Genomic DNA, 72,089 nt, shown 5'->3' with positions numbered 1-72,089 from the left:
TTTAGCACCTTAAATATTTTTTTAGATACATCTAGCACTCAAAAATATTTTTTGGTGTATCTAACATCAAGACAAAAAAAATTTCAGGATACTAGATGCATTTAAAAAATACTTCAGGATACTATACAAATCTAAAAAAGACTTCAGGATGTTGATTGCTGAATACACCACATACTATTTTGGGGTGTTGGATGCCCTAAAAAAATACTTCGAGCTAAAAATCACCTTAACCCTTGTCAAATTTGCGAGTAATCCGTTCAGAAATCATGAAAATCGGGAGGGAAACCAAAAAAAAAAAAAAAAAACAAAAAACAAAAAGAAAAAGACACGGCGCATTTTAGTCTGTTGATCGGTTGAACTATAGAGATTTTCCCAACTTCATCAAACTTCATGCATTTCCAAAGCAGGCGATTGGCTTCTCGATAGCAACAGTGAGGCATCCCTTTTTTTCATTTAAGGTTTTTTGCACAAGTTAAAAAAAAAAAGAACAAATAGGGTATCAGAATTCTATTTGAATTTCCTGATATAAGTTTAATTTGCTTTATTTATTTCGCTCCATAGTTTTTTCTCTGACTCCATAATAAAATTTAGTGAAGATATCTTTAGGAATAATTGAAAAAAAATGGTAATAAATATTTTCATTTTCTGAAGATAAAAGTTTTCAAAAACATCTGTTTTCCTTTTTCAATACGATTATCTAAGGTGTCAATTTTGATTAGGACTCAGTTAAGATAGTTTTTCCAGTATGATTTTTTTTTGCCAGCATGATTTTTTTTATTTAAACTTTTGAACTCTAAACATTACTTAAAGTGAAATGACCGTGAGATATTTTATTATTATTAAAACTATTTAGATATTTAATTGGAAAATTAATAAAAAGTCCTGAGTGTGGCCTGTGGTCAAATAAGGCCAAAGCCCAGTAGAGTTATTAATTTCAATCAATATTGTGTTTGCTCTGATGACGAGAATTACAATCAACTGTTCTAACGGCTGAAAATATTAAGCGATACATTCAAAGAGAGAAAAATCTTATATGCTCTTTTAAGATTCCCTGAATGGTGATGGCTGATTTTAGTTGTCATCACTGTGCCTTTTTGCTAGTTAGAAGAGACCTGTAAAATTGTTTTCTTCTGACTCTAATATTGTTTTACATTTTTTTATCTCCTATCTCAGATCCTAAGATCAATTAAGCAAAAGTTATGGCAAGAGGTAACTCTAAAGTCTTCCACTGTATTCTTATAAGATGATTCACATTTTATATACATATATATATATATATATGTGTATGTGTTTGAATCTGTCTTACGATGACAGCTAAAAAGTCTCTGAGAACATTAATTACAATCAAGGACAAAATTTTTTGAAATTTAGAGATTAAGAAAAAAGTCTCTAACACATTAAATTTAATTTTTACAATAACCGTAATTATTACAAAATAATCATCATCTGAACTAATGGTTTTAGGATTATAAGAACAAAAAAGATACTTCTTAAAATTCATTAACTAAATTGAAACTTGAATAAAGTTGGAAAACTAAAAGTACACTTTTGCCTAGGAATGTTTGAATTGCTAATTAATGACGATTGATGAGGAGGAATGCCAAAGTCCTCTGGAATTTTCTTCTTCTTCTTCTGTTTCGTGCTTCAAAGGGAATAAAAGAAAAGCAAAAGCCAGCTGTGATTACACAGAGACATTACATAAGAACTTATTAATAACATCTAGAGAAAATATCATCTTATTTGAAGAAAAGTACACCATTCGATGTCAAAAATACATATCATTAGAACAAAAATAGCCATAACTGTGCGGTAAAAGATGTTGATATGTTTTTTATGACACATGCACTCATTATATTTTTCAAAGACTTTAAATCACAATCTCATATTTTTTTAAAAAAAATTAGAAGAGAAACTTGATAGGCTTTGAGGCCGTAAAAGATGATATGACCCTGATGCAAGGGAAGAATAATATTGCGTGTTGCGTAATTTCTCACGTAGAGGATCACATCTTTATCATCACACTGCATTATTTCATTTGTGGCCAATATTATTAGTCGGGAGTCTTTTGGACTATGTTGGCAAAAAAAAAAAGTCTTTTAATTTGGAGAAAAGAACTAATGATCCGATCATGAACAAAACAGCAATCACTACAAAAAAAAAAAGATTAGCGACAGAATTTAGTGACAGAATTTTTATTTAGCGACGGAACTAACTGGATTAGTGATAGAATTTCAATTCCATCGCCAGCTACCAACAAAAATTTTCTGTCGGTAATTAGCGACGGAAAATTTTCTTCACATATTAGCTACAGAAAAATTTCGTCACAAATTTGTCACTAATCTAATTTAAAAAAAATTTAAGATGCCACATGGTGCCTCTACCAACTGCCACCTCATCGTCTCCCACATGTCGCTATCACCTCACCTCTACCTGCCATGTGTCACCGTCTCACATGTCACCTTGCATTGCCACATGTCATCACTACATTATTCCTCCTCAAAGTGACTTCTCGATGACTCAAACCAAGGACCTTGTTTGTGCGCGCATTCAGCTTCACCAGTTGAGTTACAATGAACTTGCTGACTTATTATATAAAATTAAATATATATAATATTTTGTTACACAAATAATTATATATACATATATATTATTAGAAACTAAAAATAAAATATATGATAATTTAAATCATAACTATTTTTGTGACAAAATAATTTTTAAATATTTGTTTTACTATTTATTTTATAATTTTTAAAATTTTTTTAATATAATATAAATTTCCAAGGACTCTAATTTTGAATTTTAAATCGTGAATAATTTTTTCATAAATATATTTTTAAAATTTAATTTTTTATTTAACATTGATAAGATATATAATATAATTATACATATATACTATATTATATTATATTATATTATATTATATGTGTTTTATATATATGATGAGAACCATTTATAATTAATAAAACAATCTTTTTATTCAAAAAATAGCCACCATAATAAAATCTAATAGATTATTCTACATAAAAAAAATTAAATGATTTGAATGGATTATGATAAACAATATTCTCTTATTTATATATGCATTCTATATAATTTATTTTCTTAAATTTTTTTTATATACCATTTGTTTTTACGTTAAAGACCAAAATCAATTTATATTATGAGTATTAATTATATCATGATCAAATATTATTGTTTAATGATTGAAATTCAAAGGCCACTTCAACATTAGTTTGATTTATAATCATAAATTAAGGTGTTCATATAATTCATTTTTTGGTTTTGAATTTTTACCATATATTACATCTTTCAATATATTGTACATATAATAGAATTATTTCTTTCTTTCTATTTTTTTTTAATACTAAAAGGAAACCTCATCATGACGTTACATGATCGCTTCTAGTGGATCCACGATCAGCATCCAGAATAGAGGCCAGGTCTGCTGGTATTACAGAAACATACTGAAAACCCCTCATAGCTTTAAGCCCTTTCTTTGCTAGAAAATCAGCTGCCTTGTTGCATTCTCGACTAACATGATTTATTTGGACGGTCCAATCTCACAAAGTAAGATTCTTTATTTCTCTTAACACCTCGTAGTCGGCATGTCCCTCCTCTGGTTCCAGGTTTAGTAACTCAATTACAGTCGCTACATCCAATTCAAGCGGAACCCTCCGGTGACCATGGTCCCAGGCAGTCTTGAGTCCATGAAGACACGCCTAGAATTTTGCCGTTAGAGCCTCCCCAACGTCGAGCCTATGAATGAAGCCTCTAAGAAATTCTCCAGCCTCATTTCTGATAACTCCGCCGCAGGAACTTGCAGACGTAATGGGGGAGAAGGCTCCGTCAACATTCAGTTTAACCCAACCCTGATCTGGTGGCTCCCACCTGTCAGCGCTACTGCATCGGCGGACCCCTTGCAGGTTAACACCACTAAGACGCCTCTGCATCTCATTGATACTTGAGACTGTTGCATGCGCATTAACTAACACAGCTTCATTTGTCACATGTTTCCCTTCAAAGATGGCCAGATTCCTCCTTTTCCATATCCACCAACATATCACAGCGAAAAGAGCTTTCCATTCAACATCATTAAACAGATATTCCACCATATCCACTCATCGAAACTTAGAGAGCAGAAATGTCGCCAAGCACTGAGTGGGACCAGTTTTTACCATTGTCATTTTGTTTCATAGCAGTCACGGAACACATGTGATGAATCTTCCACTGCTCTTTGACAGATATAAGAATTATTTCTTTCTTGTATCAATTTGCATAAGAAATTTATTAATATTCTTATCATATTTTTTTAATTATTATTAATAATAAAGGGGAATTGATTTTAATGAAATATAAACAAGTTTTCTAGAAAATTGTCCTCCAATTTTCAGTATGTGTCTAATGAAAAGATAAATGATAATGATATCTTCATTAACACTGTATCAATTTATTTTATAATTGAAAATATATTTAAATTATTTTATTCTTGATTGTATTATTATATAAATTGTTGTAAGATTATAATGTAAAATAATAAAATTTAAAATTAGTGACGGATTAGAGACGGAATTAGCAATGAAATTTTTGTTGACAAACAATTTAACAACCGAATTAGTGACGGAAGTTTCTGACCAAAAAAATTTCGTTACTAATTCCGTGGCTAAATATTTATTGACGGATTTTTCAATAGATTAGCGATGGAATTTTATTAACCTGTGATTAATTTTAGCAACGGAAAAATTCCATCACTAAATTTAGCCACGGAATTTCTGTCTGTAATTCATTAGAAATTAGCAATGGAATAATTTTCTGTCACCAATTCCATCAATAATGAGCTGTTTTTTTGAAGTGAGTTATAAGAATGAGATGCCCAAAGATATGGATAAAATATTACCCCTCCTGTCTTTTTTTTTTTTTTAAATAAGAGATGATTTTTTGAAAGCTCATAATAAATACTTTAGAGATGTCTAAATATTTAATGCAATTTCTTTTTCATATTTACTTACTCTTAATTAATTAAATGGCTTTTTCATCTTTTTTCTTATTCCCTCTCCCTCCCATTTTTTATAAGGGTATTTTTGAAAAAAAATACTTTTTTGGGGGCATATTTATGGCATCTAACTAATTTTAGCCAACTCTTTTATTAATGTGATTCAGTTAATCATTTCTTATAAAAAGAAATGAGTACTCTACAAAATTACTGTCATTAGACACCATACAAGTGTATAAATCATGTGTTTATTTTGATGTTACGTGTCTGTGAAATATATGACCTTCATCAATCTTAAATATAAGTCATAGTTACCTATGATTCACAATATAAATCGTTTCTTGAAGAATGATTTGATTCAAAATAAAACTCACTTAAAGAGTAGTTAATGTTTATTTATCAATTTTGTCTCTACAATTAATATTTAAATGTAACTCATTTTATGTTTCTCTTTGATTCACTACCTCATTTAATATGAGTAAAGTTGAAAAAGATTAAGATTCTCAATTTAAAACACATTTAATGAATTAACTTACAATTTTTTGATATTGATTAGTTAGTTAAAATGACTTACAATTTTTTTTCCAAATTAAAATGTTTTATAAACTTATCCAATTCTAATATATAAGCAATTAATCAAGAACATTAGTAGAAAATAAGTATTTTTATTGTTAAGGATCGATGTGACTTATATGTGTGCATATTTTGAAATTTAAATCCTTTTTTTTTTAAAAAAACAAAAGATAACTTGATAGCATGATTTGTACTACTTTGGAAAAATCAACTCATGGTGTGAACAATCTGATCCATATGAAAGGCACATTTGGAAAGAACAAGTATAAACATTGAACGTTGCACCCTTAAAAAAGTCAAAATTGCGTAGTCTTTGCTCTCTCCCGCGACCGCTTTAAAGGCCACACGTTCCTTGCCATTATTTCTTGTAGCCCGAAAAGAACGTGAGTGTGAGAAAGGAAGCTTGTATCGATATTTTGTTCTTCATTAATATTATTTTCGATACTTAATATAAGAATCAGTTGATTAATTTAAGTAAATAAAAAAATTATTTAGGTTAAGTATCAGAAATAAATAGGTATTGTCTTTCCTAAAATATTCTTGCTAATCAAATATATTGGTTAGAATTATAATTATTACAAGAACTATCTTAAAAAAATAAACATAAAAGACAAAAAATAAATTGATTAAAATAAAAATTAAATGAGTTATTATATTAGGTAACGGAGGTAGTACATCAAAAGCTTTTAAAGTGGATAAGACCTAAAGTCAACAAGTTGCCTTGGTCAACAACAAAAAAAGTCAACAAGTTGCCTCTACTTTCTCTGCTTCGTTGAGTCATATCAATATCGTTCAAGAGCAATTTCCTCAATGCTTTCTCGCTCCTAGTTCACTCAAATTTTAGTGGAACGTTGCAAAATGATGTTCACTCTCGCTGCTCAAATCCTTCACCAATCATTCCTTGCACAAAACTGATATTTTATTGCCTTCCCCCTCCCCGGATTACAAGTCATGGCGGCATTACGTGTATAATATTTTCATTTTTATATATTTGATTTTTTTATTAAAAAAATAGAGAGAGAGAGAGAGAGAGGTTTGATATTAATTGGGAGAATGACATTGAAATCACAGGAAAGGGAGAATGACATTACTAATAATAACATAAGAGTCCTTCTACAAAAAATTCTTAGTCTTTTTTATAAGATCTTTTGATAATTTCTATGAGTATTAAATATTTTTTTTCATATATGTCTATATTTAATGTGAGTAGTGAGAAAATAAAAATTAATATGATGTTAGAATTTAGTGTAATTAATAAGGGTAATTTTAGAAATCATTTAAATTTTATGACAGCTTTAAAGATTTTAACTAGTTTTATTAGTGCGTGTAAATTAATTAGTGTATTTTTGTAATAATAAGGACTAGAAAGAGTATCAAAGAATTTTACGATTAGATCAAGTAAGTTAGGTCCATTATGTCCAGACGTCCAATGAGCTTTTGCCAAATGTATTAGCTTTTATTTAACCTCAAACCCACTGTTAAAACGCCGTTAATTCCTTTCTTCTTCTATTCCATTTTTCTTCAGTGATCCAATCTCAACTTCTTCATATTCAATCTTCATCATCTTCACTATTCCTCAATGTATCAGCAACCAACAATGATCTTCCCTAATTCAATTCACTCCTACTTGTCTCCTCCAAATTCCCCAAAGAATCGACCTGAATTTCCAATCTTCTTGTGCCGGTATTCCAATGCAGGCACATTCATGCTGTGTCCATGAAACTTTCTGGAACTAAGAATTCTCTTTTTGGTTAAGTAAATTACTAGACAAAGAAGACAATCGAAGATGTGTCGGTATGACGGTATTGTATCTGCATAGAGAAGCCGGAGTGGAAGAATCATCATCATTGCTGGTGGCGGAAAGTCAGCCACTTTAATGGCGATAAGGGAAGGTGGAGGAAGAGGATAGATGACGGAGCACAATTGAGGGCAGCAAAAGGCTATAGATTTGTTGAGAACAATATTGAAGAATAACATCTACAGGTGTCTATGAATTATATGGGATCCTGGGAGCATAAGAACACAATCTAAAAACAATCATCAGCTTTTAGAAAAAATTCTCCCAAAACTAATGGTGGACTGAAAGTCAATTAGGGGTTAAATGAAAATTAATACACGTGGTAGAAGCTTATTAGATACTAGACGTAATGGACCTAATTAACTTGATCTAAATTTTATCAAATTAAAAAAAAAAAGACATTAAATGTTTAGATAAAAATGAATGTTATTTTATTAAAAAAAATCAAATCCCTCCAATAAATTTTAATTGATATTTTAAACCAGAGGGAGTATAAGACATTAGTCAAACTTTCTCACAAATCAAGAAATGTTATTTAAGTTATTAAATATATTTTAAATTAATAAAAGTAACCTTAGTAAAAAATATGATTCGAGACTTCTTACGTTATGAACCTTATCAACTGGAGGGAGAGTAATAGTTAGTATCACTACAAAAAAAAAAAAAATTGATTAGTAACAGAATTTGTGACGGAAACAAATTCCGTCACTAATTTTTTCGACAAATTAGTGATAGATTAGCAACAGAATTTTGGTCATCGCTAACATATTAGCAACGAATTAGCAATCGTTAAATTCCGTCACTAATCTGTCAGGAAATCTGTTAATAAATATTTAGCAACGGAATTAGTGACGGAATTTTTTTTGTCAGAAATTTCTGTCGCTAAATTGTTTGTCATAGAAGTTTGTGTTACTAATTCCATCACTAATTCTATTCTATTGCAATTCTGTCACTAATCTGTTACTAATTTTAAATTTTATTATTTTAAATTATAATCTTACAAAAATTTATATAATAAAAATTAAGAATATAATGATTTAAAAACATTTTTAATTATAAAATAAATTGATATATTTGTGAAGTTAGTGTTAATGAAGATATCGTCATCATTCATATCATCATTAGATATATACTGAAAATAGAAAGACAATTTCTTAGAAAACTTGTTTATATTTTGTTAAAATAAATTCCTCTTGATTATTAATAATAATTAAAAAATATAATAAGAATATTAATAACTTTGTTATTCAAACTGATATAAGAAAGAAATATATAATATATGATAGAAATTCAAAACTAAAAAATAAATTTATATGAATGCAGACTAATATTGAAGTGAATTTTGAATTTCAATAATTAAACAATAAAATTTAATCATGATATAATTAATACTGATGATATAGATTGATTTTGGTTTTAAGTACAAAAACAAATAATATATACAAAGAATTTGAAGAAAATAAATTATATAGGATATATATACAAGTAGGAGAATACTGTTTATCATAATCTATTCAAATTATTTAATTTTTTATATAGAATAATTTATTAGATTTTATTATAGCAGTTATTTTTTGAATAACAAGATTTTTTGACTAATTATAAATGATTTTCTTCAAATATATAAAACACATATAGACAATATAATATAATATAATATAATACATATATATTTCATAAAAAAATATAATACATATATAATTAAATTGTATATCTTATCAATGTTAATTAAAAAATAAATTTAAAAAATTATTTATGAAAAAATTATTTATGATTTAAAATTCAAAATTAGTTTAGTTAGAAATTAAAATTATATTTAAAATATTTTTTAAAAAATAAAAAATTATAAAACAAATAATAAAACAAATATTTAAAAATTATTTTGTCATTAAAATAGTTATGATTAAAATTATCATATAGTATATTTTTAGTCTTTAATAATATATATGTATATATAATTGTTTGTGTAAAATAACATTTTATATATATATATACACTTAATTTTACATAATAAGTTAACAGGTTTATTGCAGCTCAACTGGTAAAGCCACACGCTGGTAAAGCCGCACACGTGCATAGATGAGGTCCTGGGTTCAAGCCATGGAGAAGCCACTTTGAGGAGGGAATTATGTATGTGGTTGCAACATGTGGCAAGCAGAGGTGGCAGCACACATGGTAGGCAGAGATGAGGTAGTAGCGACATGTGGCAGTCATCATCGAAGTGGTAGGGACATGTGGAGGTGGTCACTGGCAATGAAGTGGCGACTGGTAGAGGTGCCACATGACATTTTAATTTTTTTTTTCAAAAATTGGGTTAGTGATGGTAGAGGTGCCACATGACATTGAAATTCCGTTGCTAATCAATTAGCAGCAAAGAAATTAGCGACATAACAAATTCCATCACTAATCTGTTTCCATCATTAATTCGTCACTAACTTCATCGCTAAATAAAAAATTTCATCGTTAAATTTCGTCGCTAAAAGCATATCTTTTGTAGTGTATATTTACTAGTTAACGTTGGGAAGGCAGAAGCGTTAACTCTTACTCATCTAAAACCTGTTGGAATAATTCATAAGTAATTTTTCAATCACAATTTACAGAATAAAAAGTAAGTATACGAAAGAAATCTTATCTTAACTTACATCAAATATATTTATATGTATTTTTCATTGCTACTATCACCAACGGACACTAATATTGGTCATTGGACGTTGTAGTCTCGTTGATTACGCGAGGAAACATGTCTTATCCAAGTCCAGAGCAGTCATTAATGTCAAAGTGCGGACGTCTCATACAACCTGAGGGTAAGGAAGCATGACATTGTTTTTTTAATTATCGTATGGTAGAAAAATTGTGAAACACTAATACAAGTTAAGTTTAGTGGAAGAGTTAAGCCAATCTCTTATAATATGACAAACTAAATTTTAAATTTTTATTAAAAGAATTGTTCATATTTAATACTTTATAGTGTTTAAAAGAGACTTCTGATAAAAGGATATTTGTATTTAATAAAAAACAAAAATTGTGAATGATGCAGATGGATCCGGATGGTAAAGTTTTAGTTGAAAAATAATTGGCAACTCGTAATGACAGAGACAAAAATTACAAAAAATATGTGTGGTCTTTAATTAATTTCTTCATTATCACTTTGACTCTTTGAGGAGCACATTATCAATAACAGTAGGCTTTTTGAGTAGCCCCAAAAGAACGTTAATTGGAAGCTTGCGGAGATCCTTTGTTTTTTTTTTTCCCCCCAAAAGAAGATATCCAATTCAAATTCGTCAGGCGAAGACTTAATGTATGTATATGATTTTTAATATAAAACTTACTATTTAACTAATTTGATTATGCTAACAAAATTAGGTAATTTAGTTCATTATAATAAATATAAGACATGTTTTTTTTATAAAATACTCCAATTATCCTTCAATTGAATTTTCAAATTCCAACGCATCTTTGATTTTGCAAGTACCCGTACTCGCCATTATTCCAACCGAAAATGTAGAACCGGAAATGACATTTAATTATAGGATCAAAAGGTTAGAAAATTTAAATCAAGACCACATAGGTCCTATAATATTCTTCTTCAAAAACCTTTTCATTTTCATTTTCCGTAATTAAAAATAGAATATGAGTTCATATTAAGGTCTAGTAAGTTCCAATTAACAGAAAATTACAATATAAAAAAATAGCTTATTACCAACAAAATTAGAGAAAGAAAATTATTCTGCCGCAAATTTTTGGCAGATTACTAACAAAAATTTCATTGCTAAAAATTCTGTTGTTAAATAAAAATTTTATAGCTAAATTTTGTTGCTAATTACATGTTTTTTTATAGTGTCAGTATCAAACGTATGACAAAAGCATTTGTAACTTAAAATCTCATTTTATTAGGAATATAAGTTGTAAAATAATGACTAAACTGCAAATGAAGAAAAATTGATAAGACTAGTTAAGTTTTTATTTTCCCATTATAAAAAGATGCGTGTGAGACACAACATTAAAATTATTGCCCAAAATCACAAATAAAGAAAAATTAATAGCAAATCATTAGAAGTTGATTCTAATTCTACTATACTTGCTTGGCCAAAAAAATCTCTGACATTTAACAATTGTTTCATTTCGCTGTTAACTTATATTCCTCTTTTTTAAGTTGCAAGGATGGAAATTGTACTTGTCAAATTTTTTATCACTTCAAGTAATTTAATACTAATTTTTTCTTAATTTAAAACTTGCTAAACATCATCAATTTACAATTCACATTCTTCTTTTTATAATGACAAAAGTTCATTTGTCAAAATTTTGGCGACTTTCAATGTACGCTTTAGTACTATTTTTTCTGTATTTGCAATATGCTTCATACGAAGTATATATTTTTGTAATATGCTTAACATATATATATGTATAACTAATTTTTAGCATCCATGAATGATATATGTTGATAACTTTAAAAAAAAATTTTTTTTTTAAAGAATTTAAGAATACCTCATCTTCTTCTTTAACTCTCCACCCCTCCGTGTCAGATTCGAAATGGTGGCAAGTGGGAGGACTCTCAACATTTGACTATATGTTGATAACTTTGGTGATGAGATTGATGATATTATCGTAGTGGTAACAATTATGCTAAGATGGACATGGAGGTATTACAAATCCAATATTGGTAATGGAACAATATTTCATGATGGCAGTCGTGGGTGTAGTCCTGGTGGCATTTATTGTAACGTAAGTTGTAAAATAATGATTAAACTGCAAAAGAAGAAAAATTGATGAGACTAGTTAAATTTTTATTTTCTCATTATAAAAAGATGTGTGTGTGAGAGAGAGAGAGAGAGAGAGACAAAATTATTGCCCAACGTCACAAATAAAGAAAAATTAATAGTAAATCATTAGAAGTTCATTCTAATTCTACTATATTTGCTTGGCCGAAAAATCTCTGACATTTGCAACTATGTAAAGACTCATCTGTAACAGTTGTTTCATTTCGCCTTTAACTTATGTTCCTCTTTTTTGGGTTGCAAGAATGGAAATTGAAGTTGTCAAATTTTTTATCACTTCAAGTAGTTTAATACTAATTTTTTCTTAATTTACACCTTGCTAAACATCATCAATTTACAATTCATATTCTTCTTTTTATAATGACCAAGGTTCACTTGTCAAAATTTTTTGCAGCTTTCAATGTATGTTTTAATACTATCTCCGATTGTAATTATAAGATCCAGTTGACTAATTTGAAGAGATTAAGAAAATAAGTTAAGTTAGTTATTTTGTAATGAATAGGTGTTGTCTTTCCTAAAATATCCTTACTAATAAACCATATTGACTAGAACTACAATTATTAGAAGGACTACCTTGAAAAAAAATACATAAATATGATAGACAAAGTGGATTGGGGTCTTATATTTAGGATTAAAATAAAAGTCACAAGGTCTTATTAAGGACCGGAGGTAGTACTATTTTTTTCTATATTTGCAATAGGCTTCATGCGAAGTATATTTTAGCAATATGCTTAACATATATATATATATATATATATATCTCTATATATATGTATATTAAATTTTCAGCATCCATGAATGATAATGTTGATAGCTCCCCCCCCCCCCCAAAAAAAAGAAAAGAAAGAATACCGCAGCTTCTTCTTTAACTCTCTTCACCTCTCGTGTCCGATTCGAACTGGTGGCAAGTGGGAGGACTACAACCTTTGACTGTATGTTGATAGCTTTGGTAATAACGCTGATGATATTATCATAGTGGTAACCATAATGATAAGATGGACATGGAGGCATTTATGGCCCAGAATAGCAAATCCCATATTGGTAATGGAACAATATTTCATAATGGCAGTCGTGGGCGTAGTGCTGGTAGCAATTATTGTAATGAGTGCTCATCTGTATAGAATATTGAATCACTAACTGTGTTTATATTACAAAATATTGGAGATTATTGTGGATATAGCGGGCTTCATTTGTTATTAGTGCTCCATTTGTCTGTGTATATTGATACTATATGGTTGATGTTATATTGAACTAATGTAAATTTTAGATTAAACTAAAAAAAAATGGAAAATGTCTATTGTCTAACTTATTTTTCCATAAAAGACAAATGATCCAGCTTTAGACCTTGATCACTTGATAGTGATTTGGTTTTCTTCTTTAATATAACCTATTTCCTCTTGGGAACCGGTTTCAATGCTCATCATCTTGATGAGTATGCTAAACTCATCAGATTTGAATCGTCTATATCTGATTTGAACAATTCAGATTTAAATTTTTTAATTAATTATTTTTAAATAGAAAAAACTATTTTTTGAAAGAATGATAATTAAGAGATTATCTCTATTTTATATTCTATACATATTAAAATAATTATTTTGAATAAATAAAAATAAAAAAAACTAAATCTAAACCATCTAAATAAAATATGAATGATCTAGATTTGATAAGTTTAGGGTGCTCATCAAAATAATGAGCACCGAAACTGGTTCCCTCCCTCTTGTCTTTATTATCAGTATATTTCAAAAAGACATTTTTATATCATAAATATAAGTTACTTTTAAAGACGTTTATTATATTGATTATTTTTCTTTCATTTATCTTGAATTTTCATATAAAAATCTCTCGCTATATGTACAGGGAGAATATTCTAGTTTATACTATAGATTTAGTTTAAGAAGCAATTAATATAATGTTAGAATTTATCATAATTAATAAAAATAATGGTGAAAACTGTTAGAATTTTTTATTATTAATGAAATGATGTGATTAAGTAACCAACGTTCGACTCATTTTCTTTAATATACACACATATTAAAAGTGACTTGTATTAAGAATCATAATGGTTTTAATCTCGTCATCCGAAATGGAATATAAGACATGAAACACTTTATAACGCTCCACATCTCTTTATTTTACTGCATGCAGAACCTATCAAAAACCTCGTTATTATGGTTTTATGAGGCCAATTAAGAGTTACAAGAAAAGCACTAGGAAACAAATGTAACTCACTGGATGGAACTTGCCTTTCTTTGATCCTGTTCACAAAACTTCACTTGATAAGGCACGCACACTCTCCACTCGGTAAGATAACGTTGCTACTATCATATACATTTGATGTTCACAATTCGGAGAGCAGGGGTAAAAGGTTGAGGCCTTAGGACTTTTTAAATGACTTTTAACAATAATTGTCACTTATGATTTTTATAGTTTCTATAAAAAACGACAATTATAATATTTCAGTTTCACTTTTTTATCATGTTGTAACACTTTCCATGATGATTATTTGAACAACCATCGTGAAGAGTTTGAATTTGTTTATAAAATTATTACCACTTTTTTTCACAATGTTTGTTTTTTAAACCAACGTAAAAGGACTAATAGAAGCCTATTTGCGTAATAGTGGGTGGAGTAACCGTTGTTTTATTTCACAGCCTACGACTCCTCCATCAATTAGGTTAAGTTTTATCTAATTGTTATCTTGAGCCAATCACTGTGTGCAAATTTTCCACTATGATTTGGCCCTTAACAAGCAGCGTATAAAATTTTTTAAGTATAAGCCAACTCACCCTCTTTTCATCGAGCATGCTCTCCTATAAGCCACTAATAAGTATGGCGCCTCTAAAAGCAGCTCCTCTTATTCTATTCCTAAATTAGAAGAATTTAAAAATGTTTTTTTTTAACCTTTCACATTAATATATAATTTTACCCTCATATTGTACAGACTGTTAACTTCTAAACTAGGGGTTATAACCCCATGTAGACGTTTAATTTCTTAGAAAATGTATATATTAAACTAGGATTCTAACCCACTTCTTGGGTTGAAATCTCAAGTTATAGGTTTAAGTACTAATGGGTTGAGGTTATAAGTGGATTGAACCCACAACCTCCTGCTTACAAAAGAATTTACATGTTACCAAGTCACAAGTCTATTTGTGAGTTTGGTTGCATTTTATTTCAAATTAAAACAAAACCAAATGGTTTCAATCCATCTCCATGAGTTACATAATTCGAACTAGCTTAATTACTTCATATGAAATATAATTTTCTTTTTATAAAAAAGGAAAAATATTATTGCTAAGTAATGTAACTTATATTGCATTCGGTTCTTAATATAAAAGTTAGTTAACTAATTTGAGTAGATTAAGAAAATTAGTTAAGCTAATTATTCATAATAAATATGAATTTTCTTTCCTAAAATACCCTTACTAATCATGTGTATTCAACTAAAACATTTAACATATACAACTATTATAAAGATTACCTTAAAAAAATAGAAAAAAATAAGGAAAAAATAGATTAAGTTCTTATATTTATGATTAAATTGAATGTGAAACTAACTCTTATATTAAGGATTGAAGATATTATAAATTTGTACTAATGTTTTCAATTGAAAATTGTTATTCATGCCATAATAATCAAATAGAAAAAAATCTTAGATTGAAAAAAAAAAAATCAAATCTTACTCTCAAAATCAAATAAATTAATTACATTTTTTTTTTTTTGCTGAGCACAATTATCCTCCTATTAAAGGTAATCCTGACTGAGGCATTATCAGGCATTAAATATGGGTATTTCTCTCAGTTAGGATTCAAATTTTACTTTGTCATGTTGTGAGAGACTAACTTTCTTTGCGAGATATAATCCGGTTGATTGCATAAAATTTTTAAAAAAGAGAGCCATGGGCTGAAGCTTGGATATAGATTGGGCTTACAAAAATAAGACTATCAAGAGTGTCGTTGGGTTGGGTTTTGTTGAATAATTCGCGGCTTCTACATCTCAAAACTATTTCTCGTTAAGTCCACCATTCATAAACCTGGGCTTAAAGCATTGTCCTTGCCGTGGGGAATATTTTTTTCCTTGATGCAATAGTTTATAAAAATATTATTATAACATTAAATAATGAAAAAATATATAAATAAATATAAACTATTAGAATTTAATTCAACCGTTTAAAATTACAGAACATAAAAAAATAAAAATTGTGAGAAATGTCAATAATAATAAACTGTTCGTATCAAATTAATAATTAATAATGTAATAATATTGTTATAAAATATTAAATCTCAGTTATTGGAAGTCCCCCAACCAAAAACAACCCTCCCTGTTATTAGAAGTTGATCTAATGGAATAAAAAGACGTTGAGGAAAAAATGAAGGGTAAGGGAAGGAGCCGATTCATCGTCCATGGGGTCAAACTGGTATAAAGTAATTAAAAAATTACAATAAAGTCCCACTTAAAAAAATTAAATGCAAAAAAATCCCCTGAAATCATGAAATTAATTTGAAGTTTCAAGGAATCTGACTGAAAAAATTTTTATTGGTTTAATTACTAAATTGCCCTTGTCTTTTTTTTTTTTAAAAGTATGCATTGACAAACTGAAAGAGTGGTGGTTAACAACTTAAGGTATAACGATTAACAACTATCACGGCAAAAATTGAAAACTCATGTATTGCATTTTTGTGATGCACTGGAAAAATGTGTTGTTAATGCCTGCTGCGATAGTTGTTAATCATTACACTTTAAGTTGTTAACAATTGCTCTTTTCAGTGTTAATGCATACTTAAGAAAAAAGAAGACATGGCAATTTGGTAATTAAACAAGTGAAATCTTTTGCAGTGAGGTACCTTGGAACTTCAGATTAATTTGTTAATTTTAAGAGACTTTTTTGTATTTAATTCTCTTGGGTGGGACCTTATTGTAAGTTTTCCTACAAGTAATGTAACACCCCGAATTTTATGACTTAGGATGAGCAGAAAAGAGGAAATTTATTAAAATTATTTATTTACCAAATAAAGTGGGAAAAATTATGGAATAATCATTTTTAAGGTTTAGAGACATTTTGGAAAAGGTATTTCCCCAAAAATGGATTAAATAATTTTAATAGATAATTTTAAGAGAAAAATGGTTTATTTTCTCTGAAAATTATGGAAAAATAGTTAGAGATTTATATATAATCTAAAAATTTTAGGATGATCATTTGAGATAGTAAAGAAGATAATTGAGGCATAAAATCCTTAAAATGGATTAAGGATTAATTTATGAAATTAAGAGCTATTTTCTTGGAAATTTCAGAAAAATAGTTAGGAGTTGACTTTGACCCGAAATTTTTAGGAAAATTATTTTATGGGTCAAAGAAGCTAATGGATAAGAAAAATCCATTTATAATATTTTTGGTTTAATTTCTGGATATATCTTATATTTCAGAAAAATAGGAGAAGGATAAGATTGGAGGAATAATTATTATGGAGGGCAAAGTGGTCCAGAAACTTGGTAATACACGTGCTGCCTTCTTTGTTTGCCCCCTGATTCACTCCCTCAATTATCAGCTGGTGATCCACGTGTTCTGCCTCTCCAGACCGATCCTACCGTCCTTTTTCACTTCATTCTGCAACGCTGAAAGAGAGAGAGAGAGCGCGAGAGACAGACCGTGAGAGGAAGAGGTTGGCGACGGAGGAATTGATCGGAGGTAGTTTTTCTTGCATGCAAACTTGGATTCTGAATCAGGTGAGCTTCACATGTCCATCACTGTTTTCATTTTCTGGTTTCGGTCATGTTTATGGCGTGTTTGAGGAGAGAGAGACAGAAGGGTAGTGAGAGAAAGTGATGGAAATGATAAGAGAACCGATGGATTCAGATTCTATGGGTAGATTGAAGTGTTTGATGTTGGTTTTTAAGGTTGCATGTCTTCTTCTTTGCCTCTGCTTTATACCCGAAAGGTGTGTATGTGTAACCGATCGCTGTAGGTGTATGTGTGTATCGAATTCTTGCTCTGTTTTGTTGCTGGCCGAACAGGGGTTAAAAGCTTGGGGAAGTCTGGTTTTGCTGTTTCTAAACAGGGGGAAAACCTTTTGTTTAAGGTTGGTTACGGTTTGGAGGAAGGGACCGAGGAAGATGCAAAACGTATATATATACTTATGTGTGTTATTGACTTGGGGGGTGTAACGTGCTGGAGTAGTATGTATATATATACATATGCTCTGTGATGGCCGAATAAAAAGGGAAGAACAGAGACTTGTATATGTGTGTCTCGGTCATGTTGTAGGAACAGAAATTGCACAGTTAAATGGTTTATGGTTAGGAAAATATTGAAGTAATTGAGCAAGGAATGGTGGAGTGTAGAGTGAAGCTTGCTGGTGCGTTATGTGCTGTGGCATGTGTTTGCTTCTCTCCTGTTCAAGACTGTTTTAAGTTTTTCTTGTCTTGGGGTATTGGGTTCTAACAAGATTGGAGAGGAATGAGGCGATACATCTATATTAAGTTGCATGATTAATACGGTTAGGACTAGAACTAAATTAGGTTGCTGTTCCAAGGGGAATATATTTCTAGTTTGGATAAGAACGAGAGTTTAGGTGTTTTAAAGTATTAAGGAGCTACTAAAGAATAGAAAGGAAGTGTGTATATGATGTTTGTAGAGCTAGAAATTTCTGGATTTAATGACGTAGCTGATTGTATAATAAAGAAGAGGCAAAAGACTACTCAGAGAGTTGTAAATGAGATATACATATGGATAAGTAATGTTATAAGTGTGGATTGTAACAGGACTTTTGGAAGTGGAAATTATAGGTGTTTAAATGATATAAGAACATACCTACGTATGTACGTACGATATTTTTAACTGTATTATAATTATGATTATAGATGTTCGGTTAAGTTTGCTGGAAATGAGTCAAGTGTACTAAATTGTTGGACAAGGAAAATAAGGTAGGACCAAAGAAGTTATTGATGTGATATTGAAAAGGATTCTTTGATAATGAAAGTTTAATTATGAAAGATGAAATTTCCATTAGATATATTTTATATATATGGGCCGTGAGTTTTAATTTTAAGGAATTGATAGAATTGTTTAAAGAAATGGACTAGTAGTTATAGAATAAAAACAGTGGGAAGTTTTAGAGACTTAATGATTAAGATTAGAATTAAAGTTGGCAGCTGTTTTGGGGATCAAAGAATTTAAACTAGGAAATTGATTTGAAAATCACTGCTTGAGGTTTGCTAGTGGTGGATGGAGATTTTAAATGGATAAGTTAATAGTTATGATGTTTGGAAATTATTTAAAGGTTTGTATTTGGAAAATTCTCAATGGTACAGTTAATGGTTAGTGTATGGGTTAAAAATTGGTAATTAATAGAAGTTATTAGAAAGGTTGTTAGAGGAATGTTAGACCAAAGATTAAGAAGTTTAATAGATGGTTGGAGATTGAAATTGCTTAGCTTGGATTTGAATTATGAGTATTATGTTAATTGTTAATAAAAGCTAACAGAGCATATTGAATTATTTCGGAAGAATGAAATGAAATCAATTGGTGTGAATATATGTGTATATATAATATTTTTGACCAAGATGACTATTTACTAAGTAAATTAAAGTAAAGTGTATGGGTTGAGATAATTAAGGAACGAAGCGTTCTAGAGAGAATAGTTTGAATAAGAAAAATTGTCCAAGATGACCAACTGTTATATAAGGGTGGAGATTAAAGAAAATTTGGGACCTAAAGAGAGTTATTGAATTTATGAATTACAGTTGGATCAAATATTGATCTACCCTTACAAACATGATAGGTTTTGATATATGCTCAAGCTCACCAAGAAGCAGAAAGAAAGGAGAACAGTAAGGTTTTATTTGGAGGGAAGCAGACCAGGTAGTAGTTCTTTCCTACCTTATACTTGTGTATGATTGCTGCATATTTGTTTGTACCATATTGCTGTTTAAAGCAGAAGAACATGTAATCCTTAATTCCTTGCATGGATTATTTAGCCATGATCACGTGTAGCTGATAGACATGAGGCAGTATTTGCCAATTATTTGCGTATTATTTATTCAACTTGTCTATCTGTCATTGCGTATAAATGCTTAATTGCATTAGCTTGCAAGGTTATGTTCCACTATGACTTATTTTGCATGCTTTATATAATCTGCACATTTGTTTGATGAAAATTACTATTACGGGAATTCTTCATAATCTCACCCTCTAATTTATGATGAACAGCAAAGGCTAGTAACTCGAAGGATAAGGAGGATGTTTAAGAAGAAGGTGAGCTGATTGAAGAGCAGACATGCCCGCTATATTCTGTACTTATGAAGTAGAATATTTTGATAAGTTAATATTTGTATTGTTGTATATGTTATATGGGCAAGTAACTTTACTTGCTTTATGTAAATTTTATTTTGTGTTCTCTATAAGGAGGAGAGTACTGCCGGCTATAAGTATGTGCTGTCAACCAAAATGGTTGCTATATTTTTAATATAATATTATGAGATTTCACAGTATAAAATCATTCTAGATAATAATAGATTAAGTTGAAAGCAGAGTTGATATTGGATCACTCATCAGTTATCTGAAGGTTTGAAATATTTGATCAACGGATTCCAATGTTAAAGGAAATAAAAAAAAAAAATTTCCTGTCTTTTCCCAGGACAGAAACCTGGCGTTAGTGATTTTCAGACGTTAAAATGATCCTATTAGTATATAAAAGTGAGGTGTTGCAAGTAATCATGGAAACAATGGGCCCCATGAAGTCGATGATCCAATGATTCCAATTCGTTTGGCGAAACCAGTGCTGGACACGTCTCATTATTATACAGAAAAAAAAAACTCCTCAATTAAGTAATTAACTATATTGATATTCTTCCAATAATAATCAAGTCAGAGAAAGAGGAAGGGAATTAAGGAAGAGGATGTTTTAAGGAAAAAAAACATATTATATCAACTAATTTAATTAACATCTTTAATCCATTCAAATAGATTAAGAAAAAAATAGCAAATAAAAACCCCTAAATTACCAAAATCATGAAAAGTACACCTGAATAAGCTAAATTGTCTAGGGAGACCAAGTCATAAATTGAAATTATAAAATATTAGAGAAAAGACCAAAATGCCCTTCTCTTTTTCATATTCTCTTCCTTCCGAAATATAATCCCCATATGCTTCCATCACTTTTGTTGTTTCTCATTTTGGTCTTGTAGCTAAGGATACACCACCGCTGCCATCATTTCCTCTTCTCCCTCCGACCACATCCATCTCAAAAGGATACAAAAGCACTGTTGGTTGTAGATGATTTTGTATCTAGTGGTGATTCAGACGTCAGCGGACTAGCAAGGAAAGAAGGCTAGAAAGAAGAAGCACAAAAGAAGTGTTTGTTTAGGAGGAAAGATTAATCTGGAGAGGATAACTCATAGAAAGTAATTATTTTTTCTTTGAATCCTAATTCATCCTTTCTCTATTTCTTCTTTACTCTTCTTTCATCCACTTTTTTATGGTGTTAGCTATGAGAAACAGATTGGTTTCTTTGCTACTTCTGTTCCTATATTGTGTGGGTTTTGGATTTGATAATCTTACAATGACATATCAATTTAATATCGAGGGGACTTTTGACTTTGCCAAAGAACAAATGACAGTAAGAAAAAAAGCCTTTTCAATAATAGAGGAAGTTTTTTGGAGACATGGTGCTACAACTTTAGATATTATATGGTGATTTGATACTAGTGTTGTAACTTCCCCCCTCACATCTAGTGATGAGAATGAAAACTTTACCCCATAGACCGATAATTTGTTAGCAGATCAAAATATTGCCAATAGATGTGTCAAGTTTGAATAAGGTCAGATGTTTGCATTTGTCAAAAGAAAAGATTTGTCAAGATAAAGAACATTATATGTGTGCATTTGTCAAGTTTAAAAAAGATCTGTCAAGAGAAGTTAATTATAAACACCAAAGTTAAGTTGTTATGTCCAATACTTGTGATTTCAAATGTAGAAGTTGTTATGTTTAACTGTGGAGTTATTGTAACACCTACTTTAAGTATACCATGAGGTTAATTAATTATCTGTCAAACCACAAAGCCAGGATTAATCTTGTATTAGGAATGCAATTTTCTGAAAAATTTTAAACATTTTGAAATAACTTATAAAAATACCTGTTCAGTAGTTCAAACATCTAATTAATTTCCTGGCTCAAATATCAATAAGCTACTTCTATTAAACCGTTAATATTTAATGCCATAGCAATATCTAAATATTTATCTACCATCATGTAGCTATCAAAGGTAATGGCACTTATTTGCTGGCAACATAGCCATCACTTTCCTCTTTATAGAGGTAAATACGGCCCATAAGTACTTTACATAATTACATATAATTATATACAAAAGCATAGCCTCACATGGCTAACAAAATATAACTAGAAGATTCAAAATAAACTTAATGACCAACAAATTAACTTCTCCAGCTTCCTAACCTTCTTAATTCTCAACAGACAATGACGCTCTTGCCCTTTGAGCCACTAGCCTTCGCTGTATGTCATGAAAGAAAGGGGTGAGATTATAGGAATCTCAGTAGTGATAGTAGCCCATCATACAATTATACAAAACTCATAAACGCATGTAAAACAAGCCATATTAACAGCATTTGCAACCAAGCATAGATATCGATGCTCAAACATTATAAGCTTTGCGAACAAATATAATCAATGATGCTAATGCATCCCACACTTTGAAAACAAATATAATCAACAGTGCTCATGCATCCCATGCTTTCCAAACAGATATAATCAATGACGCTTATGCATCTCATGCTTTGCAACGCATATGGCCATGGCAATTAAATCAACATCGCATACTCATGATTGAGTACAGCTCTATGAGCTTAATACAAAGCAAATTCCACAGACTTATACCTGAGTATATCTCTACAAGCTTAGTGCGAAGCCACTTTCACATATTCATACCTGAGTATAGCTCTATGAGTTCACAATCGTTTGTCTCAAAACATATCCACTATATATTCATTAAAAAATACAGACACTATGGCACAAATAAACATGCAGAATTGTTGCATAAGTATATTAGGGGGAAAGAGTCACTATTAGGAGTCTTTTCTTTTGGTTTACCTTGTCCAGATTTCTTTTTTACTGGCTTTCATGGTAGCTTGGGCAAATATCAAATCCTATAACATAGTTTCATTGATAAATGGGTCAATGCTTAGTCCATTAAACTTTTATTATCAAAATATAACTTCTTTTGACCCATTAATGAACTTTATTCCTTCTATTTAATAGTTGGTCATCCGAGACAATATTTCTTATTCAATCTAATTCTCTTTGCAGGGTTTTCTCCCTTATCATAACCCCATACTGTTACTTTACTTAGTAACAGGTTAACTTGGTTAAAAATAATATATATAATGGCAACAATTTATTTTATTTATTTTTCCAAAATAATTCTATAAGCTCTCTTAGCTTTTATTCCCAATTAACTTAATATTTATCATTTAAATTCAAGCTAAGCAATTTCAATTTCTAACCATCTAATAATCTTCTTAATCTTTGGTCTAACATTCCTCCAACAACCTTTCCAATAACTTCTATCAATTGTCAATTTTCAACCCATACCTTAATCATTAACTGTACCATTGAGAATTTCCCAAATGCATACCTTAAAATAATTTCCAAACAGCTATACACATTAAATCGGGAATTTTTCAGATTTAGACATACCTTTCATAGGTTCAAAACTCCATATGCAATCGCTTAAACACAATACTGTAAACTTGATCATTGCTTTTCACTTCCAATCTGATTTTTAGCTTCCAAACTCACGCAGTTTCAAAATCCTCATTTAACTCCCAAATTCATTTTGTTTAATTCAGCAATCCTTAAACATCACTTAGAAACAAATCTGGAAATTTTCCAGATTTACAGGCACATTTAATAGGATTTAATCACCCCTGTTTCAATGACAATCCCTTTGAAACTCAAATATAATTTATCTATTCAGCTCTTCACTCAAATCTGAAAATTTTCCACCTTGGAACAGTAATTAAATCATCATTTTACTGCTTCTAAATATAACTTAAACATCCTTAATTCAAAACTTCATCACTTTAAGTTCTTCCTAACATTCCAAAATTTAAGCTCCCATGTTTAGAAGCCAAAACTCATTCTTTCATAAATATAAATTCTTGCTTTGAGAGTCATAAACCAAGAACTCAAATACATCCAACCAACCTCATTATTTTAATATTTCGTGAACCAATTCGGCCTTTCTTGACAGCAACAATACACATGCATAACTTATATATATATATATATATATATATTAATCATTTCTTTTCCGTTGAACCCATAACTTTATTTACAGCAACTAACAAATATATATTTATATAGATATTGCTTTCTAATTTATTTCCTAATCTCCCTTAACAGCAATAACAGCACGCACAAGGAAGAGAAAATTCAGATCCTACTCCCAACCATTAGTAGATCCTCTAAATGAAGGATAAGATTAACATGTAACTTCATATTCATATAATACATGTTTCCTCTCTCCCAATACCTCAAACCCGATGCCTATCAACACAGAAATGACATGCCCTATTCGAGGATTCATGAAACAGAGGCAGTAGTGACATGCAAGCTCAAAACCCAGCATCATATACTTCAATCTTGCCATATAACATGAACCCACCGGTCCTCCTCCTCTTTCCTTCACTTTTTCTCACTACCCCATCTCTCTCTCTCCTCCATTACAGCCAAACCATGCAGAAAACGAAAAAGAAAAGGGTAGGAGAATAAAGGTTAATCATCTCTTACAAAAAAGAACGAGGGATACTCTACAAAACTACTATCATTAGACACTATACAAGTGTATAAATCATGTGTTTATTTTGATGTTACGTGTCTCTAAAATATATGACCTTCATCAATCTTACATACAAGTGACTGTTACCTACATTATTCCATTCGATTTGTAATATAAGTCACTTCTAGAAGAATGATTTGATTCAAAATACAAGTTACTTAAAGAGTAAATAATGTTTATTTGTCAGTTTTATCCCTACAATTAATACTTAAATGTGACTCCTTTTATGTTTCTCTCTCATTCACTACAAAAAAACAGACTTTAGGCGACGACTTTCGCCGGCGACACCAAAAAGTCGCCGCTGAAACTAAGACTTTCAGCGGCGACTTTTTTTGTCGCCGCTAAAACTGAACTTTTAGCGGCGACTTTTTTTGTCGCCGCTGAAAGTTCGCTGCTGAAACTAAGACCTTCAGCGGCGACACTTGAAAGTGGACTTTCAGCGGTGACTTTTTTTGCTGCCGCTGAAAGTTCGCTGCTGAAAATAAGACTTTTAGCGGTGACAAAAGTGTCGCCGCTGAAAATGTATTTTCAACGGTGACTTTTTTTGTCGCTGCTGAAAGTGTAATATAATAATATATATATTTTATTTTACAACATTAATAAACAAATTTAATTTGACTTAGCGGCAAGAAGATTGGATACGAAAGGAGGCGGTCACGAGTTTGAATCTTAAATAAGACACATTTAAGGTGAAAATATTTGGACGATGACATGGCGGGGAGGAGTGATGTGGCAATGATGTGGAGGTGGCTAGTGATGATGTGGTGGTCGGCGGTGATGATGCGGCCGCTGGTGATGATGACGTGGTGGCCGGCGGTGATGATGCGGCCGCTGGTGATGATGACGTGGTGGCCGGCAGTGATGACGTGACGTTGGTAAAGCGAACTCTTCTTAGGCATTACTTTCAGTGGCGACAAAAAAGTCGCCGCTAAACATACCGAAAATCTTTTAGCGGTGACATCCAAAAGTGTCTTTCAGCAGCGACATTCTTATCGCTGCTAAAAGGCTTTTCAACGGCGACATAACTTCTAAAAGTCGCTGCTGAAAGTATCTTTTAGCGGCAACCTTTTTAGTCGCCACTGAAAGTTTTCAGCCACGGCTGCTACGGCAACGACTTTTTAGCGGCGACTTGTCACTGCTGAAAACTTTCAGCGGCGACTTTTATACTTTTAGCGGCGACTTTGAAAGTCAATTTTTTTGTAGTGATTCACTACCTCATATGAGTAAAGTTGAAAAAGATTCTCAATTTAAAACACATTTAATGAATTAACTTACGATTTCTTGATTTTGATTAATTGGTTAAAATGATTTATTTTTGGACTGAGGGAGGTACACAACCTAAGAAATTTATCATTTTAAGTTTTTTTGGAATTAAAATATTTTATAAACTTATCCAATTCTAATACACAAGCAATTAATCAAGAACGTTAGTAGAAAATAAGTATTTTTATTGTTAAAGAAAAAACTAACTTGATGGCATGATTGTACTACTATGAAAAATAAATTCATGGGGTGAACAATCTGACCCATGTGAAAGGCACATTTGCAAAGAACAAATACAAACATTGAACGTTGTACCCTAAAAGAAGTCAAAATTGCGTAGTCTTTACTCTCTCCCGTGACCGCTTTGAAGACGACCTGTTCTTTGCAATTATTTTTTGCAGCCCGAAAAGAACGTTAGCGTGAGAAAGGAAGCTTGTATGGATATTTTGTTCTTCATTAATATTATCTCAGGTCTTTAATATAAAAACTAGTTGACTAATTTGAGTAAATTAAAAAATTTTTATTAAATTAGCTATTTGTAATACTTAGGTATTGTCTTTCCTAAAATATCATTATTAATCATGTACATTCGTTATAAATATTATTTGATGAGATCTTTAACATGTGCAGCTGCTATAAAGACTATTTTGAAAAACAAAATGAATAAATATGACAGACAAAGTGAATTGAGATCTTATATTTAAAATAAAGTCAAACTAGTTTTTATTTTAAGGACTAAAGTCAATATGATACTGCAATAGGTGACTCAAGTTAAAAGGATATTATAATAAGCGACGGAGAGAGCATTGCATTAGGTGACTCAAGTTGCCTCCACTTTCTCTGCTTCATTGACTCATCATATCAATATCAATTTCCTCGCTGCTTTCTCCTAATTCACTCAAATTTTATAAACTTATCCCATTCAAAAAAAAGAAAAAAAAAGAAAGAAAGAAGTCTTTTGGAGAAAGAGACTAACGATTCGATCACGGACGAAATAACAAATATACGAATGAGATGCCCTAAGATATTGATAAAATATTACCCCTCCTGTCTTTGTTTCTTACAAGAGATGGTTTTTTGAAAAGGCATGTTACCTTTTATAAGAAATAGCTTAGAAGTGTCTAAATATTTAACGTAATTTTTTTTTCATATTTACTCTCAATTAATTAGATTTTCTTTCACCTTTTTTTCCTCATTCTCTCTCCCACCTATTTTTTTTTATAAAGGTGTTTTTGGAAAATAAATTAGTTTTCTTTGCATATTTATGGCACTTAACTAATTTTAGCCACATCTTTTATTAATATGATTCCGTTAACCGTCTTATAAAATGGAACGAGTGGTATTCTACAAAACTACTATCATTCGACACTATATAATTGTATATATCATGTGTTTATTTTGATGTTACCTGCCTCTGAAATATATGACCATCATCAATCTTAAATGCAAGTCACTGTTACCTGCATTATTCCATTTGATTCATAATATAAATTGCTTTTAAAAGAATGATTTAGTTCAAAATACAAGTCACTTAAAAAAATAATTAATGTCTATTTGTAAATTTTATCCCTATAATTAATGTTTAAATATAATTCCTTTTATGTTTCTCTCTCATTCACTACCTCGTTTAATACGAGTAAAGTCGGAAAAGATATTTAATTTAAAGCACATTTAATGAATTAACTTACAATGTCTTGATATTGACTAGTTGGTTAAAATGACTTATATTTTGGAATGACGGGGGTATACAACTTAAGAAATTTATCACTTTAAGTTTTTTTCTGAATTAACATGTTTTATAAACTTATCCAATTCTAATACATAAGCAATGAATCAAGAACGTTAGTAGAAAATAAGCATTTTTATTGTTAAAGATCGGTCTGACTTATATGTATATATATTCTGAAATTTAAATCTATTTTTTTCTTCAAAAAAGTAACTTGATAGCATGATTGTACTACTTCGGAAAAATTACCTCATGGTGTGAACAACCTGACCCATGTGAAAGGCATATTTGGAAAGAACAAACATAAACATTGAACGTTGTACCCTAAAAGAAGTCAAAATTGCGTAGGCTTTGCTCTCTCCCGTGATCGCTTTAAAGACCACAAGTTCATTGCAATTATTTCTTGCAGCCCGAAAAGAACGTTAGCGTGAGAAAGGAAGCTTGTGTGGATATTTTGTCCTTCGTTAATACATCAAAAGTCTTTGAACCTGGACAAGAGCTAAAGTCAAAGTCAATATGATATTGCGTTAGGTGACTCAAGTTGCCTCTACTTTCTCTGCTTAATTGACTCATATCAATATCCTTCCATTCAAGAGCAATTTTATTGCCTTCCCCCTCCCCGGATTACAAGTCATGGCGGCATTACGTGTATAATATTTTCATTTTTATATATTTGATCTTTTTATCCAAAAAAAGAACGTAGAGAGAGGTTTGATATTAATTGGGAGAATGACATTGAAATCACGGGGAAGGGAGAATGAAATTTCTAATAATAATATAATAGTCCTTCTAGAAAAAATTCTTAGTCTTTTTTATAAGATCCTTTGACAGTTTCAATGAGTATTAAATTTTTTTTTTCATATATGTCTATATTTAATGTGAATAGTGAGAGAATAAAAACTAATATGATGTTAGAATTTAGTGAAATTAATAAGCGTAGTTTTAGAAACTATTTGAATTTCAAGATAGATTTAAAGCTTTTAACTAGTTTTATTGGTATGTGTAAATTAGTTAGTGTATTCTTATAATAATAAGGACCAGAGAGAATATCAAACAATATGTTTCGATCAATGGTGGTTTGAATTTGGATTTAGATTTGGATTAAATTCATTATTTGGATAGATAAAAATTTGTGGGATTTCGATAATTGAGTAACCATTGTCCTTTTCCCATGCTACCTTCCTCTTTTAGCTGTCTCTGCCGTTTCATGTTAAACCATTATCTTCTAAGTATGTGTTATAGGTTTGAATTAAAACATAGGAATAAAATTTGAAATTGTTATACTCCCCCGGTTCCTCCTGTGTTGAATACAGATTTAGATAACAAACTAGGACTTTTCCCCGTGCGTTGCACGGATGGTTGCGACGCACGTAGTTTTTTATGGGGTTCGTATTGTCGTTCTTGTTTTACCCATAAGTTTATAGAAGGCGAGGATGGTTATCTGGTGAAGTTCATACACACAAGTTTATCCCAGAGTTATAGATTTGTATTTAATGTAATGCAATAGTGGTTGCTGTCATTCTTATAACACAAAGTTGAAAGGCGGGCGATGAAATGGATGATTTGGTCACACCGAACGGACATTATGAAAGACCTCCCGATATACCACACTACGAGGAACACGGGTGGAAGACCTCTCGATAGGATATTAAGGCTGTGCAACTTTTTTTTATAGAGACTCCTTTTTAAGTACGCATTATTCTATTTGATTGATTCAATACTAATAGAGGTGGTGAAGTGCAAAGTAGTGTCTGTGAGCTGCTCCAATGTAAATAATTCTCATTTTATTAAAATGCATCACATGACACAACTGTGTAATTTTGAAGAAGGTAGTTCTCATACTAATAGTGTGAAGACGGCAGTGGGCCCAAGTTGGTGAGAATGAGGTCATTTTGAATTAACATTTTGGAAGATTTCCCTGTAGACCACATTCCGAGTAACATTTGTGGGTTTACTGTTCGAATCGAGGATCAATATTTTGAGACCGTCCATATTTTTTACCCTTGACAATGCGACATACAGCTGTCCATGTGTAAACACCGGCTTGGCCAGGTACAAACCGACGTTCGTTAATGACTGGCCTTGGCTCTTGTTGATGGTCATCGCAAAAGAGATTATGAAGGGGAACTGTCATCTGGTCATTTTGAATGGGAGGGTGGTCTCTGAAGGATTCATGTCCATGCGGTGGATGAGTACCTGGTCACCTGTGCTTAGGGCTGTTCACGGGACGGATCGGGACCGGGACAGGCCCGTCCCGGTTCCGTCCCGGTGAACAGTAACGGGACAGATTTTCTGTCCCGTGTCCCGGCCCGTCCCGGGGTTGTCCCGGTCCCGGTCGGGACGGGACGGATCCGGGACGGGACCGGGACGTCCCGAACCCTTTTTTTTTTTTTTTAATTTTTTAATTTTTTTTAAATTTTTAAAAATTTTTTAAATAAAATCTGATTTTTTTAATTATGTTTTTTTGGGCTTAAATCTTATAAAAACATCTTTTTATTTATTTGTTTGGACACTCTTAAATAAAAACTTAAAATATTACATATAATAATCATTAAAAACTCTAAACAAAAGCTTTTAACACAATAAAAACTTGCTAAAAATTCTAATCATCAATAATCTCAAATCATTAACAAATATAAAAACTCTAAATAAATATATCTATAGTTCCATACAATAGTCTCAAATCTTAAAAAGATATGAAAAAAATAATATTATATAAATGGGATAAAAAATTAAAAAAATTTAAAAATAAAAATAAAAAAAGGACCGGGACGGGACGACCCCGTCCCGTGTCCCGTCCCGTCCCGGTCCATTTTTTGTCCCGTCCCGGTTTGTCCCGTCCCGAAAAATTTCGGGACGGATCCGTCCCGTTCCAATAAGACCGGGACCGGAACGGGCCGACCGGGACGGGTCATTCTTGAACACCCCTACCTGTGCTTGTTCCATTTAACGCTACCGCCTTGATAAAGTTTTTGCCCAGATACGTGATACGAAGCCTCGTTCCGTTGCATAGGCCTGCAGACTGGTCGATGTTTCGCAATAGCATGACTGGTATTCCAACCTTCAAAGAGAGCTTGTGGGGCGGCATCCCAGAGCAATTTATTGTGTTGAGGAATTCCGGGGAGTACAGATCCTCAAATGAGCTGCTATCCTGATCGGTGCTAGAGATGGAGTCAGAACTGAGATACTGAACGGGGTCTCCAGGGAGGAGCGACAGCATGTAATCATTTATCTGGTCGACGACATCAGTTGTGGGGGCTAAAATCGCCCTTTCTGTGAGGTAGTTTGGATGTGTTATGTTCTGTTGGAGTGCGAGATATGTAGACGAGACTATAGAGTTGATAGGGTCAAGGGAGTCAGTGATGAGGAAATCGGCTGGGATCTCAATGTCCGTCGTGCCCTCATGGGGCAGCCCAATTGTACCATCACCAACGTCAAGCAACCATCTGGAGAATTCACTAACCTTTTTCTGGTCTATTGCCTCAGCAGCAAACTGCAGGCGCATGTTTTTAGTGAGCTTGAACAGCTTGCACGACAGCCAAAGTGCGGATGAGTTTATAGCCGCGTTGATAATGTCGGCACGGAATCCCTTCGGTATGACAGGTAAGATCTGTCTAAAATCACCCCCCATGATGACGCACTTGCCACTGAATGGGAGGTCGCACCTCATTATATCCTTTAATGATCGATCTACAGCCTCCACACAATGCTGTTTTATCATTGGGGCCTCGTCCCAGATGATTAATTTTGCGGACCGTAGTAAATGAGACACAGGAGAACCGTGGCTAATGTTACATGTGGAGTCCTCAGTTATGTCGATGGGGATCGCGAATCTCGAATGAGCAGTCCTTCCTGAGGGCAGTAGAGTCGCTGCTATTCCACTCGATGCGACGTTGATGACCACGTCGCCATTTGCTCGTACAGCCATAGTCAGGGCATTCCAGAGGAAAGTCTTGCCAGTGCCCCCGTAACCGTAGACGAAGTAGAACCCACCGGTTTTCCTGCTAACCGCGTCAAGGACTTCGTGGAATATCTTTCTTTGCTCATCTGTTAGTGACATTGCTAACCTTATAGCATCTGCGGCACAAGCATCTTTGTCATAACTGAGTTCTTGGAGTAGCAAGTTGTTTATTGTGTCCAAGAATTCGGTGGAGCTTGGTTTTGGCAGCGATGGGTAGTCGTCTAGTGACCTTCCATTCTTTAAGAGTAGCCTCTGAATCTCAATAAGTCCAGCCTCCTCCTTGTCTGAGTCGGTGATCGACATTTCTGCAGGTCAAGAAAAGTAAGAGATGTTATGGCCAGGCGCGTCTAACAACAATAGATGTCGTTGATCAGGGTGACCACTTGGTGTCTCTATAGGGTGTGTATTGTACGTTCAGAATGTTGTGTGAGTGGAACATAGTTCAGGTAGTGTCTATTTTACCTTGATGTCGTGGGTCGTGACGTGGAATGTACAGAAGGTCTTCACATATGAGATGCTTTGTTTGCTCCCAGACTGAAGTGGGGTCAGACAAGCAGTGGCATAAGAGCATGCTGACAAAGAACCTCCTGAGGTACTGACCTGTAGCCCAGAATGCCGCCTCTTTTATCGCGTCGATGTACTCTTGATCATCTTGAAGCAACCCCAGCGCATAGCACACCGCCCTGAATGTCGGCTGGACGATGTTGTCTACTGTCCTGATGTCTCTGTAGCTAAGGGGCCCTCTCATCTTAGTCAGCAGGACCCGGAGGTAGTAAGCCTCGCCCTGGGATGGTGATACGTGAGCTAATCTCCCAACAGAGAAGCCTCTTTGGCGCAACCTCCACTCCCTCATCTGCTTATTGAAAGTGTAATGTTGTGGGAACTCGGAATATGTTAGGGTCCTTACGAATGAGTCTTCTTTATTCTTGGCGAGCCATGCAAGGAACATTGACTCCTTTACCCGTGGCCTGTCAATCAGGGATGGCATTTCGTCGTTGGCCGTGTAAAAAACAGCCTGTTGCTCTGGTAGATGGAAGCTCAGTCTCTCGACAGAGGGGTACCTGTGGTGGATGTCGAATGAGAATATTCGCCATGCGCCCTCACAGGCTGAGATGTATCTGCAGTTAAGGTAATGTGAGATCTCATCAAAATCGGGTCGTGAGCTTCCAGGCTCATCATTGTGGTAGATCCCTGCGATGACATGGTCGTGGCCCTTGCTGATGTATTTGAACAAATACTTGATAGCCCTTGATTGGTTTGTCTTCTCGACATTTAAGTGACCCTGGAAGAGTCGTAATAGTTGAGCATTGTACGGGACGACATATCTGTTGTCCAACTGAATTCCTTTCTTCACAGTCGTTGTGCCATTGTTCCTCCTACGGTATGTGGGGTACCCATCATCATCTATTATTGTGTGTGGCGCATATCTTCTTGGGAAGTACTTTGAGCACTTTTCATCTTTCATGCAAGGTGATTTCCGATTGGAGGGACCACAAGGCCCGTGCATCATGAAATTGGTGACAAGCTCAAATAGCACCGGGTCTTCGTCCTTGTCAGGTATCTCTGTTGAGATGATTCTGTCGACGTCCTCAGCTGTCTTGGGTTTGTCAAGTGGCTCTATGAACAAAATAATGTGTGCGTGCGGCAGCCCCCGCTTCTGGAACTCGATTATATATATCTCTAAAAGTCCGCATATCAGTACACGATAGTGGTTTATTTTGGTGATTAAAGGGAGGTTATACTGTTACCTGCTTTTATTCTGCCGAATATTTTTTGCTCCTTAATGCATTTCATCAGTGCTGCAAGTTTGAGGCTGAACATCCTCGTCAAGATGTCAGGTTGATCGGATGGGTTGAGGTTGTGTTTCTGGCATAATCTTGTTATCTCAGGCCATGCTGGATGGCAGGTGAAGGTCAAGAAGATATCGGGGTATCCAGCCCATTTGCATATGGCCATTGCATCTTGGTAGTTATGGATCATGTATCTAGCACCTCCAGTAAAAGAAGAAGGTAGGATTATCCTCTTTCCTGTGTTGGACGCATCTGTCTCGCCCCTTGTTATTGCGTCAACGAGTCCTTTGTATAGGTCAACCCTGAGCTCTCTCTGGTGTCTCCTTATGTAGTCGAGCCTCTCACTCTCAACCATTGCGAAGCCGTCTACGATGAATTGTTGTAATAACCTCTTTGAGTGCAGTAACACAGACTCCTTTATATTTCTATCCATCAGTCTGAAAGCTAAGTACTCTCTTATTGTGAGGTACTTTTTCTTCCTAGTGCTAATAAGAGATGCATCGTTATGTTCCGTCTTCGATACGAAGCTGTTATTACCGTAGTGGAAGATGAGGGGATATTGAAGAGGCAAGTACGACTTGTGCAATTCATGGACGCGCTTCAAGGAGCCTGCTTTCTTTTCTATGATTATGTCTCTGTTGACATATGATTCATCAAAATCTCCAACTATCAATGCGGCTACCTCTGATTTCGTTGGCAGCTCGTAATTTTTGCTCGTATTGTTTGATTCTCTGAGGAGGCGTATCTTGACTTCAGCAGTGTTGTCTTGGCGAAGGATTTCTGACGTCATACGGTATTTCTTAACCAGGGCGTTATGCTGGTCGAGGCAATCTTTAATGTCCATAGCAATGGCTTCGTCAATGCCCGATTTGTCTGGATGGTGCCTGCAATTGAGAGGTAAGGTTTAACATGAAGTGTGTTGTAAGGAGAACATGATGATAGAGGATATAAGTAGCATAAGGTGGACGCACCTGATCGCTGCCATCCGGTTCCTTATTTCATTGTCCGTGTCCTAAATATAGAGCTGTGAGTACACAGGAGGGCATCCTTCAGGTGGCAATAAGCTTCCCAAGAGGTGATAGTTCTGGCCGGACATGATAAAGGAGTAGGGGCCACCTCCGCGAGAGTTGAGGGAATGGTCAATCTTTCCTCCCATAGAAGTAAAGCAGAACATATTGTTGTATGCTCTGATGTTGGCCAAGAAGTTTTTAGATTTCGGATGTTCTTTTTGGAAGAAAAGCTGTCGGAATTGTTCTGGTGGGGTCTGAAGGTAAGGCACAACAACCTTGCCGTGACAACAACAGGTTGAGAAAAGCGGGTATTCAGAAGAAGAGCAACGCTTGAGGCGCTCGCCAATCCAGAGTAAGGCACCACAAAATTGACACTCGTAGACGGGGTCGCCATCATCTAAGTAGCTTGTAGTGGACACATGAGGCTGGGTGTATTCAGATGTGCTGGATGTTTGTGTGTCATCATGGGCGACTTCAATGCTAGTGGCTGCGTGTAATTTGGGGTTTCCGTCAGCAGTTTCTCTTGGTTGCATCATTGCTACATTATGAACTTATGATTTGCTGGATGCGATGTCGGGCTAATCTATGTAAATATGTAGTGATCGAATATTTGGAAAGATTGGTGTTCCTTGCTGCCTATTGACTTGGGACAATACACTATCTGTGGTTTGTGTTAATTTTCACGGTAATTTATTCATGACTGTTTAAGCGAATCATATTGGATGAATTTGAAAATAAGCATGGCAATTATATTATATTATAATAATAATAAAGTGAACATGTTTTGAGAGGAACGACAAACTCTCTGGATCATAATTTGCAAAGAAATGTGCACAGCAAAAATTAATGTTAGAAAAGAAGCAGAAATAAAAATATAGCAATCTGAATTTAATGGGCAAAAATTTGGCGAATCACACGAAGTCGTCAATATTCTGTAAAAAGAAGATTTGTTAAGAATTTTTAAGTGAATGAAGACATGAAGAATATAAAACCCAATAAAACATCGCTTCATTTTGAAAGAAGTCGCGTTCTTGATTCGTCTAAAATGGTGCCACGGCTTTGATTTGTTAATTTTTTAATGGAGTATTTTTGTTTAAAAATTGCCCTGTTTGTTTAACTTATGTTTTACTAATTCTGTCCGTCAAATTAAATTTCTATTTAATGAATAATAAGTATTATTATTCATACCTTTCATACCTTTTAAATAATATATTGTAATAAATCATAATGTCTCTTATATTTTTGGCCATGCCATTAGAACATAATTCATATCACAATGGCATGAGGTTGAAAATGAACGTTAAATGTAAATGAAATTATCCCACTTCTCTAACCTTAAATTCAAATACTTCCCATTGGAGCCCTTTTTTCCTAATTACATAACGTACTAATTAATAATACGGCTGCAGATTTATTTCCCGAGAGTGTATATGTATATGGTTTTCAAAATTAGTAAATGTTGGAGGCATAATTAGAACCACAAACTGGATCTGTGTAGTATTATATTAAATTAACTACACTACAAAATTGAGGAGTGAAACACTCTTGTCCGGTATATTTGTAGTATCACGATGAAGATAAAGTTGCCATACTTCTATGGAAATAACTTTATCCTAGCCACTATAGGAATTAATGACACACTAAATTTATTTGAGAAGAGTGAAGTACCTGTTATGATATGCTGATCGAGGATGGGATTAACGCTAGCATCTTCATTGGTTGTGTCTGGAAACCGTCTTTTCTTTGATTTGTGCAGAGTTGACTCTTGTATATAATGATTTGGATGATCTGTTACTGAATTGTTTATTTCAGTCATTAGCACAAGATGTTTCTAGCAATAGCACAAAGGAGAAGTAACTAATATTTTCCATTATAATATTTTTGTGGTTCATGTGTATATACACATTCGTTGTCCATATACACACACATATATTTAAAGAAAATGAGATTTGACGTATATGGTCTATATGGCATCATCTCTATGAACTACCATTCCACTGTTAAATAGAGTCATGAGTCCTTTGATTGATGGATATAATTTTGCCATAGTAATAGGACAGAGAGAAAACAACTAACATACAACATGATATGTAAAGGAAAACTTGCCTTGTTTAGAGCTTTGAAGGTTGATGCTGGATGCGGTTTTGTCCATGCCGGCAGTGGATTGTGTGATGAGTAAGAAGTAAATTTGATGTGAAGAGCGGTTAATTGTATGGGCACAAGATGGTAAAGCTCACGACAATATGTTAATCGCATTGCATTCCTCAATAGTGTTATTTGCCCCTCAATTATTGATTGTTAATTGGGTTATTCAATGTCTTGTGTGATTCAGTTTGTGCAGTAATGAACGGATTAAGCTTGCTGTTACATTGTAACGGACGAGGTCCTTTAATATTGACTGTTGATTGGGTCAGTTATGCTTGGATGATGCCACAAGCCTTGTTAATAATTGATGTAGGTAACCGTCATCTACAACAGGGGGAAAATCTCAAAAGGTGGTTCTTGTTGAAGTTCACATTTTCAGCAAACGGAGCAATGTTGACAGTAATTCAGGATGTTCAGGAATACCATGGCATCAGTTCTAAATGCATAATGTAAGATGACGATGCCTCAACAACAGAGTGTCTTTTTTGAGTGTGTTATAATTAAGAATATGACAATGAATGTATCAAAATTATAGATCACGAATTTTGGGTCGCCGATCTTTGTTAACTTGACCAATAATCACTAAATCATTTCATATGAGGATAAATTGGAATAGCGAGTACAATTATTTGGATAAATATCGGACAAAGGATGTCAAGCACAAAGATGAACTTACGTCATCCCAAGATCTCCCTTATGCAAACCGTGGGATATACAGGCGCATTAGGATTGGCAAATGATATGTAATTGGAAACTGACACAAGTCTAGGCTGCAATGTTCATCATATTATTTTTGCGCGGAAAATGATCAGTGACGTTTCTTCATGATACTATTATATTTGGAATAAGACTTATCTCATTTATGAATGCATCAATCATCAGTGTGGAAATGTAACGCATCAATGTTTTTGTAATCCAAATTGAAATAGTAATAAATTCCAAAGTAATTAATTGATAATTGATTGTGAAGTTGATGAATGCATAGATGAATTTTATAGAAATATCCCGGAGAAAATATAAACAGAGTGAAAAATTGATAAATAATTTGATAGCAAAGAATATTGCAAAAATTTAATGAGTACATGGAATAAAATATTAAAATATATGTCCAATAGTTATAAATGCTGTGACTGTTGTTCTTCATGTGAGTTATATGTAAATAATAATACTTTGGACCTTTATTATTCGAATTCCTTAATTCATTTGATTTTAATGCATTCATTCGAATTTGATTTATTACACTGAAATGGTGCCTTGTAATAAAATCGTACCTTGTTACTAATGTTTGTAACACAATGTCTTTAACAACATAAATGTTTGCTTGCAGCAAACAATGTCACTACTGAGAGAGCTGAGAAATCAAACTTTATCTTTCTTTTCAATTAGGGAAAAATGCATGAAATTAAGGAAGATGCTTAGATTATTTGAGGGAAATATATACCATATTAACCAATAATTTAACTAAGATCGTTGATATACTCAAATTAGTTCATTGAGTTTTATATTAAGGACTTAAAGAATAAGAATTTTTTCCCTGATCAGATTAGTGAAATATATCTGTTTGTCAATTAAAATAGTTTATCACGCAAGTAGAGAGCCACAATTGACAATCTAAAAACAATCCAATAGCTTGTCCTTTTTTCCCTAAATAAGTTATCCATTAATTATTAATTAATTATTGTGAATATATTAAAAAAATGATATGTTTTGACTTGTTAATTAATGATCAATATTAATGAGTAATAGTAATAGTAACAAATGGTGGAAAGTGAATTACTCTATTGAGTAATATATAAATTAGTTAGATATGAACAATATCTAGTTTTGTATATTTAAACATATTATTATTGATTTTGTTATTTTAAAGATTCATTAGTTGGAGCAAAATGCAATCTAGCTTCTCTAAACAAATTTAACAATTAAATCGAATTAGAGTGTTACTAAAACTGTTAAATTAAATTACATAAATATGACTCTTGGAAAAATTAAACATGTAAGTTAGTATTGGGAATCCATTAAAACTTTACAGGTCTTGGGAGAGGTGAAATTAGAAAGTAAAAATTATATTAAAATTTAAGTTACTAAAACTGTTAAATTAAATGACATAAATATGACTCTTGGAAAAATTAAACATGTAAGTCAGTGTTGGGAATCCATTAAAACTTTACAGGTCTTGGGAGAGGTGAAATTAGAAAGTAAAAATTATATTAAAATTTAATTATTACTTATCTATAACCTCATCTAATTTCAAACAATAATGCATTCCAAATTAATCAATTTTGATAGTAATAAAATATTCGTAAAACTTAGTGAGCATAAAAAATGTCATATGTAAATATATGCAGAGCAGTTGAAAATGCTGCGAGTTTTGGTATTCACGTGAACTATATATAAATTATATATAAAAGATGATGAAAGATTTATAGATGAACTTCAAAAGCATCAATACTAAAACATTATTTCAATGATAGGTCTTTTACGTTAAGCAGTAATATGGCTATCAAGTAAAAAAAAGTGCGCAATCAAATTAAGATCTGATAATGTCACCACTGAGAGGGATGAGAAATCAGTCTTTATCTTCCTTCTCCTTTTTGATGTTTTTCAATGGCTTCACGTAGCTGGACTTTGTAGTTGTGTTGGCAGACAATCTCGTCTCGTCATCATCAATTGATGAATCAAGCGGATTTTTTTTACGCTTAGACAATGTGTTCAGAGAGCCATGCAATTGAGATCTTAAGAGATCATTATCCACGTCCAGCATGCCACATGACAACAATGTTGTTGGTTGTGATGATGAAGTGTCAACTGTAGCCTTCTCATGAGTGATATTCTCAGACTCATTAGGTTGACTTCCCTACATAATTGTGTGAAGGAGCTCTAACATGTTAGATTTTAACATTGAGTACTGAGATATGATGAGGAAGAGTTATTTGAATACCTTGATAGCAGAGTACGTAAAGTTTTCCAGCATCTTTTTATCAGTAGAGAACTGGATAACACCCATACTGCTATTTCGATACCTAATATTGCTTTCTTTGATCTTTAGCTTGACAATCATTTCTTTCCCCATACAATTGCTCAATTCTTTCGGAAAAGAACCTGGGTTTTTGTCCTGAAATAACAGGTTGGGAAAGTACAAAGGTTATGACACGAGTGTTGAGTTGAAGAAGTGCAATGTAAGAGTCATACCTTTGCTACCTTTGTCTTCAACTGCTCAGCTGAGAAGCCAATCAAATCACAAGCAAGACGATTGAAAAATATGATTGAACATATGCCCGTTGAATCAAACACCGTGTAATGGAGCTTAAATCTATGAAACAATATGAAATAGTATTTCAGTTACATTTTCATTTTTCATTGGTTAGAACATAAATAGTGTAGACATTTGTTCATTCTGTAAAGAGATTTACATATAATCTTACTTGGGCTCAATAGTCAACACATCATTCGTATAGCTTTTGCATTTTAGTTTGTCATTTTCATATACAGGTTTGCGATCGCATGAGCACCCATCATAGGTCCAGCCGTAAGCAATCTCAATCTTTTGGATGCAAACCTTAGTTACAACTTCACACGGCTATTTTCAAAGAACAAATGTAGTCAATAAAAATCTTAGGATAACTAAGATGAAAGAAAAAAGACATCTGAGAAACAAAGAAGCTAAGATTTAATGATCTTGACATGGAGCAAAAAATATACATTATAATTTATGTTTGTTAGCAAAATATATGTAAAATCTTATATGGACCAAACATACGCAGAACATATAACAAAATTACCGACATATATTTGTAATCAAGGTAGGAAACAAATAAGCAGCACGGACATACATATCAATAGGAAGCATATATAAAAATATATGTAGTATAGCAAAAATCATTCTTCCTTGGTTTGTCAAGAACATAAATAATATTTTGCATTCAGATGTGAGATGTAACGTGAATTTTAGTATTAGGAGTTTATGAAACCCTGAAAAATCTGGAAAAACATGTATTAGATGTGCACAATTATATCTTAATTTTATTAACTATAATGCACATCGAGATAATAATAATTTCAAAATTAATCAATCAATTAATTAACTATTAAATATTGTTAAGAGACATCATGGTACCTCAGTAATTGTGGAGAGTTCAGCCACATGTATTCTTATTGGAAATGTTAGCATTGACTCATTGTCTACAACTTGGTAATCTGCACTGGAAAGTTGAGAGAAGTGCTGCCTACCTTCAGGTATTTCGTCAAGGCTAGCAACAACAATAATAAAAATGATTAAGATTTTTCAGTCATTGCAAATATCAATAAATATTTATGGATAGTAAATATGTATTGGTGGAAAATCTTTTCATGGGGCTTCACCTTTGAAGTAGGTCATGGGCCTCTGGAATGTTAGGGTTGAACAAAACTTTAGTTGCTTCAAACACGTTGCTAATATGCCCATACGCTAATAATGTGCCAATCAAAGTGTTAGGGTCATGAAATTGATTTTTGTTTAAATGCAAATATGTTTGTTGTACCTTGTTGGTTGTTTAACCTTCCAAATCTGACCATCACAATAATAGGATGCTTTGATCCTTGAGGCTTGCTATTATATGTATTTACCGCGCAGTTACCAAACAATACCACCTTTATTGCGCTCTCACTGCAAGAAATATGTTGCAACTTTAGTTAGAATTAGAGAATGGCAGTAATAAGAAGATAAAATGATGACAATCAAGGTTGTTACTATTGATTAGAAAGAGTCAGGGTGATTGTTTTCGAAGTTCCAAATGTGTTTTTGAAGTCTTTCAAATCCCCAAATGCCTGGAGGAAGCCGATGACATCTACACAAAGAATATATGATGTTACAATTTTAATTGTAGTGAAAAATTAGACTTTGAAAAGAGAACTTAAAGGAAATATTTATATATTAACCAATAAATCCTTCATTCTTTGCAGTGTATTCCGCAATATCCTTGATAGGGATGAAGTTGAAAGACTCTTTGGGAATAGGCAAATCCAATTCTTCAAAGTATGTTGTGTTGTGGAACTTAAGCCTCCAAGAATGTGATGTCACTTTGTACTTGTTATCATTGCCAACTATCTGAAAGTTTTCGCAGTGGTATACTCTACCCTCTTTAAGATCATTCTTGTATCGCTCAATCAAGCCCTTTTGTGTTGCAAAACCTTTTATTCTTGAACCCTAATCAAATTTTGTGTTGTCATTTAAGAGTGTTATTTATCCTAAATAAATAGTCAATAACAAACGTTAACTCGCCTGCTCATCTACAAGGAGCATTCCAATCCTCCAAGGAGCATACGGTGGAGCCTTCTTATAGGAAACCCACTTCCTAAGAACTCGAGCAACAATTGTCCAGGTCTCTTTACTATTATTGATATCTTTTATCATGTCCCGATTGGTGCTTGCCATGCTATGATGATGCTATAATTGGCACCCGCTGACAAAGCTACAACAAATACAAGTTTAATGTAGTAATGCATTAAATAACATAACATATAAATCACACAAAATACATGGTATATACATGGCACAAAATAAATAGACAAGCAAAGTGTCAAAGGCTTAGATTGGGAGATTTCAATAAAGGAGACACATCACAGAATTTTGAATACTTGTCAAATCCTCATTAACCGTTGAATTTACAGTTTTAAGTACTAATAATGTTTGATTTTAGCATAACTATTAGCAGCCCCATGGTTATTTTATTTCAGTTTGCATGGTATCCCAAGGCTTCAATATATCAAATGTACCAAAAGGTGGTTTTTTCCTGGGGGATAAAATTAAAGGCAAATGGACATTAAACTATAAAGAAAAAGTGTCTTAAATTGTTTTAGCATCTCACCAATACCATCTTAGGCAAACATTTTATATTTTATCTTTATATTCTAGGCGGCTCTAAAACCTCCTCTTTTTCTTACATTTTTCATGCTATTTAATTCATCATAATTTAGTTAAGGGAGCAAGATTCAAACTAACTTTTCAGCTTCCCAAACATTAGCCAAAAAACTAACAAAGCATAAAATCATGGTAGAGTTTCAAGCAATGCCATTTAATCCAGAAAAACCTTCAGCAAGTAACAAAGAATTTTGGTCATCATAATAAAGTTTTGGCATGCTTAACATTATAGTACTTCTTTTAAGTATCAGCAACACTTGTATAACCCATTCATATCCATTAACTAATCGAGAAAATCCTTCAGCAAGTAACAAAGAATTTTGATCATCATAATAAAGTTTTGGCATGCTTAACATTATAGTTCCACTCCATCAGCACTGCCTTAACCATCATTTTGACACTTTGTAGTGTGCATTACTACTTAAAAAAGCACTTAACAGTAGGGATATTGTATCTTTAAGCTTCAACTACAAATTTTCATCAGGCCCAAAGCGTCACAAACACGCACACTCATGCTGTATCCGTTACTTTGTAACATTTCTATGCAATACCCATAAAGAGAAGTAAGCCAACCTCCACTATACAGCGAAATGCAGAACTGAACCCATCATTTTAGAATCTTCAAGTATTATTTAATCATTTTAAATAGTTTTCTAATATTATAATGTACACCAAACAATTCAATCTCCTACAATAATCATCTAGGAAAATCCCAGTTATAACAGCAACAACGATCATGTACCTAGGATAATATTCCCTTAATAAAACACATATGCATAATCTCATTGTTATCTCATTTAAGCATTTGACCCCCTTCCCGTATAAGAAACCATTTAATGCCATATTCTAGAAAATTTTCCACATTTTATGTTACACATTTGGCTTATTAGAACCACTAACCAGAGCAAAATTTATCTGCCTTTAATCAAACCACTCAGTCCGTACAAGATATTTTGTTGCATTTTCTAAGATTTATATCAGAAGCTGGCACAAGAAGTGTATTCATATGAATTCAAAATTGACAACAAAAAGGTAAAAGGTTATGATAGAATTTCAGGTGAGGAAACGTACTTGATGGTTGAACTTCAAGTTATGGGAACTTCAAGGTTATGATAGATGTAGGGCTGCGAGAATTCAAATATGATGAAATGGATACAATGATTAAGCAGACCAAAGAATTTAAGTTAGCAACACTAAGGAGGGCCTAATTATTAAGTGTTATCTAATGGATATCAGACAGACGTAACTGATGGAATTCAGCAGCCACATTAATATATTAGTAGTAACGGTGAAAACTGAAATCTCAAATATATTAATTGTTAATTAATTAATAAGTTACCGGTGGAATTAGAAGATGCAATTTTAAATGTGGAATCAGAATATATGTCATCCAAAGCATACACGAAATCGATTTTGCCGAATGGAATTTCAGAAAATGAAGCAAGAGCATACCAACCAGATCAAAAAGAAAAGAGGAATATTTAATCTAATGATAGATAAAGCAATAAGAGGTTCATTTATAAGAAATTTGGTACATTTGATTTGAAGGTCACTTGGAATCCAGATCAAAGCTTAGGCCAAAATTCTTTTGCATTCTTATTAATGCTGAATATATGTCAAAATTTTTGGATGACAAACAAATCAAAAGTTTTTAAGTTTACATTTGTATCAATATCCTGCATCCACATTAGCATTGGCATGTTGCGTAACTGGCTTTGCTGAGATAGTAAGGAGGTAGCAAACACAACTGAGGTTCTATTATTCCAAAACTCATAGCATCTTAGAGTTGCATAAAAAAAAAGGAAACAAAATCTGTACCTGCTCACCATCTCTAAGAACTGAGAAGAATAGTGACTTCACCTTCCTCGACTGGCTTCGACTCTGAATTCGAAATCCCTTCTCAGATCTCATGGCTTATTGTGTGACGTTGGTGGCTGGTGAGTTACACGGGGCTAGTGTTGGGAGTGGGCGCTTGCTTGGGGCTTCAGTTGCAGATTTGCGAAGATGATCCTTGCTTCTTCGTGACCTGCGACCCGCAACTCGCCAATCTCTAAATCTGCGAACTCTTTGTAATCTTCACTGCGTGAAGATCGTGGTGGGACTGTGCGTAATAGATTCCAAATATGACGAGGAAAAGGATATTGAAAGGGCCATTGCATGACACACAAATACTGCGCAATGTAAAAGTGAGCGCCGCATCATTGTCTCTTTGCGATTGACTCATTCCAATGCTCCCTATTTTTGACTTGCTCCACCTAAAGATATGAAAGCAGAGAGCCATGGTGAGATGATGCGAGAGGAGGAAGCTGCGGTCACTGAGGAAATCACATGGGCAGACCAATGCCGGGTTGTCACTGGACCACAGGATATTGACCCGCAAACCGCATAACCCGTTTCCCTCAATCGGGTATTACGGGATTTCATATTATAAGTAGATATATAGATAATAAAGAAATTAGTTAAATTTGTTATTTAATAAATATTACTGTTTCTTTTTTTTTTTTAAAAAAAAATCAAAGTAAGAGCTGTATCATTCATCAATCGTGCAGTAGGACTACCACAGTGCATACAGTCGGACGCAATTGAACAGGAAACCTCTGAACATCGTTACCATTAATAATAAAAAAAATGCTAATTAAACGATTTTAAAATGATGAATGGGTATTCAAATGTTGACATATAAATTTTTAATTCAAAATATTTAAAATAAAACCTTACTTTTATCAACAATTTTGTAAACAATTTAATAATTATGAAATAAATAATTTTATTTCTTTATTTTTATCATTGAAAAAGTATCTAACTAATATTTAAAATTTATATTATATTAAAAATTCAAAAATTATAAGTATTTTAAGGATTAGTGTTAATTATTGTTAACTTTTATACTAAATCTGATATCATAATAATATTGTCAACCGGAAAACCGGTGAACCGGTCGCTAGTCCTGTCTGTTTTGCAGAAAAAACCAGATGTGGTTTGAACTGGTGGGGAACCGGTCCAACCGGTAAAAAATGGTGTTAAATCAGAAAAAAACCCATTGGGCGGTTCACACGGTTTTGCCTTGAAAAAAAAAACACTCTTTCTCCCTCCCTAACCTGCCAGTCTCGACTCGAGCCCTCGGTCCTCCTCCAGTCCTCCCCCATTTGTGACCAAATCGCTGAGATCTCTTGCACCTGCTCTCAGGAGAAGACTGCGACCCACCTTTTGAGTTTTGTTTCGAACCCAATTTTTGTTTGAACAGCAAAGATATTGAACCTTCATCCGAAGAATCTGAAGAATTAGAAGGAGAAGAAACAGAGCCGTCTTTAGATTTCACTGACACCACCTCTTTCCCGCGGGAAGAATTCCACTTTGTCGTCCTTCAAAATATCCGAATGATCCGACATGTATCCAGATCGTGACTTGCCGTCCAAAACCATCTTACCTTGCTTGGCGAGTGAAAAATGAGGAGTTTGCTCATTAGATAAAGAACTAGATCCTGCTTTCCCCCTTGCCGAAGAGGTCTACGGAAGCTGCTTTGATTTAGTGACCGGAAACGATTTGAGTTTGCAGAACCGGGATTCAAGGTCAGTGGGGAGGACGGAATCAGTGAGGGAAGCGCAATTGATGGTGGAAACTTGCTCCAAAACGCAGGCGTCTTGAGCTTGAGAGATGATTTGGTCGATGGCTGACTCGTCATCCGTATCAGAAACGTATGTAAATCCAACCATTTCTGCGAACTGTGAGAGGAAAGGAATGAGTCGGTGTGTGAGTGTGAGACTATGAGTCGCAAAGTGTGAGCATATTAGTATTTTTAAAGCAAATGGGAATAGGGGGGGTTGGAATGTGTGGGACGAGAAGCTCAATGACTAGCTTATGCTTTGAGCCTCTTTTTTGACTTGCAGGATCCATCCACGATGGTGGATCACAGTCTTCTCCTCGGAGCCTTATGGGTAAGCTCAATACCTTTCCTTTTCACCTTCGGTTTAGCCATTAAGTTGTTTTTAGCTGCTTCTCTCTGTGCTGTGACTACTGTCGTGAGATTTGAGAAGGGAGGAGAGTATAAACATTTAAGCTACTTTTGACTTGATCCATAGCTGTCAGACTTGAGAAGGGAGGGGAGTGTTGTTTGACTTATTAGTATATTGATGAAGATATGTATTCTGTTAATGATCATTTTGTATAATTAAACATTTAAACTACTTTTGTAAGTTCTTATATTTCCTTCAGTGATTATTACTTATGAATTTTATTCCACTTTAATATTGTGAATTAAATTTTATTATGACCGGTCTGACTTCGGTTTGACCACGGTCCGACTAGTGACCCTTAACCCACTACTTGGACCGGTTGAGTTTCCGGTCCGGTTTTTTGTTTCTTGCATAATATAAAAGCTAACCATATAAAATTAAGAATTTACAATTTAAAATATTTTTGAAATATTATTTTCATGAAAAGTCAAGAGTAAGTCTTATAAAACCATGTTTAAAAAGTCAGGCATAGGAAATAATTATGTTTGAATAACTTTTATGTTAATTTAAATATTCTTTAATTTATAAATTTTAAATTAAAATTAATGTGTTGGTATTTAAATGCTAAGTCGTCATTTTGAAATCACTGACTTAGTATTTTTCATGGTATCATGTTTAAGGGGGCTAAATACATACTTCTTAAATTTAAATGATTAAATTAATACTTAATGTAAACTTAAATTTTGAAATGTACACTTTATCCAAATTATAAATATGGAAGGCAAAATGGATTGATATTTTATATTTATGTTAAAGTTAGATTTCATCCTTTAAATTTATCTCAACTTTCAGTTTAAAACCCTAAGCTTAAAAGGTGTATTTTTAGTCTTTAGCTTTAATACCTTTAGTCTCATTTAGAGAAAAGTACTGATTCAGAAAATTTAAACAATGACTCTACAATTGAATACTGACCAAGAATGCTCTAAATTTAATTCTTTAATATAATTATTTCTATATTTTAAAATATAAGTATTTAAAGAGTTAGATATTTAAAAAACATTAAAAATTAAAGCATGTATAAAACATTTAAATGTTGACTCTTCCTTCTTCTCTTTAAAACTAAACAATAATATTCAATGCAGTAGTGCCCAATGGGCTCAGGTAATTATTTAAATTTAGATTCTTTATTATTTTTTTGCTACATAATCAACATTTGATCAGGGTTTAAAGTAAATTAAAGTTTGAGGTTTACAAAAACATAAGCAGAGGATAGAGGAGGAAAGATAAAAAATCCAAGGCAAGCTTCGCTTCATTAACTAAGAAAACCATTTATTTCTAAATGTTTTGCAATGGCGAAATTGGAAAGTAGGAAAACAAATTCCCAAGCTTTGTATAGTTGTCTTTAAAAAATAATAATAATAAAAGGACACCATGATCTTATTATTTAAATATAAATTTGACGCAAAATAAAAACAAATAACATGAAGATATCCAAAAACCCAAATAATTACACAAGATCTGAAATCTCAAATGTCACCCCCTCCATTTCACGAGATGTTCTACAAATAAGACAAGCCAAAAGGCTGTTGAAATGGTAATAACTAAAATTTGATTTTAACAGTCATTCACCTAATGGCTGGTGCCTAACACTTTGCATAGACGTGACCTTATTTTTTCCAATGAAGCCACAATATCTGTCATATCAGGTCGTGCCTCAGGTACATCAATGCAACAGTTTAAGGCTAATTCAAAAATTGATGAAATATGTGGTAATATGTTACCAATATTTGGATTGTGTCTATCCAGCAGATTGTCATCTAAAATACTGATGATTGAATGTGGTATTGATTCGCCAATCCAATCTTTTAAATTTAAGCCTTGACCAAACATTTCATCTGTTGGCTTTTTTCTTGTGAGTGTTTCCATAAGCAAAATACCAAAACTATATATGTCTCCTTTAACAGAAACAGCTCCTTTTGATCCATACTCTGCATGCCAATTTGAATGCCAAGTAAAATAGCAATTATGTCAAAGAAAAGAAAGACTTTTTGTTAAAACATTGTGAATGTTTATCATTAATATAAATCATGGAATGTTGAAAAGCGTGTATATATATTCATCAGGAGGAATCGAGTAACAAAATATAGTTTCTTATAGGATGTGTATGTGTGTGAATGTGTGAGAACATTTTTTTTGGTGAAGGTATAAGAGAACTTGAAAAAAGAAATATAAAACATAATAAGATTACCAAATCATCACCTGGTGCCATATAACCAAATGTAGCCAAAGTTCTGGTAAAAATCTCTGATTGCCCAAAGCCCAACAATTTGGCAATTCCAAAATCACTGAGATGCGCTACCATATTGTTATCCAACAAAACATTGCTCGGCTTCACATCGCAATGAACCACTGGTGAAGAAGAACCATGATGAAGATACTCAAGTGCAGATGCCACATCAATCATTATGTCTAACCTTTGCAAGATGTCTAAACAATAGTTATAGGAGTACAACCATCTATCAAGACTCCCATTTGGCATAAATTCCATTATTAGAGATTTGAAATCATTATTTGAGCAACTGCTAATGATCTTAATAAGATTGCGATGACGTAAATTGCATAGCGTAGTACATTCAACATCAAAACTCCTTAATGCTTCTTCCAAGTCCAAGTTGAAAACTTTCACAGCAACTATTTTTCCACTTGAAAGAATTGCTTGGTACACAGACCCAAAACTTCCCTTACCAAGAATATTACTCTCATCAAATCTATTTGTTCCCTGCAAAAGTTCATAATAGGATATCCTGCGTGGGTCCAAATGTAAGAAATCCCCATTGGTCCTTTCACCCACCTGATGCTTCCTACACTTGACAAACACTATGCAAGAACCGACCAAAATGATTGCGACCATGATAGGCAATAAATATTTGATCAAAAGCATCATTTTAGCTGACCTGTGCTTCTCTCTTATAATACATGGATGGACTCCTAATTGGGGCTTCCCACAAAGATCTTTATTCATAACAAAAGATTCTGCTCTAAAATTTTTAAAAGGCCCACCATATGGAATTTCTCCATGCAATAAATTGTAGGAAAGATTAATGTATTTCAAATGGGAAAGTGACTCTAATGACTTCGGAATCTCACTAGACAAATAATTTTGAGAAAGATCTAAAAACTCAATGCTTAACATGTCACCAAAAGATTCTGGTATAGAACCTTGTAAATTATTATGAGCCAACGATAAGTTTTGCAAGCTCTGTAAGCCTCCTATCGTTATAGGAATGTTTCCTGAAATTTGATTTCTTGACAAGTTCAATTCTACAAGTGATCTCAAGTTGGACACCTCAGGTGGAATTCTTCCACTAATTGCATTGGAAGATAAGTCTAAGACCAAAATATTTTTGAGATTCCAAAGAGAAGAGGGAATATGGGAAGTCAATTTGTTAGAGCTGAAGTCCAACTTTTGCAAACTAGAAAGATTGTCAAGGCACCTTGGAATTGTTCCTGAAAACATGTTATTAGCCAAATACAACACATTCAACCTTTTTACTTGGCAAAGTTCTTCGACAATGGACCCTTGCATTTTGTTGTTACTGACATCAAAAAGTTGAAGGCTTTGTAATTTGTTAACTGTTGGAGGAATCAACCCATTCAAATCATTCTCTCCCAGATATAATGCCACCAAGTTGGTTAAATTCCCAATAACATTGGGTACTTCTCCATTAAATTTATTCCCATTTAAAAATAACTTATAGAGTTTAGAAGCATTTACTATGCTTTTTGGAATTTGTCCAGAAAGTTCGTTCACTTCCACACTAAAATCTTTCAGGTTCGGAAGGCCACTTCCTAAATATGATGGGAGAAGGCCGGAGAAGAAATTAAACCCAAGGTACAGTCGCTGTATTGCTGAGATGTTGAATATATTAGAAGGAATATGTCCGCTTAAATGATTCGTGGACAAATCTAATTGTTCAAGTTTATCAAGATTGCCAATGTCTTTGGGTATAGAACCTGAAAAAAGAAACACTGATATATGCTAATATTTCTAAAAAGGAATGGACTTGCAAAAAGAATAAAATATAAGAAATGCTTTTTGTATACTATTCTCTTTGGTTTTAAATGTAAGAGGTGATAAAAGGGTTTGTTTTGATTTTAAATATACAATCGCAATCTGTCTTATCTTCAAATTTATAATTTTTTCTCAAGAAATCGGTTTTTAATGCAAATGATCAAAAGTGATATTTTAGAGAAATCAACTTATAAATAATTAACTTAAACTGATTTTCTTAATATATGCAAATAATAAGTTATCTAGCTCATGCATTCAGAACCAATGGGAGTATATACATACATATATATATAGTATATATGAATGAATCGTTTAATACTACATAAACTAACCATATTTTGGTAAGCTTAAAATAGTTGACTACTTTTTGGAAAATCTTAATTTATTTAATTAATTACATGTACGTTAAGAAATAGGTGTGTACTATATGTGTATTGGATAAGGTTATACCTGTAAAAAAGTTGCCACCCATGGATAATCCTTTCATAAATGTGCAGTTGCTTATTGATTTTGGAATGTTTCCTTCTAATTGATTTGAAACAACCGCAAAGACTTCAAGTAAAGGGAGTCCATAGCACAGATGTTCAGGCAAAGTACCAGATAATTGGTTGATGCCCAGGCTAAACTCTCTTATAGAAGGCATGTTGAAAAGAGACTGAGGAATTTCACCTGTATTTTTAAAAAAAAAAGAGAGAGAGAAAGAGAGAGAGAGACGCAATCTATGAATAATTTTTCTTAATTATCACTTTGATTAAGAGCTAATTTGTTTAAAATTAAAAAATGATTTTAATCAAGCTTAACATCAGGGATTTGCTTGTTTTTAATTGTTTGTTTAACTTTTTTAATATAATACTTTTAAAAAACTATTTTCAGCCTATTTTGATAAGCCACTTGAATAAGCTTTTTTTAAAACAATCACTTTCTTAAAAGTACTCCCCCATTGTGTAAAGGTTTTATGATGAGCTAAGTTATACAACTATCAATCCTTTAAATAATTTGAAAGCCGACTTTTTTTTTTTTTAAAGACAAACAGGACCTGATCTTTTTAAATGATAATTGATTATGAAAACGGACTCTATTAGAAGACACACAAACATATTTCTGGTTCTATTTAAAGGGCAGAGACTAAGAATATTTTTTTGTTATTGATATAAGTTACTTGATTAAATTTATTATATGAACATATAATTTTACTTCCAATTTATTTGTTGTTATTTAACTGTTATATTTTTGAAAAGTATATATATTAAACATGAATAAAGTTTTAAAAAAATAGGTAAAATTGAAAGTTATTAAATTTTAAGATAGCAAAGTTAATGAAATTAAGATTTTTCTTGATTCTGGTGAGACATGTTTAAACTGCTTTATAAATTGGACCGGATGAATACAAGCATACTAAGGTTTTTAATTTTATTATAAAATAAGTATAATGAACTTTTTAAAAAATTAAAAACAAGTATACTGAAGTTTTTAATTACTTTTATATTGAGTTAGAATTTTTGAGATAACATAGGAGAAACTTTGCTTTCTCCCACACTCAAATAAATAAATAACTAATAAGCGGAACTTCCTTAAATCACAAAATCAATGGACGGTAGATTATTGAACATACCTGTGAAGGAATTGAATTGTAGAAATAAGAAATTGAGCAGTGTTTTATTGCCAAGTGATGCTGGGAGAGATCCATTTAAGTTGTTTTCCTCCAAAGATACTTCTATTAAAGAAGAAATATTGCTGAAGAGAGATGCTGGAATTTCACCTGCTCAAAATTAAAAGTGAACAACTGTATAAACTATATATTACTTTAAATTAAGGGGAACTAATAGATGCATGACTGACATTGACTTTTGAATAGATATAGATGCCAAGAAAAGAGCAAAACATAACATAGAATTATAGAGTGAAAAATATGAAGTCATATTAATTAATTTCATTTGAAAATAGGATAATGCTATTATAATATATTAAGTCACACATCGACTAATTAAAAGATAAATTAAAGATATATAGCCTTGAGGTAAGTTGGCTTAAACTGTTCTGATAGGAAAAAAAATCTAAGATATACTTAATTCACTAAAAATCTAATCTAATAATAAATACGACCGATATAAGAATTGGTGCGCTAGTGCCTGTGAATTATATTCCTACTAATTAACTTGACTTATTTTGCATAACATCCCTTCGGACTGACTTTTGTTGGATCCGGGTCCATCTAATAAAATTCTATACTTCTTTTGGACATTTTCCCCCATATTTTTGTACATATTTTTCCAAAGGAACCAAGATATTTCACTGGTTAATTAAGATGGGTATGTTTACTATAGTGGTAAAGCATGTGTGTATACATATACACTGACAAAACATTTCAATAAAATTGATTAAATTTGCCAAAGAAAACATTTTCTTACTCTTTTATTAATCCATTTAAGTACATTTTTTTATTGATCTATTTTTCATGGAAATTGTCGGATATCCTAAGAAAAATAATTACATCATCTTGTTAGTTGTCCCCCGTATTCTATAGTCATGCTTTTCAGTTGATTAGTACATATTTTGCCTCATTCTTACTGCTATTTATTCTTACACATCATTTTCACTTTCGGGTTTTTTAAAAAAAATCTAATTTATAGCCAATTTACATCTGACTTGCATGTTTTTTTTTGGGGCTCAAGTAGTTACTTGTTATGTTTTTCTCTATCAATAGAATTGCCATTATTACTACTAGAATTTATGAACATCAACTTAACTTGAAGAAGATCAGCAATCAAAATAAAATAACTTAAGATAAACAACTAAAACATACGGATATAATTAAAACTCATACCTTCCAAGTTGGTGTCCTCAAGATATAAATATTGGAGGTTGGTCAAATTTGCAAAGTCACTTGGTATGACTCCTCTATTGAAATCGTTTCTGCTTAATTCTAGATCTACTAATTCTTTGCACTGATGCCATATGGGGGGCAGTTCACCAGACAAGTCATTTTCAAATAGATAAAGAACTTCAACTTTTGGAAGCCCAAAGCATAAATTTATTGGGAGATTACCAGAGAAGTTATTTGCACCAAGATTATTGACCTGAAGCATAGAACTATTAAATATTGAAGATGGTATAGAACCAGAAAACTGATTGAATGAAAGGTCCATGATCCACAATGATGGAAGATTGCCAATGTCAATAGGAACGCCTCCTTGAAATATCAAAAACAAACGAAATGTCAATATATCAACTTTATAGCTTGCATATAATTTAATTTCAATTAACTTCCATAAGTTAATATGTATCAGAGAACATTTACATATTTTAGGCTTACTTTTAATTTTCAAATACCCATGATCCTTCCAATCTAATTAGACAAGTGCCATAAAGTATTTTTTCAAGTGGGCCAACACTGTAAAGTATTTTTGGAGCATCTAGTACCCTTAAGTATTGTTTAGGTGTGTCTGGCACCATAAAATATTTTTTGGTGTATCCAACACTAAAGCCAAAAAATACTTCAAAGTGATGGATGTACCTGAAAAATATTTCAGGATGCTAGAGGGATTAAAAAGCACTTAGAGCACCGGATACACTCGAGAACATGTCTGGATGTACGTTAACCCTTTATTGAAATGCATGGGTGTTAAAATAGTGTGAAATAATGGATTAAATTATCAGGTTTCAGTTTAAACAAAATAAACTATGGACAACTAATTTGAAATTGAGGTAAATCCTAAGAACTTGCAAATTAATTTTCATTCAAAAAATTAAAGAAAATAAGCTGCCTAGAATTCAAAAAGAAATTGCATTCATTGTCCTTAATCAATAAATGGATTATATCATGCTAATCAATCTACTTGTCGGATCAAAAACAAATATAGATCTAATAAGAAATTTTTCAAGACATACCTGAAAGAGAGTTATAAGACAAGTCTAATAATTCAAGTGAAGATAAGTTGCAAATTGTCTGAGGAATGGTTCCTGAAAGGTTGTTACCCACAAGTGATAAAGTCCTCAAGTTCTTGAGTCTTCCCACCTCACGTGGAATACTCCCTTCAATTAAATTAATACTCAAATCCAAGACATGTAACCTTGACAAGTTGCAAACAGATGTTGGAACGAATCCAGTAAGACTATTATTGCCAAGACTCAAGTGTTGCAATCTTGATAAATCCCCTATCCAAGTTGGAATTTTCCCATCCAATTCATTAAAACTCAAGTTGAGTACTCTCAATCTACGTAATTGAACTAACTCCTTTGGTATTTGACCATGAAAATTGTTCTTACTAAGATCAAGTTCAACAAGGAATGAGAGATTTCCCAACTGTGGAGTTATGATGCCCTTCAATCCAATCTTACTGAGATTCAAGGAATGGATCCTTCCATGGTGGATACTGCAACTCACTCCAACCCAACTGCATGGAGAAGAAGAGACCAACCAATTAGCTAAAAAATTGTACGGATCAAAAGTGATAGAGGATTTAAGAGCAAGAAGTGCATATTTGTCTGTGGTGATGTTTGTTTTACTCCAAGCTAAAGAGGCTATGAAGCAATGAAGTAAGAAGAGGAAAACAAAGGCAGGAGGTTTTCCCATGTTTAGCATATATCACGCTTATCAAGTTTGCAAGTTTAGTGCATCAAGAAATTAACACCCATGGCGTTTTATACCTCTCCAATTCCAATTCAAAGTCAAGGCGTGTAAACTCAATTCCAAATTGCATGATTGTGATTAATTACTAACTTTCAAATAATAAATAAAAACTTTTTACTTGACAATCTAATTGTTTTTTAAGAAAATAAATTATAAATCACTCAACAATTTCCTTATAATGGAAACTCAATTAATGAAATTAAGTATAACCAATCACTTATTGACAATATTTGAATTTCAACAGTACATATATATTGCAATCTCATTAGTAAAACCATTGACTCATCATGAAAGATTCAAGTACTTGCACAACTTAATCCAATCCTAATTGGTGGCCATTGATCAATCAGCATCTTGGATTTTCTTTTCTTCAATAGTTAATCGATTTGCAATTAAGTCTTTTCTATGTTTATTTATTTTATTGTTATTTTTGAGTCATCAAACTATATTAACCTTGCCATTGCTTCAAACTACGAAGAATGATGGTGGAAAAATCAAAGTTTTGGGTAAGATCTGAAAGGATTGAATTGTTGGAAATGCGAAAGTAATATGTACTATTTTTTGAATAAAAGAACTAATATGTACTATTAATATTAGATTTTCATCACCATTTTAGAAAAAAATTCTGCAGTATTTTATTAATCGCTGTGGTATTTTTATTTACTCTATATTATCTATAGTAATACCTCTGGTCCTAATTATAAGAGCTAGTTAACTAATTGAAGAGATTAAGGAAATAAAAGTTAAATAAGGTCTTATACTAAGGACTGGAGGTAGTAAGAACTTAGATGCCATAAATCAAAATGAGTCCTGAAGACTGATGTATAAACTCATAAGCCGATTTGATCCAATTTAATATAATCTAGTAAGAGGAAAATTATTTGAACTGTATTAAGAAATCAATATCAACATCAAACAAACTCGTAAAAATTGCATGTTGTATAATTTTACTTCCAAAACAAGTGTGGTTTCAAATATATCTCTTGAAGAGTTACTAATGATAGTTTTTCAATTTTACTCCAATTTAATTTCTATTGAAAAAAAGAAAGAGAAGAGAAATATGCGAATTATTTGTAAATATAAAAAATTAATAAAAATAAATTTGAAAAATTTTATTAATTTGAGACATATTTAATATATTTTTTGGTAGATGAGAAAGGGCTACAAGTAATTTATAATAGAGACCGGACCGGTATTGAATAGCCTATATGTTCACTCAGGGTGTGAACAAATAAAGTCTCGTGGAGTGGCACGTTTGAGTTTTCAGAAGACCTCATAGCTACCGTCAATTTTTTTTTTGGGTTACATAGTCATCGTCAATTTGACAACAACTAGATTTCACAAAAGAATAATGAAACTATATGAAAGGAAGAAGAGGAAAAGATAGGTTTTAATAATAGGGATATAGAAATTTAGTATATATTGAGTAAATATTAAATTGATTAATTTGTATACCTTGTGCATGTTTTTAATGTATAGTAGGAAGAAATGAACAATAATTTATTCATAAAAAAAAATAAAACAATTACTTATACTCATTTATAAATAATTTATTGTGGATGCCCCCAATAACTCAGCACTCCACTTTTGACCAAAAAACAAAAACTCAGCACTCCGCTCTTTTGAATAGAAAGGTCAAGTCCGTGTCGACGAAGTTGCGTATTAGAAAAATGGTTGGGAAGACAAGAATTTTTGAACTTTTGAAAAGAAGAACTAAAGATTCCATCACCGAAGAAACAATAGTTATTAATTAACAATAAGAATGATATTTGCTAAGATATTAATAAAATATCGTAATGATATAGAAATGTATAAAAAGAGGCCGTCAAAGGAAAAGATTGTTGTCAATAACATTATAATTTAGAGGCTTTAAAATTCTCCTATAAACGACAAGTCGTGAATTTGATCCTATCTGTAATTTCAGGCTATCAACCCTTCAAAAGAGAAGAAAAGAAAAGATTATTGCTATATTCAAGAGGTTGATTTATACTATGAAATATAAACCTAATTTTTGATATAAAAAACTTAGGGTTAAAGGTCAAAAATACCTATGAACTTTTACCAAAAGTTCATCCAACACCATGAACTTTCTTTGAGTTCAAATCTACCCATCAAAGTTTAAAAAGAAGTCAATAATAACAGCACCGTTAACGTCTGTTTTTTCAGTTGTGGGGTTTTAATGAAATTACTTAAATACCCCCAACTGAAAACAAAAAAAGTTGAGGGTAAAAAATACCCATGAACTTTTGGTAAAAGTTCATGGGTATTTTTTACCCTTAACTTTTTTTCTGTTTGGGGTATTTTAGTATTTTCATTAAAAAAAAAGTAGGTCCCACTACTTAAAAAACGGATGTTAACAGTGCTGGTATTATTGACCTTTTTTTAAACTTTGATGGGTAGATTTGAACCCAAAGGAAGTTCATGGTGTTGGGTGAACTTTTGGTATATTTTTATAGGTATTTTTCACCCTTAACCCAAAAAGCTTATATTTAGAGGTAGAAATAGCGTGACTATACTTTGGAATAATTAACTCATGGTGTGAACAATCTGACCCATGAAAGGCACATTTCGCAGCAACAAAAATAACTAATACGAAGAAGTCAAAATTGCATTGTCTTTATATAATCGCTTGAATGGGCATTTTGAAGTTCCTAATTAATATATTAAAAATTATTAATTATTAATTATATATCATTTTACAAGTTAGATAAATTAATTTAAAAAGTAATAAATATAAGAGATCAAATTGATTAATATATTGTATTTATGAACAAATATAACCTTCAACCCTTGAACTTGAGGTAGCTTATATTAAAAGTCTTTACATAACTCTCAAAGAATGTTATGTCTGGATCAATATGGTGATTTAAATTTGGATAAATTCATTATTTGAATATATAAAAATTTGTTTGTTTTGATTTCTTCCAAAATTTCAAGAGAATTTTGTATTATAATTTTTTATTAGAATTTCAAATATCCAATCTACTCTAAATCTCTAATTATCTCAAATTTCAATAATCTTTTTCTCTTTTTAGTTAACGCTTGCCGCTTGTAAAAGAAATTTTTTGGTCCTAACTACAAGTCATTTAGAGGGTATTTAATGACCATTCTGCAATTTTATTCTTATTTAATTTTGATTAGAAAAAGAAAAGAAAAGAAGAGACGCGAGAATCATTTATAAATAATATAGAGAGAGAAGACAAAAAACTTTTAATAAAAATAAATTTAAAATGTTTTATTAATTTAATATATTTCTTTATATGTGAAAAATAACTTATAAATGATTTATAATAATCATCAAAGTGCTACCACCCATGCCACCTTCCTCTCTTAGCTTCTATGTTAAACAGTTCCCTTCTGTGTTAAAGGTTTGAATTGAAACAAAAGAATAAAATTTGAATTATTTTTATACTACCCAAACAAAAAGATTTTTTTTAAATACATGGATTTTAAATGTCAGATTTTAAATCTAAAATTCAAATCCAAACCCAAATTGCACCTTAAGAAATTAAAATCTTGAGTACATTTACATAAATATCATTCCATTTTTATAAAAAAAAAATTACTATAAAGTTTCAAGTAAGAAACATAATTACTAAAAAGTTTCAATGACAACAGAGTGACTTATAATGACAAGTTTTTAAATAGTAAATGACAACTACTTAGTTGTCATTAAAACTTATTGATAATTTTTTTTCTTGAGATCTCGTTATAATTTCCCCTTAAAAAAACTTGAAGATCATCACTGGTGGTCCCAAGTCATTTACACTAATCATATGCTCTATAATTTTGCAGCTTTCAAATGTTTAACTTTGAAATTTTATATCTTGACTTACACTTAATAAATTGGAGTGATTTAGGTCTTGATTTAAAACTTTGATGTGTCCTTTATTTAAGCTCGCGCGTCATATGACTTTGGTTGCCTTATTCTTTTTCGCTTGCTTTCAGAGGGTGGTGGAGGCCAAGGAGCAAAAAAAAAAAAAAAAAACAAAGTGGTCCCATCCTATATTTATTTATTTTATTATTATTTTTGAGTTATCAAACAATATCACCCTTGTCATTGCTTTATCCCTTGTGGTGTAGACTTGAAAGTCACCATCAACATGACAAGAATCAACTTTCAAAAGCCCCGTTAAGAACGATGGTTCAAAAATCAAAGTTTTATGTAATTTTGATCATTTTCATCACCATTTTAGAAAATAACTGGAGTATTTGCTTAATTGCAGTAGTATTTTTCTTTCTTTCTTTTTTATGTAGTAAGAAATTAATGTCATTACTCAAAAATAAATGTCTACTGAGAGCAAAGTTACTTGTACTATATTAAAAAATAATAATATCAATGTAAAAAAAATAGTTAATTTGTAAAGTATCAAATCATTGATGTTCGGGAAAATGACTCTTAATTAGACCCGATAATGTTCAAACCTGACTCAATCAGATAGTCATATAAAAAGATCATAAATATTTTATTTATTGGTAATTGAGTCTACAAATAAACGAGAAACATACATGCGAAAGGCGTGGACATGTTTCTATAGATCTAACACGTAAAAATTGCGTGTTGTATAATTCACTTGGAAGACCACATTTTCGTTTTGAAGGATCTATTTCATCTGTGGTCCAAGTGATAGGTACACCACAAAAAGATCGTCAGCGAGGAGAAGAAGCTTGTGTAGATACATTATAGGACCTTAATGTATGTATATGATTTTTAATATAAGACTTACTATTTAACTAATTTGATTAGGCTAAAAAAATTAGGTAATTTAGTTAATTAGAATCAAGTTGAAGAGATCATCAAGCAATGAAGTGAGAAGATGAAAACAAGGCAAGAAGGTTTTCTCATGTTCAGCGTATATCAGACTAATAAAAGCTGCAAGTATAGATTGAGTATTCACACACACACATCAATTTATACTTCTTCAAACACAAATCAAGCCTAAAAGGTGAGTTAATTAGGAGATAGTAGTATATGTTTGGCAAGCCTAACCTGTGGATGGGACCAAAAAGCCACACAAACATGCATGATATACGTCAATATTGGGAGCTGTGAAAGTAACAACCCATGTCCTTTCAAGCTGTACATGCTCTATTCTTTATAAAAACTAAAATACTTTTAAAGAAATATAATAAGCCAATAGTTTGTCGGCATGAGCAGGCTCCCAACCTGAGACTGAATTATAAATACTCAAGTTAGAAATATCAGTAATATCTAGTTCAATTTCCCAAAAAAGAGAAATTCAGTGTGGATGGTAAGACTAATTCCACTCTCAAGAAGAGAGATTCAATGGATGGCCATAATCATTTACTCCATTATTTGATCTGAGGGTCAAGTATGGTGGCTTGGAGTACCTCCAAAGAACGTTGATAATGAAAAATGCAATCCATTCACTTGTCTGGATTCAAAGATTACATATTTGAATTGTGGGCGACTTACGTTCTCTTGTCATATGAATGCGCCTGAAATTCAAAATCAATTTGACAAAAACAACTTCCAAATGTCTTCTTGAGAATTCATATAATGATGGTATTAAAACCTAATCTGAATTGGTCAATAAGATTGGTGAATCAGTCTCATAGCCAATCTAATGAAGAATTTTGGGTGGAATTAACTGGGTTGGATTTTATATTTCAATTTTACCTTACCTTACTAAATTTGGATTGTTGGCATTTTGAGTTAAAACAGATAGCATTATGTTATATTTGTGTTTAATAACTCTATTTTGTTGGAATACATGCGTGGTTTATACGTGAATGGTCAATTTTCCATTTCCTTGTGGATTAATGTCTTTTCTATTAAATATTACCCTTATCAAAGTTATATATAAATTTTTTATATTCAAATTAAATTAAATTATTTTAAATATGATTGGATTGACTATGATTTAATCATGATTAGACCAGTGATTTTTAAATTACTGTCTTAACCAGTTTAATGATTGGCCTGGTTTTCAATGAATGATAGGTTTTGATAACTTTTTTTTTTTAAAAAAAAAAAGAATACCACAGCTTCTTCTTTAACTTTTCACCTCTCCGTGTCGGATTCGAACTGGTGGCAAGTGGGAGGACTCTCAACCTTTGAGTATATGTTGATAACTTTGGTGATAAGGTTGATGATATTATCGTAGTGCTAACAATAATGATAAGATGGACATTGAGGTATTGGTATGGCCCACAATAACAACAAATCCAATATTGGTAATGGAACAATATTTCATAATGGCAGTCGTGGCTGTAGTCCTGGTGGCATTTATTGTAATGAGTGAGCCCTGCATAGTGTAGTCAATATTTCAAAAATAGTAGTAGTAATAATTAAGTTTAGCAGAAAGGGTTAGTTTCTCATAATATAACCAACTAAGGCTCTAATCTCTATTAGAAATGTTTTTACATATAATGGCTGATAATACCTTGAATAGGATTGTTTCTAATAAAAAGAAAAAATACAATGTTGTTCACTCAAGATAAATGGCAGTAGAATATAAAAATCGTAACTGAATCACTAATTGTGTTTATATTACAAAATATAGGAGATTATAGTGGAACATAGCGGGGTTCATTTGTTATTAGTGCTCCATTTGTCTGCGTATATTGATAATACATAGTTGATGTTTTAAAACTGGAAATGTTATATTGAACTAATATAAATTTTAGATACCAAAAAAAGAAAAAAGAAAAATGACTAACTTATTCTTCTATAAACGATAAATGATTTAGATTTGAGACCTTGATCACTTGATAGTGATTTGGTTTTCTTCGGTCTTTATTATCAGTACATTTCAAAAAGATACTTCTATATCATAAATATAAGTTACTTTTAAAGACGTGTATTATATTAATTATTTTTCTTTCATTTATCTTGAATTTTCATGCAAAGTCGCTCACTATATGCACGGGGAGACTTTTCTAGTTTATACTATAGATTTTTAGTTTAAAAAGCAATTAATAATTTATCATAATTAATAAAAATAACGGTGAAAACTGTTAGACTTGGTTATTAATGAAATGATTTAATTAAGTGACCAGGATTCAACTTATTTTCTTTAATATACACGCATATTAAAAGTGACTTGCATTAAGAATCATAATGGTTTTAATTTTCTCATCTGAAATGGAATATAAGACATGAAACACTTTATAACGCTGCACATCTCATTATTTTACGGCATGCAGCGTTAAGGTTTTATAAGGCGAATTAAGAGTTACAAGAACAGCACTAGGAAACAAATGTAACTCACTGGATGGAACTTGTCTTTCTTTGATCCTATTCACAAAACTTCCCTTGATAATACACGCACACACTCCACTGGGTAATGAAAGGGTGCTACTATTACGTACATTTGATTTTAACAATTCGGAGAGAAGGCGTACGTAAAAGGTTGTCGCGGCAAACAGTAAAAAGGAGAATGAAAAAGTGAAACTGTAAAAAGGTTAAGGCCTTGGGACTTTTTAAATGACTTTTAATTGATCTGGTTTCTATGAACAACAGAGATTATAATATTTCAGTTTCACTTTTTATCATGTTTTAACACTTTCCATGACGGTTATTTGAACAACCAGCATGAAAAGCTTGAATCTATCTATAAAATTATTGTCACTTTTTTTATGATTTTTTTTCAGGTTTAACACCAGAGTATCCTCACACTCCAGTAGTGGGAAACTAATCTCTTTGGACTTGCAGAGACCCAATTATGGGAGCTACCCTCCCAAACACGCCACTCCATTCCCATCCTCCGATAGAATCAAAGCCGGAAGCAATGGTTAAGGGCCACAGACAAGTAGGAAAAAAAGACAACATAAAAAGACAAGTAGAAGCCTCTTTTTACTGCATTAATCATTTCTCACACACATCTTTTTGCTACTTATCATCTCTGTCATTAACTCTCTCTTCTTATAAATAAGAATTTTTTTAGAAATAAAATACTTTTTTTAATATCTATCTTTTTTAAACTAACTTTCTTATTTGCATAATTCAGTTATTTATATATTACCATTCTAGTTCTATTTATAAGATAGAGAGAGAATATTTTTATCCTATTTATAAGTCACGTTATCATATTTTTGATAGAAATATACTATTTTACCCTCTTTTTTTCTTGCATTGACTGTTATATTGTTGGAAAGTTTATATGTTAAATAGAGATAAAATTAAAAAATTGTTAAATTTTAAAATAGACATTTGGCAAAAAAAAATTAATGGCACGTTTATGTTAAATTAATTTGATACCTGTGTCTTTTTCTCTTTATTAAATCCTTTAATTTTATGCTATTAACATAATTAGCTTCTGTACAATAGCTAACAATATTAATAGAGTAAAGTTCTAGGAATTAATCGTCCTAAGAGAGTGAAATTAAAGGATTTGATAAGGAAAGAAAAGCATACAAATACCAAATTAATTAATTAGAAATTGAAGAAAACTACATGTACCTCAAAAATGGTTTTTTCTAGCTACTCCATCCGATCCATAATATAATACTCCCTTTGATTCAAATTATAAGATAAATTTTATCCATTTATATTTATCAAGAAATTAATTAAATCGATTTAAAACAATAAATATATAAAGCATGTATTTTTTTCTTAAATATACCCTTATTAATGAAGAAAATAAGTAAGAGATGTAGTAAATAAGTCAAAGAGGAAAAAGAAGGTAAAATTGGTAAAAATATATTAAATGCTTAGACCAAAAAAGAAAATCAAATCTTTTCAACAAAGTTTAGCTTATATTTTGAACCAGAAAGAGTATAAGACATTAGCTAAACTTTCTCACAAATCAAGAAATGTTAGCTAAGTTATTAAATGTGTTTCAAATTGATAAAAGTTACATATTTTACCTTTAGTTAATAAATATGATTGGACCAAAATTTTATTATAAAAGACTTCTTACATTATGAAACTTATCAACCGGAGGCAGGGTTGTAGTTAGCGACGTTGGGAAGGCAGAAGCACGTTAACTCTGGCTCATCTAAAGTATATTTGGAATAACTTAGTAGCTTTTCAATTATCATTATAGAATATGAGGTAAGTATGTGAAAAAAAATTTTATCTTAATTTATATAAAATGTACTTATAGGTATTTTTTATTATCATCCCAAATAGGCCCGAATATTGGTCAATGTGCGTTGAGTACTCTTGCTTATTACGTGAGGGAACTTGTTTTATCCGAGTCCACATCAGTCATTAATGTCATACTGTAGACATCTCATACAACCTGAAACGGTAAGGGAATATGATATATTTTTTTAATTATCATCTGATAGAAAAATTGTGAAATACTAATATGGGTTAAGTTTAGCGGAAGAGTTAAGCCAATCTCTTGTAAAGTGGTAAATTGAGTTTTAAATTTTTACTGAAGGAATAGTCCATATTTAATAAATTATGGCGTTTAAAAGAGACTTCTAATAAAGAGATATTTGTATTTAATTTAAAAAAACAAAATTTGTGAACGATGCAGATGGTAAGTGGTAAAGTGTTAGTTGAAAAATAATTGGCAATCCGTAATGACAGAGACAAAAATTACACAAAAATATATGTGGTCTTTAATTAATTTTTCGTTATCACTTTAACTCTTTGAGGAGTAACTGCAGGTCTTCAATTAAAAATTATCAATGTTTAGTAATTGAGGATTTGCTCCAATTCTCTCGCTAATGAACTTTACCGCCCTTGGAAATCGGAGGCTCACGGCGGAGGTGGCAGATCTCCTCCAACGGAGTAAACGGAAGGTCGAATCTGTTGACGATGCCGGTGGATCAGGTATGATAAAAAGGCAGAATGTGGAAGCTCTGGGATTTTTGGAGGAAGGTCGCTCATATAGCCAGGCATGAACGATGGAGTCAGAAGGGCGGCAGTGCCAATGTGATGGATAAGGGAGTTGGAGGAGTGGAAGAAGACGAGGAAGGTAGGAGTCAAGGAGGTGCAGCGTAAGATTGGGACGTGGAGCATCCCTGAGTTCGTACCCACCGAGGAAGAGAAAAGTAGAATCAGAAAGCCCATCAGAAAAAAATCTGAGTGGTACGGGTTAGCAAGAAATCTGGGCTATTGTTCTGCATATCAGGCGGAGTTGTGGGAATGTTTTGGTAGGTTCGGAGCAGTGTTGGAATACTGAAGGTGAAGGTTGAAAATAGAGGAAGAGGAGATGGGTGCCATTGTTGGATCTTTGTTGCAGATGATCCAGTTGGAGGAGGAAAGACTGGATTCTGAAGTTCACTCGCGTGTTGAGGGAGGAGAATAAGGTGGCAGATAACATAACCAATATGAATTTAGAGCTAAGCATTGGCACGCATGTATGGAGGGACTGTGGGACAAATTAGCCTTTTATGTTTTGCTGATAGATGGGGAATTCAAGTAGATAGAGTGGCTGATTGTTCCGTGGTTTTTTGCTTTGTTTTTTTTTTTTTTTTTGTTCTATTGTACTGTTTTGTCTGATTTTTAGGCTAAGACTCATTCCTCTACGGGGGGGAAAAACAAAATAAAAACATAATTACCTCCTATTCAGTGCTCAGTCTCAACATTTTCAAGAATTCAAACAATGCAAATTATGCAAAAACAACCTTCCTTGTATCACTAGATGGGCTTGGCAGAATTCAAACAACATATTAATAATTAATAATATCTCTCATTAATCTGAGCATCTGTAAGTGGCCAAAGCCAATAAATACGAGAAGTCTGCCGTTGCCCCAGATAGAATTCACCAACTCAACATGTTTAATACTTGTATAAGTTTACAATTTATACGTTGATGTTTAAAGTGTCAGAGGTCAAGGAAAATGAAAATAAGCTCATTAGAAGAACCTATTGGAAAAGATAACCGAAAATCTCAGTAAAAGAGAGACATACAAAATCTGCAGCATACCCCTGCCAGCCCAGTATCCCAAAACCTGTAAAATACAGCAAAATTTACTTAGACATTAGAAACAACATTAAGATAACACCAGCAAGCAGAAATTCAAATGAAATCCACACAGTTATAATGATCATTAACACCTAATGACCAAATTACTCAGGAAGTTGATAAATTAAACTGTAACGTCCAAAAAGGAACCTGCCAGAACTTGGTTATGAAACTCCATTCCGTTTCGGCGACAACCACAACAAAAGCTAACAACACAGCGTAACACCGGAATTTGTCATCGAAAACCTAAAACCCACTCACAACAATGAGAAATGAACAGCGAAAACAAGATGAGGCAAAATTGAATGTAACACGTATAAGGGAAAGAAAAGGTAACGCACATCAGATCCGTTCTTGAAGGAGTGCACAGCAGAGAGGATATTGACGGCGATGCAAAGGATGGCAGCCAAACAGGTCAATAAACTGAAGCACCTACACGCTGCCGAGAAAGGATCCGGTCTGGCTCTGGCCCGGATGCTCGACGGAGTTCTGGGAACGCTCTCTTCCTCGCCGTTCCTAGGCATTTTCTTAAGCTTTCTCAGATGAAACAAGGAATGCTAGTTTCCGATTCGCCAAACAAAACTTCCTCACATTTTCTCGAGCTTCCGAAGATAATTTTCGTGCAAAACGCTTTGAGAGTTCTCGATGACAGAGTCTCTACATGGAATTCTTCACATGCCGCTCAAGGCAACGAAAACCGAATGGCGAAGTGACACGTGGTGATCATAATACTGAATTTTCCCCTAAAACATAGATATCTTTGGAGACAATTATATTCAAGATACTGTTGTGTATTAAATGTATGTACCTCTTCTATCGGGGATTCAAATTTTAATTTTTCATATTATGAGAGACTTATTCTTTTTATTAAACCCAACTCAACTCGTATTGGTGCAAATAAAATGTTAATATCTGCTCTTTAAAGTATAAATACGTAGGTAATTTGCAACCGTGGACTATCGGACACTTTAATAATGACATGAATAAACCAAAGCCCAAGGCCATTTACGTAACGACATATAATGGTCTTGGTGTTGGCCCACTTCATCAATTGGGTTGATGTAAGATAGGCTTTGTTAGGATACACAATGGATGAGGGTGGTCATCAAAGGAAACTTAGGCTCGGCATGGCAGTCCACAATTTTTTTTTGGTTGTTGCATTCCAAAATTTTGAAGCCAGGGGCAAGTGCTTTGGTACGCCCTAATTCTAATAAGCTTTCAGGATCCAATTCATTTATAATTTTTTTGGTACCAAAAAAAATTTGAGGGCATCTGAGGGGTTTACCAAATATTTCACCGGAGGGATAGGTGCTTTTTCATCCTAAGGGAATTTTCCTCTCTTTTTTTTAAAGAGAAATTTTTCTAAACCTTTTAAAATCTTAATAACAATAGTATTTATTCTTTAGGCCCCATGTATTCCAATCCAATCCAAATAAATATATCCAATAACATGTAATTATAAAAGTCTTAAAAATTTATTAATGCATGCAATAAATAAGTTTTTAAAGTAGTACTACCCATGCGTTGGATGGAAAGGAAGGAAATAAAAGAGAAGGAAACCAAAAGGAAAAGAAAAGAAAAATTTATAGCCATGCGGAATGTCTCCATTGCATATTCTCTCCACTTATTCTCCATTTAGTTAAAACACAGTGTTCAGGGTAAAAAACAAAATCTGGATCGTCTCTTTTTGCAATGACACTGAGGGCTTGTTTGGAGCGTCATTCAAAACGGACTTTTAAGTAGATTTATATAGGCCGAGATAAAACTTTCTTCACATATTTATCTCGTATTCTGTAAATTACATTTGAAAAGCTACTTATAAGTTAATCCAAACAAGCACTCAGCCGTTCTTTGTGATTTCATTTCAGCCACTGTTATTTTTTTTCTATTCCTCCATCACCCACCATAGTCCTCTTCACCCACCAGAGATTTCTAAATGTTCAGAGCTCTTTATCATCCTCGTCCATCATGGTGGCCTTTGAATATGATTCGATGAGATTCGTTCTCTTTCATGTCTGATGAGATGAAGCAACTTCTTGGAATAGAGGATCCTTATTCTAGTTATATCTGTCTACCATTTTTATTGACTTTGTGCATTCATGTTTTAATTATTCATTTGAATAAATTAGGACTTCTTTTTTGTTTGATCTGATACACTTTTGAGACATGTTTCTCGATTTTTTTATCCAAACAAGTAGCCTCTGATATATATATATATATATATATATATTACTACCTTTTGTCCTTAATATAAGAGCTCATTTGACTTTTATTTTGGTTATAAATATAATATCATAATCCACTTTGTCTCTTATATTTATCTATTTTTTTAAGATAGTCTTTATAATAATAGTAGTTCTAACCAATACACTTGATTGGTAAAGATATTTTAGAAAAGACAACATACATTTATTACAAATAACTAACTTAACTAACTTTTTAACCTACTCAAATTAGTCAACTAGCTCTTATATTAAGAACCGGAGGTGGTATTATCATAGTTCGTGGAATGGCTCTGGGGCTTTTATCAACTTTTTCCTTGATCTATGATACAAAGTGTGAACTACCAAGGTCAGTATGGAAAGAATGGAAACGAAATGGCTCCTTTTTTGTAGTATTATTTTTCTGCTTAAACGATTATAAGAAGCCAGCAGCCAAAAACTTAAAACTTAAAAGGGATGCATATAAACCGACGAACACCTCTTTTTCTCCGATGATTTCTACTCACATACCACTTTCGGGCAGCTGAATTTGTAAGTGATGACATTAGATTTGGGGGGGGGGGGGGAAAACTGACCAGATATTTTGTTTTTTTTACCCTAAATGCTGTATTTTAATTAAATGAAGAGTAAGTGGAGAGGGTATGTAATAGAGACATTCCGCCTTGAGCACTAGAACCTCGTACACAAAAAGAAAGGGTTAAAAAAAGATAAATAATAAGTTTTTTAAAAAATAAAAAATAAGATATAAGATACCCAAAACATCCTCGTTTCATCTCCCCTTTCTCTCTTAACTCTGTTTTTTTTTTTTTGATATACTGGAAGAAAAAGAAAAACGATTAAACTACATTATTAGTCTGCAACAAACTCGTGACCACTTCCTTGTTGAGCACTTGCAGTCCCATAGCTCCATTCAACGCTATCCTTGCTAGCTTGTCCGCCTTTGAGTTGTCATCCCTTCGAATAACTTGAAGCTTAACACTCCAATTTCACCGAAGCATATTCTGGATCTCTTTGACAGTAGCCCAGTCCTCATGCAGTTGGTTTTCTTCGGTGAGAATGGTTTGTACAGCTTCTGAGGAATCGCTGTGTAAGATCACATCTCTTAGGCCCATATCCCATGCGCATTTCATCCCCATCAAGCACCCCCAGAGTTTTGCCGTGAGATGGTCGCCACTTTCCAAATTCAGAAGAAAGCCTTCTCGTATGTTCATGTTTTGGTGATCAACGATAATACCCCCACAAGCCGCCCTACCAGTGGAGGCCGAGAACGCACCATCAACCATTACAGCAAAAGCTGCCTGCGTGTGCTCAGAGATAGGTTTAGTGACTTGTTGCTGGGGCGTGTTCATATTTACTCCTTTCAGCTTCGTTATCGAGTTCATCATACTCTGCATAATGGCTGACACTCTAGGTGTCAAAGTACTCAGGTCTGTACTGATATTTGAGTGAGTGAACTCATTCCTTGCTCTCCATAAGAGCCAGCACATGATGAAGAGAAGTCCTCTCCAATCGCCTTTGAACCTGCCTATGTGTTTCCTCATGTTGAGCTGAAGCCAATCTTGTAAATTACTAGAGAAGAACCGGGATAAATATTCAGGTTTGATAATATTCTCCCAGACTTTCCGAACCACCGTACAATCTCTCAATGCATGGGTTACTGTTTCCACTTTATTGTCGCACCTATCACAAAGACCATTGGGGTGAAGGCCTTTATTCAGTTTTCGTTGGTTAGTGGTGATCCGTTCATGAAACAACAGCCACGCAAATGATCTACATTGCTATGGAACCTTTAATTTCTAGATATTGTTCCAGTTGGTAGTCGGTTTCTCACATGGGCGATTTAGAGCTTTGTATGCAGATTTGGTTGTGAAGCAACCACTTTTTTCCCACTTCCATCTAGCACAGATCTTCCCCTGGTTATCTTTGACTTCTTGAAGCCCCGCTTTGACATGCTTCCAGTTATTTTTGATCCCTCTCCAAGTATTAGACCCCTATTTTTTTGTATTAATATGGGGTATGAGACCTGACCCACACCCATATTTGTGCCGGATGACCTTTACCCAAAGGGAATCTCTCTTGGTGACAAGTCCCCAATCCAGCTTCATCATAAAAGCTTTATTCTGTTGTTTGATATGTCTCATGCCCAGTCCTCCAACCTGTTTCTCATTACAGACGTGGTCCCAAGACACCAAATGCATCCTCCTTTTTTCATCAGACGACCCCCAAAGAAAGTCTCTTGCTTTTTTCTCTATCCTGTTGCAAGTATTATCTGGAATATAAGCCGTCTGCATCGCATGATTAGGCATTGCATTTATGACAGCTTTCACAAGAGTATCACGACTTGCAAAGGACAGGCTATTTGTTTTCCAACTGCTTAGTCGACGTGAGATCTTATCAACGATATACTGGTAAGTTCCGTTAGAGACTCGATCATGTTGCAAAGGGACTCCCAAGTATCTTCCCAGATCTGCTATCTGACAAAACCCAATTTCTCTGCTAAGCTAAGCAGCTCTGTTGTGGTTGATATTTTGAGAGAAGAAAATTTTTGTCTTTCCTTGATTGATTCTTTGGCCTGATTCTTCACAAAACATATTCAAGCAATGCCTAATCACTTCCACCTGTTCAAGACTAGCTTCTGCAAAAATTAACAAATTATCAGCAAAAAACAAATGAGAAATTGGGGGATCGTTCTTACCTAGTCTGATAGGTTTCCATTTTCCCGTATTGATCTCGTTCTGGACGATGTGGGCCAATTTTTCCATACACAAGACGAAAAGGTAAGGTGAGAGCGGGTCTCCTTGCCTGAAGCCTCATGAAGGCTTAAAATTGTTTGCTTGTTCCCCTTCTCAAAGAATTTGCATTTTAGGAGAGGAAATGCAAGCGTGAATAACTTTTTGAATTGACTCCGGCATTCCCATTTCTTCAATGCACTTCATTGCAAAATCCCACTTCATGCGGTCATAAGCTTTCTCTAGATCTATTTTGATGGCCATGTAACCACGCTTGCCTTTCATGTTATGCATTGAATGAACGACTTCTTATGCCACCACAATGTTATCTGAGCTTGTACGACTAGGGACAAAGCTACATTGATTGGGTGAAATTATGCTGGGGAGGCAACCTTTCAATCTATTTACCACAACCTTGGTAATAATCTTGTAAATGACGTTACATAAACTGATAGGCCTGAAATCCCCTATTGTCTCTGGATGATCCTTCTTAGGTATGAGAACAATAAAAGTGTGATTAATGCTTTCAATAAGAGAGGGGTCATTGAAAGCATGTTTGACCATTCTAATTACGGAATCACCTACCAAGTCCCATTGACTCTGAAAGAAGAGAGCATTTAACCCATCTGGTCCTGGGGATTTTAGAGCACCCATAGCATCAAAGGCCATTTTAATTTCTCCATTGCAAATGCTTCTACTTAAGCTCTCCAACTGCGTGTTCTCCATTTGTGGGTATGAGACGTTGCATTCTCGGATATCAACATGGAGTCCATCATCCCTGAATAACTCTACAAAATAATCCGTAGCAAGTTGTT

The 72,089-nt window shown here is 32.7% G+C and overlaps 5 protein-coding genes across 5 annotated transcripts; all 5 read right to left on the bottom strand.

Annotated features, from left to right (window-relative positions):
* Nucleotides 1–30,888: 30,888 nt before the first annotated feature.
* LOC114722452 (ATP-dependent DNA helicase pif1-like) lies at nt 30,889–32,241 on the bottom strand. Its single transcript, XM_028908480.1, has one exon. It carries the CDS (start codon nt 32,239–32,241, stop codon nt 30,889–30,891), a length of 1,353 nt encoding a protein of 450 aa, XP_028764313.1.
* A 139-nt stretch (nt 32,242–32,380) lies between these two features.
* LOC114722451 (uncharacterized) lies at nt 32,381–34,713 on the bottom strand. Its single transcript, XM_028908479.1, has 3 exons — nt 34,700–34,713; nt 33,687–34,612; nt 32,381–33,555 (listed from the first exon to the last, which is right to left on the bottom strand). Exons 1-3 carry the CDS (start codon nt 34,711–34,713, stop codon nt 32,381–32,383), a joined length of 2,115 nt encoding a protein of 704 aa, XP_028764312.1.
* Nucleotides 34,714–39,449: 4,736 nt separating this feature from the next.
* On the bottom strand, nt 39,450–44,690 carry LOC114722449 (replication protein A 70 kDa DNA-binding subunit-like). The gene is made up of 11 exons (XM_028908478.1): nt 44,598–44,690; nt 42,141–42,305; nt 41,798–42,065; nt 41,610–41,706; nt 41,401–41,525; nt 41,243–41,327; nt 40,998–41,130; nt 40,306–40,460; nt 40,073–40,193; nt 39,822–39,995; nt 39,450–39,737 (listed from the first exon to the last, which is right to left on the bottom strand). The coding sequence occupies exons 1-11, from the start codon at nt 44,688–44,690 to the stop codon at nt 39,450–39,452; spliced, it is 1,704 nt and encodes a 567-aa protein (XP_028764311.1).
* Nucleotides 44,691–48,329: 3,639 nt separating this feature from the next.
* LOC114722448 (putative receptor-like protein kinase At3g47110) lies at nt 48,330–55,391 on the bottom strand. Its single transcript, XM_028908477.1, has 6 exons — nt 54,693–55,391; nt 53,629–53,994; nt 52,417–52,563; nt 51,255–51,473; nt 48,992–50,746; nt 48,330–48,720 (listed from the first exon to the last, which is right to left on the bottom strand). The coding sequence occupies exons 1-6, from the start codon at nt 55,384–55,386 to the stop codon at nt 48,362–48,364; spliced, it is 3,540 nt and encodes a 1,179-aa protein (XP_028764310.1). The 5' UTR covers nt 55,387–55,391; the 3' UTR covers nt 48,330–48,361.
* Nucleotides 55,392–65,970: 10,579 nt separating this feature from the next.
* On the bottom strand, nt 65,971–66,939 carry LOC114722439 (uncharacterized). The gene is made up of 3 exons (XM_028908470.1): nt 66,665–66,939; nt 66,474–66,569; nt 65,971–66,309 (listed from the first exon to the last, which is right to left on the bottom strand). The coding sequence occupies exons 1-3, from the start codon at nt 66,845–66,847 to the stop codon at nt 66,214–66,216; spliced, it is 375 nt and encodes a 124-aa protein (XP_028764303.1). The 5' UTR covers nt 66,848–66,939; the 3' UTR covers nt 65,971–66,213.
* Between the last annotated feature and the right edge of the window lie 5,150 nt (nt 66,940–72,089).

This window comes from Neltuma alba, unplaced genomic scaffold (assembly GCF_004799145.2).
Source record: "Neltuma alba isolate B1F8T4 unplaced genomic scaffold, ASM479914v2 tig00012094_pilon, whole genome shotgun sequence".
NCBI classification, from domain to species: Eukaryota; Viridiplantae; Streptophyta; class Magnoliopsida; order Fabales; family Fabaceae; genus Neltuma; species Neltuma alba.
The sequence above is the reverse complement of the archived record's forward strand: the minus strand, read 5'-3'. Positions and strand labels throughout refer to the sequence as shown.

Excerpts from the sequence above, each read along its gene's own strand:
- LOC114722452 (XM_028908480.1), bottom strand. The coding sequence starts at position 32,241 with ATGTCGATCACCGACTCAGACAAGGAGGAGGCTGGACTTATTGAGATT.
- LOC114722451 (XM_028908479.1), bottom strand. Across the intron at positions 33,556-33,686 it reads ATTCGGCAGAATAAAAGCAG|AGCCACTTGACAAACCCAAG; the intron begins GTAACAGTATAA and ends TTTTGTTCATAG.
- LOC114722449 (XM_028908478.1), bottom strand. The coding sequence starts at position 44,690 with ATGAGATCTGAGAAGGGATTTCGAATTCAGAGTCGAAGCCAGTCGAGG. Across the intron at positions 42,066-42,140 it reads TGCTCCTTGTAGATGAGCAG|GGTTCAAGAATAAAAGGTTT; the intron begins GCGAGTTAACGT and ends AAATTTGATTAG. Across the intron at positions 41,707-41,797 it reads AAAGAATGAAGGATTTATTG|ATGTCATCGGCTTCCTCCAG; the intron begins GTTAATATATAA and ends TTCTTTGTGTAG.
- LOC114722448 (XM_028908477.1), bottom strand. The coding sequence starts at position 55,386 with ATGCTAAACATGGGAAAACCTCCTGCCTTTGTTTTCCTCTTCTTACTT. Across the intron at positions 53,995-54,692 it reads GTCTTATAACTCTCTTTCAG|GAGGCGTTCCTATTGACATT; the intron begins GTATGTCTTGAA and ends TGATATTTCAAG. Across the intron at positions 48,721-48,991 it reads ATTTGGTTATATGGCACCAG|AGTATGGATCAAAAGGAGCT; the intron begins GTGATGATTTGG and ends ATTGGCATGCAG.
- LOC114722439 (XM_028908470.1), bottom strand. The coding sequence starts at position 66,847 with ATGCCTAGGAACGGCGAGGAAGAGAGCGTTCCCAGAACTCCGTCGAGC. Across the intron at positions 66,570-66,664 it reads CCTTCAAGAACGGATCTGAT|GTTTTCGATGACAAATTCCG; the intron begins GTGCGTTACCTT and ends AGTGGGTTTTAG. Across the intron at positions 66,310-66,473 it reads TCATAACCAAGTTCTGGCAG|GTTTTGGGATACTGGGCTGG; the intron begins GTTCCTTTTTGG and ends TGTATTTTACAG.